General features: G+C 37.5%; 1 non-coding gene across 1 annotated transcript; it reads right to left on the reverse strand.

The window, feature by feature from the left end:
• Positions 1-14,233: 14,233 nt before the first annotated feature.
• Positions 14,234-14,341, reverse strand: LOC122277881. The gene has a single exon (XR_006229190.1). It is a non-coding gene; the product is annotated as a small nucleolar RNA R71 (small nucleolar RNA).
• Positions 14,342-72,089: the final 57,748 nt, after the last annotated feature.

Genomic DNA, 72,089 nt, shown 5'->3' on the forward strand with positions numbered 1-72,089 from the left:
ACATTTTCTTGCTATTGCTAACGCTCTTATTAATTGCAGGAATGGTCTAATGAAGCTCTCTTTTGGAAATATGACTCTCGAGTTGAATATTTTTCATATTGAAAAGCAACCAATGGAGGATGATGACTGCCACCAAACTTACATGATTGACACACTCATAGACAATGGAGTTCACACAACTTATGATTTTGATCCCCTTGAATAATCCCTTGTTAATTCTGAGTTTGATATTATTAATGATTCATCTAATATTTTTTATATTTATGTTGTTTTTTATAAAACTCAAGATTATGGAACACGGGCATGGCAACCAAAATTTGAGGAGTTTCCCAAGAAAGGTGAAAGACAGATTCCTGTAACTATGAAGACACCAAGAGTTAAATTGAAACCTTTGTCCAAGTCTAAAATCTATAAGGTTAAAATGAAAGCATTTCATAATAAAAATAGTCTTAGGAAGAGGTTTGAGCCTAATAACCAAGTATACTTATATGATTTTGGACTTCACAAGCACTAAGAAAAAGTTTGGTTTAGGTAGACTGGCCCCTTTTAGTAAAAAATATTTTTGAAAATGGGGCGGTAGAAATAGAGGATCCTAAGGATGATCGGATTTGTAAAGTAAATGGTTAATGCCTTAAAGTATTAATTGATAGGCAAGTTTTGGAAGTGGAAGGCATTCCACTTGTGGATTTGGTCTATCAACCTTGACCACACCACCCAGGTATGTTTTTCTTTATTTGTTTTGTTTTGTTTTTGTTTTCTCTTATTTTCTTTCTTTTCCTTTTTGTTTACTGTTGTTTTCTTTGTTTTTGATTGCAGGATAATTTACAATACTTGTTGGAACTCTGTAACATATTTTTATGTGTCAATTTTTTGTATTACATGTGCACCATTTTCACATATGTACTCATTCTCATTCATAGCCATCTTCGTGAATTCACCAAACCCACCATAATCATTTTCTACTGAAGCATTCACAGAATCCCTAATGCACTTATCTAAGCTTTATGCTAAGATGGTAGTTTGACACATGTAGCTAGAGAACTCTTTTGCTTAAGTATTCATGAGAGTTTTGGAGAGAATTAAGAGTCTACAAATGTAGTAAATTGTGATAAGCGTTCATTGATCTGTTGAATTGGACACTTCATTTGAGAATATCATTACATAGTTTGTGGTAAGATGGTGGATATACTTGGGATATGACGAAGGTCAACTTAGGATTCATGTTTGAGCCTTTCAAGCTAACCCTTTCTATCATAGACCCCTAGTAGTCAAGTTTGAGTCAATAAACACATGTAGCTTTTTCTTTTCATATACCCATATCATCCATACCTCTCCACATTAGAGTATAATCTATACACTAATTTTTCTACCCTTTTTACTTTCAAGTGTATACTAGGTGTGAAATTTGCATTTTCTTTATTTTATTTTATCATTTTCAATTAAAAAAAAAAAGAAGAGAAGAGTACAAGTTGAAAATTGTTCAATTGAGTGAGCTCTGAAAAAGAAAAAAAAAAGAAAAGGAAAAGAAAAGGTTGGTAGAAATGGCAAGAATACCAAAGTGGCATGTGTTTGTCCATCAAATTGTTGAGAGAGAGAGAGAGAGAAGAGGAACAAGAAGGAAAAACATTATTATTTAATTATCTGAAAATTTGGTGAATACATCAAGTGAGAAGTGTGGTCTATTGAGATATTTAATAAAATTCCCTTTGTATATACTTGGAAGTTTTTGAATCCCTTTCATCATTTTTTTTTCATATAGCCCCGAACCCAAGCCACATTATAACCTTTTGTGTTGACCGTTCTGATCCTAAGTAAGCTGTTGGAAAGATTGGTGGAAGTCTCATTTGTTAATATTCCTATCATAAGATCAATGTTTGTTTGTTGTTTGTACATAATTGCCTAATTCCCCACGAGAGTGTGTATACACCCCTTGTCGACTCCATAGAGAGAATCCTTACACAAAACACTTTTATACCAATAAGTTATGGAGTTGAACCTTTCGCTTGAGATGTTCTTGATGTTGCATGTGTTAGGGCTTTTGGTTAGATGGATATAGTTTGGAACACACACACACACACACTCTGTGAATGGCTATAGGTGGATTGCTTGTGGTAGAGTTATTGGATTCTTTAGATTGCATTGATATGTGAATCTAGAAAGTGTGAATTTGGTGACCTTTGAGTATGATTTTCTTTGGTCTCTGTCGTTGTTTTGACATGAAAATTACTAGGAACTAGCAATAATAAGTAAGTTGGGCGCTGTGATGAGTGCGCAAAAGTGCACTCTAAATACCCTATTATTGGATTAAAATGCTAAAATGTGAATAGAAATCATAGAAATTAATGTGTATTCTTGGATTGAGTTTCTATTTATGTTGAGATACTCCTAAGCAGTTTTTTATATTTAATTTCAGAGTTTATAACAGAGCAAGTCAAACCCCAGTCAAATTCAAAGGAGGAGCTTCATGGGGTTAGAGAGCAATTTAGATCAAGAAAAAAAGAAAAAAAAATCATAAAAGGAAACTACAAGAAATCCAAATCCGAAATTTGCTAAGAGACAGTCTAGACATACTTTAGTATTTTGACCATAACTTTTTATTTACATATCATATTGATACGATTCTTGATGCATTAGAAATCTATATTAAAGGGTATAACTTTATCTCTAATAAAGATTTCCAAATTCAAACTCCTGAAGCACGTACATGGCTGCCAAGATGAGTCATAAAATTTAGGCTATTTTTTTATGCGGAAATTATGAAGACATTAGGGTTTCTTTCCTACCCTATATATGCATATCATTAGTACGAAATAAAAGGGGAGGAGAGGCACAAGAGGAAAATTTGAAGAGAGGAGAAAATCATTTTTATGGCCACCGTTCGCTTCAGTTTTCTCTAGAGATTTTTGTTATCCATTATATTTATGGGTAACTAAATTCTAGAGTAGGGCTACGGATAAACTTGTATATTAGATGGTATTTTTAGTTTATTTTTAATTTATGTATTTGATTTTCAATTACTAAAAGTTTTTCGTTTTATCATTCTCGATTCATCGTTGATTTTTTTTCTCCAAATAATCATAGAATTTATTGTGTTTCTAGATTCAGTCTTGCTTTCTCTATTGAATGGGTTAGTTCTTTGATTATGTTTAGATTAATTATTTATCTATATTGATTTAGTTCTTTGTTACAATATCACTCCCTGAATATATTGTCGTCGTTAGATTTTCTCAATAGGGATAGTAATTTACGTATTTTAAAAGTGGTGAATGATTTTTCAAAGGGTTACATTTGATTTAATTTTGGTTTATAAATCTATACCTTCTAATTGTGAATTTTGTGACTTGAGTTCCCAATTGAGTTATTCAATAAATTAAGAATAATTAAAATACCAGATTTGTATTAAGAATCTCTTCTCTCTTATTATTGAGATAAGATTTTTTACTTCCTCTCCGTGTAGAGGTTTTCTCCCCTATCCTAGTGCGGGTTTTTTTGGTTCATTATTTCTACTGTCTCAATGGCAGATGAGTTAGAATCCTTGTGTCAACATTTGTCATTATCTGAGAAAGAGAGGTATGAGATTCATGTGGATCCTAATGTTTTAGAACCAAATATTATACATGGAGAACATTGTCTGGTGATGTCTTTGCTTTCGGATCGATATTACAAGGCCCTCAAGAGCATCATGAGGAAAGTATGGCAACCTATTCATAAAGTGAGTTTTAAGGAGTTGGGTTCCAAACTTATTTTGGTGGAGTTTGCTGATGATCATGATAAGCAATGTGTACTTCGTGAGGGACTATGGTCGTTTGATCGAAACTTGGTTCTCCTGCAACGTTTGGAAGGAGATCAGCAGGTAACAAAAATAAGGATTTCTGAAGCATCATTTTGGATTAGACTATATGAGATGCCGTTAAATGCTATGAATGAGGTGGTGGGACGCCTTATTGGTAATAAGATAGACACTGTGGAGGAGGTTGATGGTGAACAAGGAGAGGCTGCATGGGGATAATTCATGAGAATTAGAGTCAAGATAGACATATCTTAGTCTCTTATGCGAGGAGCCAGAGTTAATCTGGGACAATATGGTATATGCTGGGTCCGTTTTGCCTACGAACGTTTGCCAAATTTCTGCTACTAGTGTGGTAAACTTGGTCATCAACTTAAAGACTGTGAGTTCGTTGGCCATCATGAGGCACAGGTTTCTTCTCAACTACCATTCGGAGCATGGCTGCGTTCTGGTACTTTGCAAGGAACAAGGAAGGAAAGTTCCGGGCAACAGAATTCTGCTCATCGGAATGCCTCACCGGAAGGTTCATCAGAGAGTGATCGACAGGCCACTGGTGTCAAGCATGGAGTTATGGAAACGGCAGAGAAGAGGGATGAGAATCAGGAGACGTTACAAAAGGAAGCTTTATTCTCTATTTCAATTATGAATGAATTAAGGGAGGAGGCACTAATGGGCGATAATGTTGCATGCAATAATAAGGGGTTGTTGACTCCTATTGTTATAACTGAAAAGGCAACTCAGCAGATTTCCTCTAATCAAGATAGGGAGGAAATGGTTCCTTGTCCATCAAATGAAGGTATTAATATGGTGCCTGAGCCAATGATGATTAATGAAAATGGGCTTCAGCCCATTGGAGTGGAGGCTATTGTTGAAACACAGTCAAAACCCAAGAGGGGCAGGCCTAGTAGAAAGTGGGTTAGAATGTGCCATGCAGCTCATGAAGATACTAGCGTGTCTCTGGTGCAAGAAGTGAAAGGTAAGAGGAAGGCCCTTGAATTGACCTCTACTATTTAGAAATGAGGGAGGAGAGGAACAATGGAAATTGAGGTTGATAGTGATCTCAACTTAAGCCCAATGGTGGTGGCTGCTTAGCAACCCCGCTGAGAACAATGAAAACTATAAGTTGGAACTCTCGTGGGCTTGGGAACCCACGAGGAGTTAGAGCTCTCCATGACTTGGGCAGGAGAGAAGTTCCTGCTATTCTTTTCTTAAGAGAAACAAAATTGAGAAGTTCCTGCTATTCTTTTCTTAAGAGAAACAAAATTAAGTAGTAGACAAATGGAAAGAATTCGTGTGAGACTTGCGTTTGATTGCTATTTTGCAGTGGCCAGTGAAGGGAGGAGAGGTGGGTTGGCATTATTATGGAGGAATGAGATAAATTTATCTATAAAGAGTTTCTCTTTCTTTCATATTGATGCAAAAATTAGTGATGCTGATAGAGGAATGGAGTGGAAATTTACTGGTTTGTATGGACATCCAAAAACTGAGAAAAGAGAGGAAACTTGGAGCTTACTTAAAACACTGAGGGAGGATCGAAATATACCATGGTTGGTATGTGGGGATTTTAATGAAGTACTAAGTCAACAAGAAAAGATGGGAGGAAGACCACGTCCAGAAAGGTTGATGCAAGCTTTTAGAAGTGTATTAGATGATTGCAATTTGATTGATTTGGGGTTTGAGGGCCCGAAGTATACATGGTGCAATAGAAGATATGAGTATGGGGTGGTTAATGAAAGACTGGACAGGTATGTTGCTAATCCCAGCTGGAGAGCATGCTTTTCCCTTTCTCGAGTTGTGCATGGTGTTGTTGCATCTTCTGATCATTTGCCTATCATACTTGTACCAAGCACTACTTCTAATGGATATAGGCAAAAGCTCTTTAGATTTGAGGCAATGTGGGTGGATGATGATGAATGTGGTGATGTTATTTCAAGATGTTGGCAAGGGGCTAATGAAAATAGGCCTATTGGTTCTATTATTGACACATTGAGCATCTACAGTAGGGGCCTGGAGGCATGGAATAAACAGAAGTTTGGGCATGTGAAACAACAAATCAAAAGGGCTCGAGAGTCTCTTCAAAGATTACAGTTAGCTGAACCAAGTAGTATATCAAGAGAAGAAATGATGAAGGCCCAGCATCAACTTCAGGCTTGGTTAGAAAGGGAAGAGATTCTTTGGAACCAAAGAGCCAAAGCTTTGTGGCTCAAAGGCGGTGACAGTAATTCTAAGTTTTTTCATTATAGAGCATCACAAAGAAAAAGTAAAAGCTAGATCACAGGCCTGAAAAATGAGGATGGGATTTGGCAGTATGATGAGGAAAGGAATCAACTAATTCTTTCTTATTTCCAATCCTTGTTTCAATCTGAGCAACAAAATAGCAATCTAAATGAGCTAGATTTCTTGGAAAGTCTGAGTGGAAGAGTAACTGAGGAAATGAATGTGGAGCTATTAAAGGATTTTACAAGTGAGGAAGTCAAAGCAACCTTAAACCAGATGCATCCTACCAAGTCACTAGGACCTGATAGTATGCCACCACTATTTTTCCAACAATACTGGCATATTGTAGGCAATGAAGTGACTTCTATTGTCCTACAGGCCCTTAGAACTGGTACAATTCCTTCATCTCTTAATCATACTTTTATAACCTTGATACCAAAGAAGTGCAAGCCTGAGATGATTTCTAAATTTAGGCCTATTAGCCTTTGCAAAATGGTGTACAAGTTAATCTCTAAAGTTCTGGCAAATAGGCTTAAACAAGTGCTTGATGTGGTTATATCTACTTCACAATGTGCTTTTGTCATCGATCGAATTATTTCTGATAATATACTTATAGCCTATGAAGTGATGCATTACTTGAGACAAAAGAGAAAAGGAAAAGAGGGTTATATGTCCATTAAGTTGGATATGAGGAAAGCTTATGATAGAGTGGAATGGTCTTTTATTGAGAATGTAATGTCTAGAATGGGCTTTAATACTAGATGGATTGCTCTTGTGATGATGTGTAAAAACTGTTTCGTTCTCAGTTCTGATTAATGGTGAGCCTAAAGGACCTATAATTCCTTCAAGAGGGCTTCGACAAGGGGATCCCTTATCCCCCTATTTGTTCCCTCTTTGCACTGAAGGTTTAATATTTTTACTCCGGAAGGCTAAAGTGAATGGTGAGATCACTCCTATAAGAATTTGTAGAAGTACTCCTAGACTATCACATTTGCTATTTGTTGATGATAGTATTTTATTCTGTAAGGCAAATGTGTATGAAAACCAGAGGATTCAACATCTATTGCACTGTTATGAGCTTGCTTCAGGTCAAATGATAAATAGAGGTAAAACAGGCATTGTTTTCAATACAAATGTGATCCTTGAAACAAGGAATGATATGTTGGAGCTTTGAGAAAGATTTGGGGCTACCACCATTGGTTGGGAGAGCAAAGTATAGAGCCTTTTCTGATATAAAACATAAAGTTTGGAAAAAGTTACAAGGATGGAAAAAGAAGATGCTCTCAGCTGGAGGGAAAGAAATATTAATAAAGGCTATGGCATTGTCAATTCCAACCTATGCTATGAGCTATTTTAAATTACCTTCCTCTTTGTGTTATGAGCTTGAGCAATTGATGGCAAAATTATGGTGGGGTCAAAGAAAGGAAGAGCACGAAATAGACTGGATGAGCTGGGCTAAGATGTGTGATACTAAACAGAATGGGGGTATGGGATTTAAAGAATTGAGAGTGTTTAATGATGCTCTTCAGGCAAAAAATGGTTGGAGGATTATGCAGAATACTAAATCCTTACTACACAAGGTCTTCAAAGCTCGATACTTTCCCAAAACATATTTTTTAGATGCTACATTAGGTTATAACCCCTCTTATGTATGGAGAGGTATTTGGGGAACAAAGCATAAACTGCAAGAGGGATGTTAGTGGAGAATTGGATCGGGACAAAATATAAGGATATGGAAAGATTCATGGGTTCCTAGTTTTAAAAATATTGCAGGACAGCAGAACAGGTCCTCTATTAGTGGGAATGCAAAAGTGTTTAGAGAAGAGGATGCTACTGTGGAATCTTTATTTGTTGCTAATCAGAGAGTGTGGGATGTGGGAAAGATTAATTCTCTTTTTACACCAGATATAGCTCTTCAAATTTTAAAGATTGTGCTTAGTCAAGATAGGGAGGATCTAATTCGTTGGAATAAAGAAGCAAATGGTATTTATACTGTAAAAAGTGCTTATAGGATATTTAAAACTTTAAGTTCTAATAGACAGAATGGGGAATCCTCTAATGCTATTTTGTTGAGAAGAATATGGAAGTCTATATGGAATATGAAACTTCCTTCAAAGGTGAGAATTTTTGCTTGGAAAGCTGCCAAAGGGATTCTACCAACAAAGTCCAATCTCTAGAAAAAGAAGGTGTTAGCAGAGGAAGGATGTGAATTTTGTAATGCAGAAAGGGAAAATACACTACATGCACTTTGTTCCTACCCTTCCATAAAAGAAGTATGGTCTCTTTATTTCCCTTCAATGGTAGTTCTAAGAGAACATGAAACTTTTCTTGATGTAGTTCTGAGGCTGCAACAGAATAAGGGGCCAGAAATGCTTGAATTGTTTTTCCTAATATGTTGAAGCTGCTGGTATAGAAGAAACATGAAGATGTTCGAGGAAAAGGTAGTGAATATTGAGGCTATTGTTGGAAATGATTTAGCAATGCAGAAGTCATATAAGGAACTCAAGAGTAAACCTGTTTCAACTATCAGACAACAATGCAAATGGGAATCCCCACCTTCTGGAGTTTTTAAACTTAATGTAGATGGAGCCTTTTCTTCAAATGGTTCTGTGGCTGGCATAGGAGCTGTTGTCAAAGAATCTAAGGGAGAGGTGATTATGTCTGCTGCAAAGAAAGAACTTTCTGTCATGACTGCTGCAAAAGTTAAGGCTTTAGCTATTCTTCGAGGATGACAGTTCTGCATTCATCTTGGAATTCATAATCTTGTGGTAGAAAGTGACTCATTGCTGGTTGTTAAAGAATTCAATAAGCAAGGATCTTCAAAGGCTACTTTTGGCAATGTTATTAGAGAGGCTAAGGAATTGATGACATGGTTTGGACCTGTGAAGTGCAACATGTTAATAGAAGCTGCAACGAAGCAGCACATTCACTTGCCAAGTTTGGTTTAGGTGTGTAGAATATTAGTCTATGGTGGGGTGCATACCCTGATGTAATTTCTAATATTCTTTGGAGTGATTCAAATACTTTGTAAGTTTTATTGATTAATGAAGCATGTTTTCCTATCAACAAAAAAATAAAATAAAATAAAATACCAGATTTGTACAAGGGATTCTCAATGTTCTACTGTTCATCAATTTGATTACTTTTTCTGTTAGTAACTTTGCTTCACTTTAATTTACATTTAAAATTAATCTTTGTTCTCAATTAATCATTTAATAATTTTTTTTAGTTTCTTTGTTCCTTCTCTATTCTTTTAATTTGTCTCCCTGTGGAATCGACACCTCAAAGCTATGCTACAACTACCGCGTTATTCTTTGGGCGTAATCAGAGATCAATAGGAGCATTGGAGAGGATGAGGAAGGAGAGCTTAAAAAGGAAGAAGTGGTGTCCGAGAAGGGGACATTGGGATTTTGGGCAGGGTCCAAAAATCGCTTGGAAAAGTTTGCTTCCAAATTGAGGTTTTTGTTTTTTCTTTTCTGTGGATGATGGATCAGTATTTCTTTTTTATTAATAGCTTGTTTTTCATACTTGATGGGGGAGTAATTTTCATAACCTAGGTCAAGGGAAACCTTTGCACAATAGGGGTTCATTTGGGGGCTTTTGGTTCCTTTTTTGGTTTTAATGTGTACTCTCCATAAGTTTCTGTCATCTTCATAGAAACCGAGACTAGGGTTTCATCTATATCCTCTTAAGTGCTTAAATCATATACATCATCCAAATGCTTTAATCTTGAATGAAATTGCATTTGATGGTAAATGTGAATGCAAATCTCCATTGAAATCCCTCGGTGCAAAGGGGACCCATAGCCTAGGTGTTTGTTTAAAAGTCTTTTAGAACTTTGATCTTAAGTATCACGTTTGTCTTTCTTTATCCATGCATAGAGTTCAATTTCTTAGCTGTTTTTTTTTTTTATTTTTTTATTTTTTTTTACTTTATAAATTTTAGTGTGCACCTAAACCCATCTTATTCTCATTTAGGATCTTTGAAGAGGCAGCAAACATTGTTTTCAAATCCATAAGTTTTCATATGCTCGAATTTGACCAGTGACCTTAAGTAATTTTACACAGCTAACATTTCACCTTCTTAATCCTTATTATTCAAAAAAAAAAAACTACAAAAAACTGGATTTCCCTTAATCCCTGAGAAATCGAGCTTGGGACTCTCATTATACTCAAGTTGGATACCTTCTGCACTTGGGAGGCAATTTAAAAGAAGAGCCACAAATGGACAGACTGAACATACGATTCAGATGTTAGAAGATATGCTACGTGCATGTGTGTTGGAACTAAGTGGTGATTGGGAGAGCCATTTGCCATTGATAGAATTTGCCTACAACAATAGTTTCCAAGTCACGATTCAGATGGCACTTTACAAAGCGTTGTATGGAAGTAAGTGGCCCAAGGCTGACAAAAACGTTACTTTGATAAAAGAGGAAGAACTCTAGAATTTGCTATAGGAGATTGGGTGTATGTCAAAATTTCACCGATGAAGGAAGTCATACGGTTTGTCAAGTAAAGGAAATTGAGTCCCCATTATGTAGGATCGTATGAGGTTGTAGAAGGAGTTGGTGCAATGGCATATCTCCTAAATCTACCAATATAAATGCAAGGAGTGCATAATATCTTTCATGTATCGTCTTTGAAGAAAAGCTTTGGAGAAAGAAGACTAGTGGTAATGGAGCCTGATAGTATTTGACTTCGACCTAGTTTATCTTACAAGGAATGGCTAGTGCAGATTGTGGATAGGAAGAAGAAGAGATCACATGATGGCTGCTCATTGGAAACAAATGGAAAAACTCGAGCAGCATCATCGCACTCATGTGATGGATGCAGATTCCCGAGGGAATATTTTCCTATGACAAACATGACCCCATGAAGAGCGACAACCCCCACATGACCTAATTGAACACGTTTGCTAGAACTTAATTAGAAAGTAGAGTCTACTCGCACTACTGAAGATCATGCAAATAGATATGTGCCTTTTGAGACCTCAGATACGTCTATTGATTGTTTTTGTCTCTGTGAAGAAGGTCAATCCATCGAATGCACTGAGCTCGAGATAGTGTTCGAGCTTGATATACCACCCCCATCATCATCTGAGGAATCTATGAATGCTAGTGTTCGATGTAAGGATCATAATTGTTTTGATGTCAATTGTGCAATTAGTAATTCAATGCAGATTACAAGGATGAAATCTATTTCTAAGTTGGGGAGGATTGAGAACCCGGACTTTGCCAAGTTGATAAAGGGTTAGAATTGCATAAATAAGTTGTTTTAATGAGTGATTTATTTTATCAAATAAGGATTCAACACTTGATTATGCAGCAAATTCTAATATTGACTGTAGCATTACTTTTAGACCCATAAAATCAACTTATTACAAAATGATATAACTTGCCACATGACAGCCATGTAACCTCCAATTGCAGGCTCTCTGTCCCTAAAAGAGTTGCTTCACAATTCCATACACTTTGCAGGTTTCTTCAATCACGGACAGAATTTGACTACTGGTACTATCAAAACTATTGGCACAGGTACTTGTAAAACTCAACCTGATTCAGTACTGCACGAGCTGGAAGAAAAACAACATCACATGGACCAAAGTAGCTCACACATGCACACATGCAGACCAGCCTCATTCGGACAACACACAGCCGTACAACACACAACCTGCACATTACAGAACAGAACTTACACATGCAGCAACAAACCCACTCGGACAGCACTCATTCGAAATGCACACATGCAGACCAGCAGAACAAACACAGCAACAAAGCACTCATTCGGACAGCACCAACCTGGAAGTTGTAGACGCTGTACAGCAGCAGGAAAAAAAAAAGCACTCACTCGGACTGCACTCACACCAGCTCACACATGCAGAAAAGTGACACCAACTCACACATGAAGAACACTCACACAAGCAGCATCACATGGACAGCACACAGCCGGACTCACACATGCAATAAACATGCAGACCAACTCACACATGCAGGACAGCAACCAACTCACACATGCAATACACATGCAGAAAGAAACTCACATGGATGGAAAGCAGCTGGAGATCACATGGAACATTCGGATGTGCAGCAGGTCAGCGGAAGAAAAAAAAAAGCAGCTTCAACTTTGACAGAACATGAGCATATCACGTTGAGCAGCAGAATCATTCTTCTTTCTTTTTCGGATCGCTTTTCTTTACATCTTGTTTGCTGCAGAGTAGAAGAAGAGGAGAAGAGGAGTAGAAGAGGGAAGTTTTTGGGGAGTATTCTTGTTTTGTTTTCAGGACAGTGCAGTAGCTTAGCTTGTTTTTATTGTTTCTTTCATTTTCATTCGGCTACAGCAGTAGCTTAGTTTTGAAGTTTTTTTCTGGCTTTTCGTTCAGACCTGGAGTAGAGTAGTGGAGCATTTATTTTCATACTTTTCATTTAGTAGCATAGGCGGCTGGTTTTGGTTGTTTCTTACTATTTTCTTTTCAGTTTCAGCACTAGAATACCAGTAGGGCAATCTTGAATTTTATTTATTTCCTTCTCGTTTAGAGAGGCAGCTGGTATTTAGTCTATTTTGCTATTTGTTTTTCATTAGCAGCAGCAGCAGCAGTAGATTAGTTGTTAGTTTTTCTTCCTTTCTTTTCATTTGGTAGTTTTCTTTTCATGTCATTTTCTTACCTCACTTTCGTCCAGACCGAGGCAGCAGAGTAGAGTTTTATTTTTTTTCTTTCAACTCTTTAGTTTCTTTGTCCGGTGGGCAAAGTTTTTACATTGTTTTTTTTGGTTCGTTGAGCTGCTTCTTCATTTCTCTTCTGGGTTGTTCTTCATTTTATTTTCTGCAATTTACATTTTAGTTTTCATTTTAGTGTTTGTTTTCCTGCGGGCAGTGGCAGCATCTCTAGGATTTATCTCATTTGGATATTTTCTCATATTTTGTCATGACTCAACTTAGATTTATTTTTATTGCTAGAAATATTATGCGTAGCTAATTTCTTAAGCTTGGGTTGTGGAATGGGACGTGATTTATTTTGGATTCTAGTATAGTGCAATATTTTGTCGATAAATGATGATCACTCTAGATTACTAGTCGGATTTGAATTGAAAATAGATTGTGGCTCTTGCACTTGTTTTGTTGTTGACGTAAGGCACAACAAAAGCTTGAAAACTATCAAGGTCTCTCTCAGTTGTTTGTTAATGTGTGTTTGACTAGTAAAGTAGAGAATCCATTAGGAAAATATTGCAAAAACTTGAGCTTAACTTTTTATCTTCCGTTTATCAATGCCTTGACTGGATTGTTAATCGAGAAAATTATCTAGAATCCGAAATAAAGAGTCTCATACCCAACCAAGTGTTCGTTAATTTGTTTTTTTTAAGAAACTCTAATTTCAACTTCGATTATCTTTTTGCATTGCATTTGAATTTTATTTTCATCACTCATACTTGATTCATTTGTTACTCACAAATCTCTTATACGCTTTGATAACCCATTGTCCCTGTGGAATACGATTCTGGACTTGTCCTTGATACAACTTGACACTTCTACACTTGGAAGCACATTCGACCACAAGTCAAGTTTTTGGCGCCGTTGCCGGGGACAACTGGTGCTTATTAGAGCATTCCTCTACTGCTGAGAGGACATTGTGGAGCTGTGAACCTTTTCACAGCCTGGGTGACATCTAATCTTTTTCCCTTCTCTCTGTTTATTTTTCATGGTCTTTGATTATTGCTCTTGTTTGTATGACTAGTTGGACTAGAGACCATGCATCTCGACTGTTTAGGATAGAATCATTGACATCTTTTAGCTCTGCATCATCTTCTGTAGAATCATCATCAGACACTGATAGCATCATGGCTGAAAATGAGCATCATGATAGGGAAGTGGAGAATCCAAACAGGACTCTTAGAGAATATCTTCAGCCTGTTAGGACTAGCACACCTTCTTGCATCATTTTACCTATTAATGCAAATGCTTTTAATTTCAAACCCGGGATGATTCCATTGTTACCACACTTTCATGGTATGGAATCTGAAAACCCCTATTTGCATATCAAAGAGTTTGAAGAAGTATGTTTCACATTCATGGATAGAACATGCACTGATGAGGTCATAAGATTGAAACTGTTTCCATTTTCCTTAAAAGACAAGGCTAAGACATGGTTGAATTCCTTAAGACCAAGATCCATTGGGACTTGGCAAGAAATGTAAACTGAATTTTCAAAGAAATTTTTTCCCATGCATAGAACCAATGCCTTGAAAAGACAGATCATGAATTTTGGCCAAAAGGATGTGGAAACATTTTATCATTGTTGGGAACGATTCAAAGACCTTTTAAATGCATGTCCTCATCATGGATATGAGAATTGGAGGGTCATTAGTTTTTTTTATGAGGGGTTGCAACCAAAAATGAGACAATTTGTGGAGACCATGTGTAATGGAGCATTTTTTAACAAAGAACCTGAGGACGCTTTTGAATATTTTGATTATCTAGCTAAAAATGCACAATCATGGGATACATCTGATGTTCATGATAGGTCAGAAAGTTCAAGGACAATTTCAGGGGGTGGGAAATATAATCTGAGAGAAGTAGATGATTTGAATGCTAGGTTGGCTATGATTTCTAAGAAATTAGAAACCATAGAACTGAAGAAAGTGAATGAAGTACAAGCTATACCTCAGATTACCTTGAGCTGTAATATTTGTGAAGGCCAAGGGCATTCAACTAATGATTGCCCAACCATTCCAGCATTCAAAGAAGTTCTTTTGGATCAATCTAATGCTGTTTGTTGCGACTAAACTCTGACTCAAATTAATGAACCAAAAATTTAGTGCAGTTTTACCTGCAAGTATACAGGTGTTGTAGTATCTTACAGGATCGAATCCACAGGGATTGACTTTTGTGATAAAGAAAATGAATTCAGACAATGAAACGAAATTATTAAAAGAAACGTACAATCTAATATAAAGATGTGGAGAAAGACTAAGGTTTCGAGGATCCATCTAATAATTTATGATATTGTTTCCGATTGATTTACTTCAATTAAACTAGAATAATTATTCCGTTTAATTGGAAGATTTAGCATTTAAGATCAAGAAAAACAGACGCTTATGATCGAGCGTGAACGATTGATGATTAAAACATTTATAAATCTATTTGAATACCACAGGGATTCCTCAAGCATTCACTGTATTCAGAAATCACAATGAATCAAGATGAGTATATAGATAATCAAAATATCCAATAATAAAATATTTCAATCGATCAAGCTCGTAGAATAAATTTTACGTGGATCCAGAATTTAAATCATTAAACTTCACCTCTAACCTTAGTATGAAAATTTAGCCAAACATATTTATTACAAATATTATAAAAATCGCATAAATATCCTTCATTAAATAACTAAAATAAAATACAAGAAATATTAGGAAATAACTTAGAAACAACAAAATCTGAAAATCTAGCTGATACAGAGGAATAAATCAGAACCAGAAATTGAATTGTAGAAAATAAGAATGAAATCAATGGACGAAAACTCCCTCCACTCAATCTTTTTTTTTTCTTCGTACATGAAAAACATGAAGCTGAAAGAAATTAAATTCAATCCGGCTTTCTCCCAGAAAATTCAACTCACGGATTCTCTACATTAATTCCAAACTCTCTCCACTCAATACTCTACTTCCCTCTCTATGTCCCTCTACTCTCAACCAAGATAAACCCCAACCAATTAAATTACTTCAGCTGATTCATTTCAACCCCAGAAAAAGCTTGCACTGACTTACTCATTACTCTCCCTCTCTACTCACTTTTTCTCACCCTTTCCTATCTCTTCTCTCCTTAAACCGATTGCTACTCTTTTCTATTTCTGGAAATTCTCCACCTAACCCTTTCACTCTTTAATCAAATCTCTCTCTCTACTCATGACCAACACACCTCAACCCCTCTCTATCCCCCACGTAACCCTCTCACTCTACACCTCTCCAACCGATTGCCTTCCTCCCCCCACGTCCAGCAACATATATATATATAGCTGCTCCTAGTCGTCCACTCCTCCAATCACAATAATTTATTCCAGCCTCAATCACCACCGATTTTCCACTCTTCACTCCCCTTTAATCACGACACTCTTTCTTTACACACCAACCTCTACTCACTTCAAAAGCCGTAACCCTCTTTATCTCTACCGTCCAGCATAAAGTCAGAAAACTCAAGCTTCTTTCTACCAGCGTCTCCCACGTCTTTTTCTGGAAATTGCCTTTTTTCACTCCTTCAATCAAACCGACTTCTTACCTCTCCATTTCAACCACGTACATCTCTATTTCCTAGTTTGGAAAATTAAGCCCAGCCTTTCCACGTCTCACTCTACCTCTCTCCAATTCTCTCAACACGTCTTCCCTCCCCCATCAATACTCTAGCAACAATAAAAGTTCATTGAACTGACCGACACCTTCTCACTCCAGCCAACTCCTTCTCACCCTCTCTCCAATTCAATCAAGCGCCGATTTCCTCTCCTCTATCAACGTAAAAAGCCAAACAATCAATTAGCTGCACCAACCATCATTCTTTCCGTATACGTCCAGCTCCATTCCCTTCTGTCCTTCACTTCTTCTTTTGCCAAACTTGTTCTTGACTTTTACATTGTATGTATTTATCCACCGAAAATTGCTTTCTTCATGCATCTTTAAACAACCAAGTAAGAAAGTCTTCGTCTTTATTTTTAGCTGCCCAAGTACACTTCTTCATTTCTTCTCTTCGTTCCTCTCAATTAATATGCACTTTTGGTCACAAGTTCCAACCAAATTCCATCTGAATTTTATTTAAGCTGAAAATAAGAAAAAGAAAAATAACACTCAAAAATAAATTAAAAGAAAAATAGATTATAAAAATAAACTATATGTGTGAGGAAATATTGTCCAATTAAATTATAGTTATAAAATTAAGCATAAACATGATATCAATCAATTAAAAATTACAATTCGTATTTATGCTTATTAACTATTTTTTCATCTAAAACCAATAATAGTGTCATGAAGAATTTAAAATACATTGGTTTTAAATAGCTAAAACATGCAATATTTCAGCTCAATCACTGTTAATATGGTTGCTAAATCTTTTTCAGGTCCTTATTCCAACACCTACAATTCGGGATGGAGAAATCACCCTAATTTCAGCTGGAGAGGTGATCAAGCTGCTTTACCTGCACCCAACATAGCTGGTCCTTCACAAATTGTACCCTACACTACCCAGGAGGTCCAAGACCATCTCAATATGCCAACCACATGGTCCCAGCCTAGAAAAAGAACCTTGAAGATAATTTCCAGCAATTATCCACCAACTTCCAGCAGCTATCCACCAATTTTCAGCAATTCATGCAAAGCCAAGCTGCTATCAGCAGTCAAAATTCACAAGCCATTGCTGAGATTCGTGGGTCAGTCACAAGGTTGACTACAACCATGAGTGCTCAAGAGAAAGGGAAGTTTCCTGCACAATCTCAGCGTAACCCCCAAGGCCAAAACCAGCAATTTCAAAGTATGGCAGGAGATTCAAATGTCAAGCAAGTCAAGGCTATTACAACCTTGAGAAGTGGTAAGGTGATTGCCATTCCAGCTCAAGAGGTAGAAAAGAATGGTAACACTTCTAAACCTCCTTCTGAAAATGAGGAACATGATCCTTTGAAATCTGAAAGTGTCCCAAGTACTACACTTGCACCTTTTCCTCAAAGGTTAGCTCCTTTGCACAAAGATAAGCATCACGCGGAAATTCTTGAAATTTTTAAGCAAGTTAGGATTAATATACCATTATTAGATGCTATTCAACAGATTCCTACCTATGTTAAATTTTTAAAGGATTTATGTACCGTAAAAAGAAAATTGAATGTGCAAAAGAAGGCTTTTCTTACTGAGCAGGTTAGTGCTATTATCCAAACCAACACTCCTCCCAAATACAAGGATCCAGGATCCCCTACCATAGCTTGCATGATAGGGTGCTCAAAAATAGGCCAAGCATTATTAGACTTAGGTTCAAGTGTGAACTTATTGCCTTATAATGTTTATGTTCAGCTTGGATTGGGTGAGTTGAAATCTACTTATATCACATTGCAGTTGGCTGATAGGTCTATTAAGATTCCTAGGGGTGTTGTGGAAGATGTTTTGGTTCAAGTAGACAAATTCTACTATCCAGTAGACTTTGTCGTACTCGACATGCAATTGACTAATCATTCTACTTTCCAAGCACCTGTTATCTTAGGAAGACCCTTCTTGGCTACTTCTAATGCACTCATAAATTGTAGACGTGGAGTTTTAAAGTTGAGTTTTGGAAATATGACCTTGGAGCTAAATATTTTTAATCTTTGCAGGCAACCGCAAGAAGTTGAAGAAGTTCATGAAGTGAATTTGCTGGAAAATTTCATTGATGAAAACTCTGGACATTACTTTCAACTTATTGATTCTTTAGAGGAATTTGAAGAAGATTTGAAAATATTTGATAATGTTAATAACTCATCTCTTGTTTCCTCAATAGGTCAGCAAGTTACACCACCATGGAGGCCAAAATTTGAGCAACTTCCACCATTGACATCAACCCTCAAGCCTTCGGAGGAGCAATCCCCAACTTTGGACTTCATACCTCTTCCATTGGAGTTGAAGTATGCTTTCTTAGGACCACAAAGCACCTTACCTGTGGTAATTTCTTCTCACTTAACTAGTTAACAAGAAGATAAATTGCTAGAGGTCCTTAAGAAGCATAAAAAATCTATTGGGTGGACAATGACTGATATAAAAGGTATAAGTCCCTTGGAGTGTACCCATAGGATTTATTTAGAAGATGAAGCAAAGCCTTCTAGGGAAATGCAAAGAAGGTTGAATCCCACAATGAAGGAAGTGGTTAAAGGTGAGGTGTTGAAATTGCTTGATGTGGGTATCATTTACCCCATCTCGGATAGCAAATGGGTAAGTCCTATTCATGTAGTTCCAAAAAAATCTGGGCTTACCATTGTTAAAAATGAGTAAAATTAATCAATTCTAGGAAAGATTATAGGAAGTTGAATGCCGCCACTAGGAAAGATCATTTTCCTTTGCCTTTTCTTGATCAAGTGTTAGAAAAAGTTGCTGGACATGCCTTTTATTGTTTCTTAGATGGATTCTTCGGTTACTATCAATTAGAAATAGCACTAGAGGATCAAGAAAAGACCACCTTTACTTGTCCTTTTGGTACTTTTGCTTTTAGGAGAATGCCTTTTGGTTTATGCAATGCACCAGCAACTTTTCAAAGATGCATGCTTAGCATTTTTAGTGACATGATTGAGAACACCCTAGAGGTGTTTATGGATGATTTTTCTGTATTTGGTGATTCATTTGAGAGTTGTTTAACCAATTTACAAGCTGTTTTGGCCAGGTGTGAAGAGAAGCAATTGCTACTTAATTGGGGGAAGTGCCATTTCATGGTACAACAGGGGCATTGTTCTGGGACATTTTGTTTGATCTAGAGGACTAGAAGTAGATAGAGTAAAAATTGAGTTGATTTCTAAACTTCCTATACCTAAGTCAATAAAAGACATTAGATCTTTTCTTGGGCATGCGGGTTTGTATAGGAGATTTATCAAAGACTTTAGCTCTACTTCTAAGCCTCTATGTAAGCTATTGATGAATGATGTAAAATTTGATTGGACACCCGACTGTCAAGAAGCTTTTTGTCGACTTAAAACTTTGCTAACCACTGCTCCTATTCTTCAACCTCCTGATTGGTCACTTTCTTTTGAAATCATGTGTGATGCAATTGATTTTGCTGTAGGAGCTGTTCTTGGACAGCGTAGGAACAAACTTCTTTATGTCATTTACTATGCAAGTAAAACTTTGAATTTTGCTTAAAAAAATTATTCTACTACTGAAAAAGAATTACTTGCTGTGGTATTTGCTTTAGAGAAGTTTCGTGAATATATTCTTGGTTCTCCTATAGTCATCTTTACTGACCATGCAGCTCTCAAGTATTTATTGACAAAGAAAGATGCAAAACCAAGGTTGATTAGATGGATACTTTTACTCCACGAGTTCAATATTATCATCAAGGACAAGAAAGGAGTAGAGAATGTGGCAGCCGACCATTTGTCTAGGCTCACAGTTGCTGAAATTGAAAAATCGACACTTGTTCTTGATTCTTTTCCTGATGAACATCTTATATTAGTTGCAAATTTGCCTTGGTTTGCTAATATAGTAAATTTTTTGGTGACAGGACAAACACCACCTCATTGGAGCGCTCAAGATATACGGAAATTCATGCATGAGGTGAGATCGTTCTTCTATGATGATCCTTACCTTTTCAAATATTGTTCAAATCAAATCATTAGGAAATGTGTGCCCAATGATGAAATTTCTGGTGTCTTAAATTCTTGCCATACGGAAGCTTGTGGTGGGCATTTTTCAGCGCACAAAATAGTGGCCAAAATTCTTCAAAGTGGATTTTATTGGCCAACCATGTTCAAGGATGCCTTTAGTTTTTGTAAAACTTGTGAACCCTGTTAGAAATTAGGAGGAATCACTAGGAGAAATATGATGCCTATGCAACCCATACTAGTGATTGAAATTTTTGATTGTTGGGGGATAGATTTTATGGAACCATTTCCTTCTTCTTATGGCTATTTATACATTTTGCTTGCTGTTGACTATGTTTCTAAGTGGGTTGAGGCAGTCCCTTGCAAATCTAATGATCATCAAGTTTTTTTAAAATTTTTGAAAGAAAGCATTTTTGCTAGGTTTGGCATGCCTAAAGCCATAATCAGTGATAATGGCACCCACTTTTGTAACAAGCATTTCTCAGCCTTAATGAAGAAGTATGGTATCCATCACAAAATCTCTACTCCCTATCATCCTCAAACCAATGGACAAGCTAAACTAGCAAATCGGGAGATTAAAAACATTCTTGAAAAAACAGTTAACCCAAACAGGAAGGATTGGTCTTTGAAATTGTCTGATGCCTTGTGGGCTTATAGAACAGCCTTTAAAACCATTTTGGGCATGTCTCCATATAGACTAGTGTATGGTAAGGCTTGCCATTTGCCTGTAGAGTTGGAACATAGAGCGTATTGGGCCATTAAGCAATGCAATTTTAACATTGATAAAGCTGGTTGTGTGAGAAAATTGCAGTTGTCTGAGTTGGATGAGTTGAGGAAGGATGCCTACAACAACTCTAAGTTGTCCAAAGAAAGAATGAAGAACTTCCATGACAAACACATCCAACGTAAGACTTTTGAGCCTAATCAAAAAGTGTTATTGTACAACTCTCGGTTACACTTGTTCCCTGGTAAGTTAAGGTCTCGATGGAGTGGGCCTTATGTGGTACAAACTGTTTTTCCTCATGGTGCTATAGAGATAATGAATCCTCTCAATGGTAACATTTTTAAGGTTAATGGTCAAAGGCTCAAGCCTTTTATTTCTAACTTTGCACCTGAGGAATCTACTCTACATTTGCTTGATCCTAATTGATGGTTCTTGATCTATCCATTTCTTTTCATTGTTTTCTTTTGTTCTTCAGTCTTTATTATTTTATTTTGGCTGCATTTCTTTCAAAGCTATCCAGGTACTTCCTTTTCCTCTTTCCTTCAATTTTTCTTTGAATTTTTGGTTCTTCTTTTAGTTGTTTTGCCCCTTAACTGCTCTCTTTGTGTAAATTCTTTCGTTTCTCTTGCATCATTGAGGACAATGCTACAATCTAGTTGGGGGTTGGAAGAGAATTTATTTCTCTATTTTCATGCCTTAGACATATTTTGGTCCACTTTGGGGGAGTGTTAGTAATGAGTTGAAAGCAGATTAAATCCCTCATTCTTGAAGTTTACACGCTGGAAAGTGATTCAAAAAAAAAAAAAGATTTGTTGAGGTCATGGAACATGTGGAATGTAGTGCAAATAAGAGTATATGTCAAAAGAGAGATTTATCCATTTTATTTAGTTGTTAAACCAAGGGAAAGATGATAAAAGTTTTGCTAAAACACACACAACACATACTTGGAAGGCCTAGAAAGACTACATTGAGTCATTGTTGGTTGATTTACACTTCAATTGTTTGAGACTCTAATGAACCATATCCTAATAGCTTAGGAAGAAATCTGAAATGAATTAAATGAGAAAAGGGACAAGCCAGGGATCCAAAAAAAAAATCCTTTAGGTAGACTAGTGGTAAGGGTTGACTTGTGAAAGTGTGGATAGGCGCACATTCATAGGTCCGATTCCCCCACTAGGAAATCTAAAAACATAAATTACATCTGTGTAGTGGAAAACGCTGCCTACTACCGGGGTCCTTACAAAAAAAAAGAAAAAAAAAAAGAAGTAGGCACCTTTCAAAGTGTAATAGCATGAAAGCCGCCACTACAATAGTTTTGAATTAGAGTAAGACCATGTGGTTTTCGCAGATTGGTTGTTATGATTGAAACTGTTAATGTCTCTTGGTAGTCGATCTTGGAATTCTAACCCCATTTCCATGCACTTGAAAGAAAGCAAACTTTGTTACATGTAATTCCCTTGGTTGATTAACTAAATGGTGTATAAATCACTCAGTTGATACAAAATTCATATTAATCTATCTCCAGTGTTCTTAAACTCAACAAGTCTATTTCATGGCATGTGATTCTCAGATTTTCTCAAGTTGGTAATTTCACCTTTGCATGAATTCATTCGCTTTATTTGCTAGAGTCTAGCAAAAAGCTAGTTGGGGAGTGTGATAAAGGGTTAGAATTGCATAATTAAGTTGTTTAAATGAGTGATTTATTTTATCAAATAAGGATTCAACACTTAATTATGCATCAAATTCTAATATTGACTGTAGCATTACTTTTAGACCCATAAAATCAACTTATTACAAAATGATATAACTTGCCACATGACAGCCATGTAACCTCCAATTGCAGGCTCTCTATCCCTAAAAGAGTTGCTTCACAATTCCATACACTTTTCAGGTTTCTTCAATCACGGGCAGAATTTGACTACTGGTACTATCAAAACTATTGGCACAGGTACTTGTAAAACTCAACCTGATTCAGTACTGTACGAGCTGGAAGAAAAACAGCATCACATGGATCAAAGCAGCTCACACATGCACACATGCAGACCAGTCTCGTTCGGACAACACACAGCCGGACAGCACACAACCTGCACGTTACAGAACAGAACTTACACATGCAGCAACAAACCCACTCGGACAGCACTCATTCGAAATGCACACATGCAGAAAACGTGGGACCAGCTCACACATGCAGACCGGCAGAACTCTCACACATGTAGACCAGCAGAACAAACACAGCAGCAAAGCACTCATTCGGACAGCACCAACCTGGAAGTTGCAGACGCTGTACAGCAGCAGAAGAAAAAAAAAAAAAAAAAAAAAAAAAAAAAAAAAGCACTCACTCGGACTGCACTCACACCAGCTCACACATGCAGAAAAGTGACACCAACTCACACGTGAAGAACACTCACACAAGCAGCATCACATGGACAACACACAGTTGGACTCACACATGCAATAAACATGCAGACCACACACATGCAGGACAGCAACCAACTCACACATGCAATACACATGCAGAAAGAAACTCACATGGACGGAAAGCAGCTGGAGCAGTAGAAGATCACATGGAACATTCAGATGTGCAGCAGGCCAGTAGAAGAAAAAAAAAAAGCAGCTTCAACTTTGACAGAACAGGAGCATATCACGTTGAGCAGCAGAATCATTCTTCTTTCTTTTTCGGATGGCTTTTCTTTACATCTTGTTTGCTGCAGAGTAGAAGAAGGGCAGAAGAGGAGTAGAAGAGGGGAGTTTTTGGGGAGTATTCTTGTTTTGTTTTCAGGACAGTGCAGTAGCTTAGCTTGTTTTTATTGTTTCTTTCATTTTCATTCGGCTACAGCAGTAGCTTAGGTTTGAAGGTTTTTTTCTGGCTTTTCGTTCAGACCTGGAGTAGAGTAGTGGAGCATTTATTTTCTTACTTTTCGTTTAGTAGCATAGGCGGCTGGTTTTGGCTGTTTCTTACTCTTTTCTTTTCGATTTCAGCACTAGAATAGCAGTAGGGCAATCTTGAATTTTATTTCTTACCTCCTTGTTTAGAGAGGCAGCTGGTATTTAGTCTATTTTGCTCTTTGTTTTTCGTTAGCAGCAGCAGCAGCAGTAGATTAGTTGTTAGTTTTTCTTCCTTTCTTTTCATTTGGTAGTTTTCTTTTCATGTCATTTTCTTACCTCACTTTCGTCCAGACCAAGGCAGTAGAGTAGAGTTTTATTTTTTTTCTTTCAGCTCTTTAGTTTATTTGTTCGGTGGGCAAAGTTTTTACATTGTTTTTTTTTGGTTCGTTGAGCTGCTTCTTCATTTCTCTTCTTGGTTGTTCTTCATTTTATTTTCTACAATTTACATTTTAGTTTTCATTTTAGTGTTTGTTTTCCTGCGGGCAGTGGAAGCATCTCTAGGATTTATCTCATTCGGATATTTTCTCAGATTTTGTCATGACTCAACTTAGATTTATTTTTATTGCTAGAAATATTATGCGTAGCTAATTTCTTAAGCTTGGGTTGTGGAATGGGACGTGATTTATTTTGGATTCTAGTATAGTGCAATATTTTGTCGATAAATGATGATCACTCTAGATTACTAGTCGGATTTGAATTGAAAATAGATTGTGGCTCTTACTCTTGTTTTGTTGTTGACGTAAGGCACAACAAAAGCTTGAAAACTATCAAGGCCTCTCTCAGTTGTTTGTTAATGTGTGTTTGACTAGTAAAGTAGAGAATCCCTTAGGAAAATATTGCAAAAACTTGAGCTTAACTTTTTATCTTCCGTTTATCAATGCCTTGACTGGATTGTTAATCGAGAAAATTATTTAGAATCCAAAATAAAGAGAGTCTCATACCCAACCCAAGTGTTCGTTAATTTGTTTTTTTTAAGAAACTCTAATTTCAACTTCGATTATCTTTTTGCATTGCATTTGAATTTTATTTTCATCACTCATACTTGATTCATTTGTTACTCACAAATCTCTTATACACTTTGATAACCCATTGTCCCTGTGGAGTATGATTCTGGACTTATCCTTGATACAACTTGACACTTCTACACTTGGAAGCACATTCGACCACAAGTCACAAGTCCCCGTTCCTATTTTATTTGAAGGATTTACTTTTAGTTATTGAAAGATGATTTAAGTATTAGTGGAGAGCCTTAAGGTATATTGTATTTTTGGACCCTAAAGAGTTCTAAAGTTAGAAAGCCATAAGAGATAGGAGAAGAGGAGGCCCAATAAGGTCCATGTGGATTTCGGCCAACAAGGTTAGCAATAGGGTTTGGAAGTCCATTGTGATTTTTGAAGATAGGTGTAGGCACCACATGGCATAAGAAGAGCGATTTAGTCTTTTCTAGAAAAGAATCTAGGGAATTGGCAAGTGTGACACTTGTCCAACATGTAGGAGGTTCTATAAGGAGTAATTGGAAGATGAGGTTATCAGGATTAGGGCTTACATGCCACATGCAAGGATCCTATACTAAGATTGACACTTGTCTAAGATGCCAAGTGGCATCCATGCACAAGCCTTTGGCATTTCAAAAAAGGGTGGAGGCTCTATAAGATGGCATTGCCGAAAAGAGGACAGGTCTTTTGCTCAAAGTTTCAACCATGTTTCCAAGGATTTTCAGCAACCACTATTTTCTCTCTAAGTTCTTACATTTTCTCACTAGCCAAACACCACCACTTTTGCATACCAACAAGAAACCACTAACTATATTTCATGTTGGGGCTCTTCACTTGAAGGTAAGGATCTTTTCGCCCTTTACATGTTGTTGATACACAACCAAAGTGGAGGAACCCATTATCTTCATTTTGGTTTTAGGGTTTTTCTCACAATCACATACTTTCACTCTAGAAACTAGGGTTTTCTTTTCAATGAAGAAGGAACCTGAAGTGTTTTTGGTATTTTGAACGTAGAAACACAAGATTTAGAGGGTTATATGTTTTAGTTTTTACATGGAAGAAAAACTAGGGTTTTGGACTTTCAAGGAGTTTCAGCCCTAGTTTGTTTTGTGAAAAAGGATTTCGAAAATGCCCCTACACTCACGTTCACTCACATTTTTGGAATCTAGGGTTTTTGTGTATTGATTACTAATAGGTTACGTTGTATTTTCAGATTTTGCTACTATTATCGTTAGACTGTAATTAAACTTCCAACTTACTTTGCATAACATTTGTATGTATATTGTGAACTTTTGTTTGATATTTCATTGATTGAATCTTGTTATATGAATATGAAATGCCATGTTTGGATGATGATTTCTTAAAGTGTATTTCGAATATGCCATGATTAGGGTTTCGGTTTTGACATATATATGTGCTATGTATGTTTGTTTTGGTCTATGAACGTGTAAAGGCATGTGAATAGGAGTTGTGATGATGAAAATTCATGTTCGGAGGACTTGGATGTTTAAGCGAAGGCCATATTATGGGAACCCGAACTTGTTTTGGGTTTGGGTGAGTGTGATTCAAGTGTAGTTACATATATTCATCATATGATTGCATGTTTGATAAGTGTACCAAAGTACACTCTAAATACTCTATTATTGGACTAAAATACTAAAATGTGAATAGAAATCATAGGAATTAATTTATATAATTGAATTTAATATCTATTCACAATGAGATATATTTGGGCATGATTTTATAATATTTTAAATCTCAATTATTGCATTATTGGTTGGTGAGAGATAATTTGTAATTGAGCTTTACACTTAATAGTTTTGAAACTTTACTATTCGACTTTTATATTTGGTTTTATTTTGATGGCAGCCACATGGAGTAAAATGCATGGCAACATATATATAGGTGAAAGGAATGGGGCTTTTTCAAATGAGGGCCTATGCGTTTTGAGACTAGAATTCTGGAGTGGGAGCCAGCAACTTTTGACTTGGGAGAATTAAGACCACGGGAACCATATTGAAAAATGAGTCAGAGGTTTGAAAGAAAAAAAGGCAAGCGGGATCCAGCAAACATTATTTTTATTTTGCATTTGAATGCAAAGGGCACTTTTGCCTTGCTAGGGGAGTTTTACTTTTGGGGGTTTTACGTAAGAGTGCATATTTTATTTTTGGGAAGTTTTTATTTTTTGGGGGTTTTGGCTTCTGGACACACACAAATTCGGAAGAGAGAACCAGCAGTGCCGTTGGGTTTTTACGTGTGGGGCTTACGGACCAAATATACATCCTGGAAAAAGAGGAGCCAACAGCGCCAGGGGACTGAAGGACGATGGACTGAAGTATAGAGGGGACAACATAAACTTCCATGGCTACTGTTTACTTCGTTGTTCTCATGAGATTTTTGTTATCTATTATATTTATAGGTAACTAAATTCTTAAGTATGGTTAAGGATGAACTTGCACATTAGATGGTATTTGTAATTTGTATTTGATTTTCAATTATTAAAACTCTTTTATTTTATCATTCTTAATTGATTGTTGATGTTTAATTCTTTGAATAATCATAGAATTATGGTTTATAAATTTATATCTTCCAATTGGAAATTTTGGGAATTGAATTCCCAATTGAGTTATTCAATGAGTTAGGAATAATTAAAATACTGGATTTGTGCAAGGGATTCCCGACACTCTACTGTTCGTCAAATTTGAGTACTTTTTCTATTAGTCACTTTGCTTCACTTTAATCTGCATTTAAAATAAATCTTTGTTCTCCATTAATCATTTAATATTTTTTTCTTTAGTTTCTTTATTCCTTCTACTATTTTTTCAATTTGTCTCTCTATAGAATCGACACCCAAAGTTGTGCTACAACTACCACATTATTTTTTGACCTTAATCAATGTTCTATGTGATAACTTGAACCTAGTAGAGCATGGGTCATAGCTTGATTTTTTTAAAAGCCATAGTATTTTAGGGCCTTAGTGTTTTGAGTAAAGATGAGGCCTTAAAAGTTTAGTAGAGAAACTTGACTCCAAGAGAATGAGCTAGCCCTAAAATCCTTAGTGAATTTCAACCCCTATAAGAAACCCAAGCCCAATGGCCCAAAGCCCATGACCCAAACCTTTGTCAATGGTGCCATGTGTCGTATATGCAACGCACTATGTATCTAGACTTGATAGTGGACTAAGGGGGAGAGAGAAGTGTAGGAAAGCCAAGAGATGGCTTGCACACCTACCGTAGTGGGATTGACACTTGTCATACATGCAAGAAGCTTCTAGAAGAAGTAAGTGACAAGATAGTGACGCCCCCAAATCCCCACGTACGGACACAGGAAAATCGAGACGTCCGGATGGTGACAACACGGGTCACCACCCTATTGACGAGTGCCAAGTGTGTGTAAAAGTAACAAATGTGCGAAAGAAACACGCAGTGGATAAACGAAGCCATATAACTAAGTACCAGAATTTTTTTTTAGTTTAATACAAAACTGTTCAAAACATACATAAAATATTACAAGATACAAACATAGTTTCAAACCCAACTATAAAGCATAACTCCAACTCAGAACTCCGGCGGAGCCGCATCCTCGGGCTCAGCCTCCTCCTCCTCCTCCTCGATCTCTGCATCAAAATCTACGGTACCAAAAATGGTGCTGCAGGTAAGTAAGATCCAAATACCACTAGATAAAAACATATTAACTCAAATAACATGCATGAAAGAATGCAATGCACATGTCCCATAAAACCATATTTTTCCATGCACGCCAAAAGTCCCATTTGGCCCCAAAAACACATTACTTTCCAACTCACGCCAAAAGTCTCATTTGGCCCATATCCAACTCAAACCATTAACCAATTAATACGTATGCACCATGACCTCCCCTAGGGGTCATCTGCACATCCTGGCTCCTGTGACACACCGTAGATAACAACCACGCGTGTGACACCTAAACGAGCGATGCCCAGTTCCGCGCCCCGCACGTTCGTAGCCAAGCATCCTCTAGCCCTCGCCAGCGAAGGGCCACGGAGTTGGTACGTAGAGCATTACCATCCCGCCCACTCCTGTTGTCACCCAGCGACAGCTCAGGGGACATCACTCAGTATATTACGCTCCCGAGTGAATAGAGAAGCTCCACCAAGATAATACCCCATCTCGGCTTGGGGTCGTGATACACATGCACCCGAAAATCCATTTACGCCAATAAAACAGGATTTTTCTCAATTAAATAAAATGCACGTGCATGCACCATGTAAATGCAACATCAAGGCACAAAACAACAACCCAATCACAAATCAACAATCCAAGCAACTCCGTCCTCAATCCATCCGACCCCCGAACTCCTCGGACTTAGTACGGAATCAACCAATCAGCAAATAAATAATTATTGTAAGAGCAAAATATATTTACATCTAAAAGTAGATTTTGGAAAATACTTACAGCGCTATACGGTATTTTTTGAAAGCTCGCAGCATTGCAAACGGAGGAGGAAAAGCAACGTAACAGTGTAATTTACACTGTGGCCATGGGTAATAAATTACCCACTTTTGAAAGGGGACAAACCAAGACACAAAATTGATAGGGAATAGTCTAGGGATATTTATGAAGCTAATGGAAGTGAATTTTGGCTGTGGGTGGTGGTGGAAACAGCAGTGGAAGGCCAAAAATGGGCTGAACGGAGTTGAGCTCATGGGAGCTGCTCCGGCAACTGATTGAGGCCAGAAATGGGTGGGTTAGGTCTGCAAGAGGTAGAGGAAGAAACTATGAAGAGGTGGTGGCCGGAGGTGGTGCGATGGCACCGGAATCTTTGAAAAGCCATGCGGAAAGAAATGGCTCTAGGTGGCTAACGGCCGGCCGGATGGAGCTAGAATTAGGTGGAGGTGATCACTGGCCGGAGGGGGAGATTTTGGTGGGGGTAGTGCCGGCCACATCGCCGGCGGCGGCGGTCTAGGTGAAGGGGTTGTTCGGCGATGGGGAAAGGGGAAAAGGGGTGTAGCGCGCCCGGGGGAGAGAAAGAGGAAGAAGAAAGAAAAAGAAAAAGGAAAATGAAAGAAAATGAAAGAAAAAGAAAAGGGAAAAAGAAAAAATGAGGGAAAAGAAATGAGGTGCAATCCTCACTCTGGAAACCAAAAACTGATCCGCCGAAAATGATTTCAAAAACATAAAACGACTAAAATAAATTAAACACCACATCAAATGAAATAAAAACCAATTTAAAATAAAAGAACTACTATATTAAATAAATTAAAAAGTGCCTTCAGTGAAAATATACGTAAAAACGGGTCATCACAAAGATGACCTAGGGAAGACCAAGGGATTTTTGGATTTGCCTTCCCCACACACCTAGAACCACCCATTTGGCCCAAATCTGAGTTTCCATGTTGATACTTCTAGAAAAGGGAGCTTAGAGAAGATAAAAGTAGAGTTCCAAGGAGATTTTCATAGGGAAATTAAAGGGACACAAGGGTATTACGAATTTCTTGGCTTACACTCAAAATATTTTCAGATTTTGCCAAGTGTCAAACATGCCATGGGTTTCTAGAAGATTTGAAAAAGGAACATTTGTACAATGGACTGATTTAGCCTTGAATTTTCAACCACCACTAGTCCAAGTTCAACCCTTGCTTTCCACTTGTCATTTTATTTCAAAAATGGACCAATGGTACATGAAATGTCATATTGGGAAGATGAAGTAATAAAATGGAGGGAGAAGGAAAGATGGTGTACAGCCATAGGCAAGGCACACGCCTATGCCACTTGTCATTCATGCCAAAAGTTTGCTTGTTGGAAAAAGGAAGAGGCATAAGCTATTTTACCCAAGTACCCTTGAAGGAAGTTCACTTGTTTATGAAGGAGGAAGGGCAAAAGAGGGAAAAGATGATTTTTGGCTAAGGGAAGGAAACCCTAACACACCACTTATGCTTGCCCATTCCCAATGTACCCCAATTATGGAATTCTAAGAGACCATTTCGGTAATGGAGGTAAATAAGGAGATGAAGGGACCAAGTATAAAAGAGGTGAGGAGAACACGACTAAGGGCTTTTCTTCTTGCCATTTTTGGAACTTTCATGTATCCTCATCCTCTCCAAACAAAATCCATACATTCACTTGAAGATCCTTATACTTTCTTACATTTTCTCTTCAACCAAATAAGGGAAGTTCATCCGAGAAGAGGGTTTTGACATCTTCAAGAAAGACCAAGGTAAGCCTCAGTTTTTCTTAGCTCTTTACACTGACTCTTCATCCTTACAACTCAAAAATGAGATCTAAATCTCGGGAGAGTTCAAAAGTGATGAAGCACACATATATCCTTCACATTTTCTCAAAAACTGAATTAGGGTTTCTTGGAAATCCATGAAGCCAAATGATGGAAGGTGTCTATCCTTCCTATTTTTGATCCCCATCATATGTTCTTGTCGCATTTTAAGTTTGGGTCAAGTCTAGTAGCGAAACGAAGGTTTTCTTGACTCAAAACCCTAGAGGCCAAATGGTCTAGTTTTGTTTGAGCCCTAGTGGTAACCCTAGAAACCACACACACTCAAAAATCATGGATTGGGGTTTTTAGAGCCCTCATTCTGACTAGTCACACTTCGATTTATAGCTTGCTATTTGTTAATCTCTATGAATTATTGTAAGTATACACTCAACTTACTTCTTGTTAATGCATGTATACTTTTGTGTAAATCCTTGATTTGTTTCTATTACTTTGGTTGCTATTCTTGTTTGCTTGATTAAAAACTCTTACATGAACTTAGAATATGATTATCGAATGACTAATAGAAATAAGCTTATGAATGAATTGGGCTGAAAAAAAGCGAAGTGTGCAGCGCAAGTCAAAGTCCTAATTGAATAAGTAGTGTGCGGCGAGTAATTCCCCATCACATAAAAGTGTTGCTGTGTGTGAATAAACTGGATGAAAAGCCCTCATTTTAAATCAGATCCCGTGGCATGAATTAACCAAAAAGGCAAGGAATACCCTTCACGTCCCATGCCGTGAATGAACCAAAAAGCTCCTGTGCGTGAAATTATTTTATTTCTTTAATGATTTTCATTTCTTAGTCTATATAAAAAAAAATAGAAAATAGAAAATAAAATAAAATAAAATAAAAAAAGAATAGAATATCAAAAATATATTGTGCATGTCAATGAACATTGTCCAATTAAATCACAAGTTATAAAATTAAGCATAAAATCATCTTATTAACCAATTTAAATCACATCTTGGATTTATTCATTTTAACATTTTTTTCATATAAAACCAATAATAATGTAATAAAATAAATAAAATAGATTAGTTCTAAATATATAATATATGCAATATTTCAGCTCAATCACACCCATTAACTAGCGTTTTGCTAATCCTTGAGTAGAATGGTAAAAATTAGTTGAGATGAATATTGCATAAAGATCGAAATCCAAACAAAAACAATCAAATACAATTCCGAATTCTCACAAAAGGTGATCCATGACTACTTAACTTCAGGAGCTATACCCATCAAGACTGCATCAACAATCATTCACATAGAATTGGAGAAAATGTCTCAGAACCCAGATGTGTGTGTGTAGCTACACAGTTGTGTATTCTTCATTACTAGCTAGGATTTGTCATAGGATTTTTCAACATTAAAATTAATCATTACTGATTCTAACCACCTCAAAGCCCAAGGGACTATCAGTTTTCACGCTAACTCTATTTAAAAGTTGAACACTCAACCCTCAAAGTTAGGGTAACTATTTCTAACCCTTTACTTAGGAAAGTTCACTATGCTACCTTTATTTTCTTCTTCTTTTTTTCTCTATTCTTTTCAAATCCCTTTTTGAAAAGAATGTGCAAAATGTTCTTCAAATTTTTCCCTTTGTTCTATATAAATCTTACCAAGTCTCATCTCAATAAGTATAGAAGCGTGGTATTTGAAACCATATATCAACAAAATATGATGTATCAGAAATCATGCTCTATGCTCAAGCTTGAAAATAAATTTTCACAAAATAATTATGCTCAACCACTCCACCAAGGTGCTCATATTTGACAAAATGCTAGAAATAAAGTGTGTCAATCATATATGTATCAATGCACATCATATTAATGCAATTTTTGTTTTGTTTTAAATATGTGCACACACGCAACCTCCCAACCAGTGAGAGACATGGTACTCAATAAATGGAACGAAAGAAAACAAAGTGCACAAGGATAAGTAAGCAACACGGATAACCAATCATGTGATATAAAATGAAAGCAAAACAACAAATATAAATAAAAGATAAAATGCAATTAAAGAAAGCCGTAAAAGGAAGAAATAAATAAATAAATCATCAAAATAAACAAAATTCCCCAGGGTCTTGCATAAGCAAGATCTCTTTGTTTGGATCAAAGGCAGTCATAAACGGCTTTAGACATTGTCCATTGATAGTGAAACTATTGCCATTCTTTGGATTGACAATGTCTACCACCACATGAGGATGAACCTCCTTTACAATATATGGCCCACACCATCAAGATTTCAGCTTCCTGGGAAAAAGATGTAGTCAAGAATTATAGATGAGCACTTTCTGATCAGGGACAAGATATTTATCATGGATCTTCTTGTCATGCACGACCTTCATTCGCTCCTTTGCCAAGTGTGAATTGTTGTAGGCCTCCCTCCTTACTTCATCAAGTTTCGAAATCTGCAACTTTCTTAAATCCTTGGCAGCATCAAGTGAAAAGTTAATTTGCTTAATAGCCCATAGAGCAAGATGCTGAATTTCAAAAGGTAAATGACAAGCCCAACCATAAACCAATCTATAAGGTGACATCCCTAAGTTAGTTTTGAATGCAGTCCTATAAGCCCAAAGAGCATCAACTAGGATTTTAGACCAATCCTTTCGAGTGGGACGGACTATTTTTCAAGAATAAGTTTGATCTCTCTACTGGCCAACTCATCTTGACCATTAGTCTGGGAGTGATATGGAGTAGAGACTTTGTGGGTCACTCCATATTTCTGCATAAGTTTTTGAAAAGGTTTGTTACAAAAATGTGAACTCTCATCACTAATAATCACATTGGGCATGCCAAAACGTGCAAACAATTCTTTCAAGAAATGGATAACAACCTTATAAGTTTTTGAAAAGGTTTGTTACAAAAATGTGAACCCTCATCACTAATAATCACATCGGGCATGCCAAAACGTGCAAACAATTATTTCAAGAAATGGATGACAACCTTATGATCATTTGTTCTACAAGGTATAGCCTCTACCCATTTCGAAACATAATCCACAACAACTAAAATATAAGAATGCTCAAATGAATTTGGGAATGGTCCCATAAAGTCAATCCTCCAAAAATCAAATATCTCAAGTGTAAGAATATGAGAAAGGGGCATCATGTTATATACTGTGATTTTTCCAAGTTTTTGACAAGGCTCACATGCCTTGCAAAAAGACCTCACATCTCTAAAAATAGTGGGCTAGTAAAGTCCACTTTGCAAAATTTTGGCAACAGTTTTCTTAGTTGCAAAATGGCCTCCACAAGTCCAGTATGGCAAAAGTGAAAAACAGAGGTAAACTCATCATCAGGAATACATCGACACACCAACTGATCAGCACAATACTTAAAAAAATAAGGAGTGTCGAAGTAATAAAAGCGTACCTCTGCAAGGAACTTACGTTTGTCCTGAGTTGTCCAATGCTCCGGCATCCGGTCAGTAACAAGGTAATTTACAATGTCCGCAAACTATGGAGTGAGCGACACTGCAAAAAGATGCTCATCAAGAAAATCTTCATTCAATGGAGGAATGGATGTAGATACATCAGGCAGCTGCAGTCGTGACAGGTGATCGGCTACCACATTCTCAACTCCCTTTTTATCCTGAATAGTGATGTCAAATTCTTGGAGTAAAAGAATCCACGTATCAACCTGGGTTTAGCATCCTTCTTTGCCAACAAATACTTACGAGCAGAATGGTCAGTAAAAATGATAACATGAGACCCAATAATGTAAGAAAGAAATTTATCTAAGGCAAACACAATAGCTAATAGCTCCTTCTCGGTGGTGTAATTTTTCTGTGCATCATTCAAAGTACGACTTGCATAATAAATGACGGAAGGCTTATTGTCCACTCTTTGGCCAAGAATGGCACCAAGAGCGAAATCACTAGCGTCGGTCATAATCTCAAATGGCAAGTCCCATCGAAGAGTTTGCATAATAGGTGCAGCTGTTAAGTGTTCCTTCAGGGTCTCAAAAGCATGCTGACACTCATTAGTCCAGAAAAAAGTAGTATCATTTTGCAACAAAGTACATAATGGTTTTGCCATACTACTAAAGCCTTGAATGAAATGCCTATAGAAGCTAGCGTGACCAAGAAAAGAATGAATATCCTTCACTGTCTTAGGAATAGACAATTGAGATATTAATTCTATCTTGGCCCTGTCAACCTCTATTCCACGTTCAGAAACTAAATGCCCAAGTACCAAACCACTAGTGACCATAAATTGACATTTCTCCCAATTTAGCAATAAATTCTTCTCCTCACATCTTTTTAACACCGCAACAAGATTTTTTAAATAGACATCAAAAGATTTACCAAACATAGAAAAATCATCCATAAAAACCTCACACATGTCATCAAGCATATCAAAAACAATGCTCATCATATAGTGCTGAAAAGTAGCAGGTGCATTACTTAAACCAAATGACATTATTCTAAAAGCAAAAGTACCAAAGAGGCAAGTGAAGGTGGTCTTCTCTTGATTCTCTAGTGCTAGGGCAATTTGATAATAACCAGAAAAGCCATCTAAGAAACAATAAAAAGCATTACCAGTTTCTTTTTCTAAAATCTGATCTAGGAAAGGTAATGGGAAGTGATCTTTTCAACTGACCAAATTCAACTTTCGATAGGCAATACACATTCTCCAGCCCGTTACCTTCCTAGTTGGGATCAACTCACCATTAGCATTTTGAGTAACAGTTAAACCAAATTTTTTTTGGACTACCTATGTCGAACTTACCCACTTGCTTTCAGAGATAGGATAGATGATGCCCACAGCTAACAATTTTAGCACTTCATTCTTCACCACCTCCTTTATGGTAGGATTCAACCTCCACTGTGCATCATGAACTAGTCTCGCATCTCCTTCTAGAAAAGTATTGTGGGTACAAATTGAAGGTTCATACGTTTGATGTTTGCAATAGTCTAGCCTATCGCTTCTCGATGATGTCTCAACACTGTTAATAATTCTGCTTCCTGTTTTTAAGTAAGCTGAGAAGAAATGACTACCGAAAATGTACCCTGAATTGACTCCAAAAAAATATACTTCAAGTTCTTGGGTAGTGGCTTCAACTCTAGTATTGGGATTTATTCTTCTAATGACTTCATGGCTCCTAGTAAATCAAGAGCTTTAAAGACTGGCCTACGCCAATTACTCGTGTAACTCACATCTGATAAATGAGGAGACCCAGTTGTCTCTGTCAACTACCCATCTGATTCTATTAACTCTAATGACGTAGGAATTGTCTCAACAAGAACCTTAGACTGCTCAGAAGAGCCATCCTCAGATGCACTCTCGGAATCAAATACTTCACGAGATTCCTAAAGTCTATAGAAATTCCACTATTGAATTTTTAGTAGGCTGTTACAAATTCCACATGGGCCTTGTTGGGCTTATATTCTTATTTCATCCCTTATAGTTTTCTAAACTTAGAGTCCTTAAGTTTCAAAAGTAATAATACATATTATGGGCTTTTCTTCTAACACTTAGCTTATTTATCCCTCCCTCTAAAAGACTAAAAGATCTCTCTAAATAAAATAATAAAAACAGGGACTTGACAAAGTCTGGGTTCTCACATTAGGGCACACACCCAACCCATCATTTAGTGCCATTTGTCATCTACTTGTGTCCTATACTTTGATTGTCATAATTATTCAGAGGTGAAGAAAGTAAAGTTGGCAGCAATTGAGTTCACTGATTATGCTATTATTTGGTGGGATTAGTTAGTGACCAATAGGAGGAGGAATTATGAGAGGCTTGTAGAGATATGGGGAGAGTAGAAAGCTCTCATGAGGTGGAGATTTATACCTAGTCACTACTATAGGGACCTCTAACAGAAATTACAAAATCTTACACAGGGGTCTAGGAGTTTGGAGGATTGTAATAAGGAGATGGAGGTGGCTATGATACGAGCTAAGGTAGAGGAGGATCAGGGGGCCACTATGGCTAGATTTTTGTATGGTTTGAATAGGGAGATAGCCAATGTGTTTGAGTTGCAGCATTATGTGGAAGTAGAGGTGACTCGTGGTCGAATGTGCTTCCATGTGTAGAAGTGTCAAGTTCTATCAAGGATAAGTCCAGAATTGTATTCCACAGGGACAATGGATTATCAAAGCGTATAAGAGATTTGTGAGTAACAAATGAATCAAGTACGAGAGATGAAAATAAAATTCAAATGCAATGCAAAAAGATAATCGAAGTTGAAATTAGAGTTTCTAAAAAAAACAAATTAACGAACACTTGGGTTGGGTATGAGACTCTCTTTATTTCGGATTCTAGATAATTTTCTCGATTAACAATCCAGTCAAGGCATTGATAAACGGAAGATAAAAAGTTATGCTCAAGTTTTGCAATATGTTTTTCTAAGGGATTCTCTACTTTACTAGCCAAACACACATTAACAAACAATCGAGAGAAGCCTTGATAATTTTCAAGCCTTTGTTGTGCCTTACGTCAACAACAAAACAAGAGCAAGAGGCGCAATCTATTTTCAATTCAAATTCGACTAGTAATATAGTGAAATCATCGTTTATCAACAAAATATCACATTCAACTAGAATCCAAAACAAATTGAATCTCATTCCATAACCCAAGCTTCAGAAATTAGCCACACATGGTATTTCTGACAGGAAAAATGAATCTAAGTTGAGTCATGATAAAGTCTAAATAAAAATAGCCAAATGAAAATGAACTGAAAGCAAAAAAATAAAACGAGAAGAAAAATAATGCCCAGCCAAAAGTATAACTCAGGAAAATAAATAATGAAATAGAAATTGCAGAAGAATAAAAAGAAACCGAGACATGTAACTAGCCAACTCTGCGTCTGAAAGCTAACCGAGAAAGAAAAATAAAAATAAAGAAATCCAACCTACCACACATATCTTTCTGGAAACAAAAACATAAAAGACTACTGAAAATAAACTAGAAACCGAGAGCTTCAGAGAGCCCCCGCCTAAAATGAAAACTGGAAAGAAAAAAAAAGTAAAACTCCCCTCATTCCGTCTGAAACGTAAAGATATAAAAGCAACCAGAAAATCTAGCCATTCCTTCCGTCTGGAACGAAAATGCAAAGTTAAGAACTCTATTTTGCTGTCTCTGTCTTAACGAAGAGAAAGGAAATAAAAAAACTCCAAGCTCACTCTGCTACTGTTCTATCTCTAACGAGAAGCAAAGTGTAAGACAAGGCCAAAACCAGCCGGCTATCCTACTAAAACCAAAGTAAGCTAAGAAAATGACATAAAAAAAAACTACTGTCGAAAACAAAAAAAAACATTAATGAAAGAACACCTAAAAAAAAACTGGCCAACCAGCGTCTTAAACGAAAGAAAAGAAATACCACCCAGCACTCTACTCCGTTCTGCTACTAGCTTTTAAACCAAAAAAAGCAAAGTAAATAAATGTGTGTAAGACCAAAAAAACAGCTGCTAGCGTCTAAAAAAAGCAAGAATGAAAAGTAAGTGTTGTCCGAATGAGTGTTGTCCGAGTGAGTGTTCTGCTGGTCTGCATGTGTGCATTTACACTTCATTTTTTTTAATGATGTCTTTGCTGTGTATTGCCCAAACTACCCCTGTTATGAGAGGAATAAAAATGAAATATTTATTTTCATGTGAAATAATTGTATTATAAATCTTCAAAAGCACTAAGAATATCAGAATTATCAATTGACTCAAGTATTGTGATCTATTGCATAATTAAGTACTTAATCATTTTTTTATTAAACAATTTATTCACTTAAGTAACTTAATCATGCAGTTTTAGCGCTTCATCAAGAAGACATGGTGCACATGGCTATAAAGATGGAGAGGCAACTAAGGAGAAAGGGGACAGCAAGGTACACTTCAGTTTCTAGCACTCCTTGGAAACCAAAGTGGGAGAAATATGATCAAGCTGTAATAAAGGGAAAGGCCAAACCACCTAAGGGAAAAGATGAGGGAACTAGCAACAAACCCAAGGTAGAATTCCAACCTTCTAGAAATAGAGATATTAAATGCTTTAGGTGTTTGGGTTCAGGGTACATTGCTTTGTAATGTCCAAATAAGCAACTGATGATTATGCCTGACAATGGACGAGGTGATGACTGAGAGTGAGGATAATAGTGATGAGATGCCCGAGTTAGTTGATGCTAGTGATGATGATGGAGTGGAATATTTTGTGACATGTGAGTCTCTTGTTGCCAAGCGTGCTCTCAATACACGCATTAAGATGGATGATGTAGAGCAATAGACAGAGAACATTTTCCATACTAGATGCCACATCAACAACAAGATATGTAGTATGATCATTGATGGGGGGATTTGTACTAATGTTGCTAGCACTACTTTAGTTGACAAATTGAATTTACCTAACATGAAACACTCTCGATTATACAAGTTGCAGTGGTTGAATAATTGTGGGGAGATTAGGGTGGATAGACAAGTGTTAGTTACTTTTTCAATTGGGAAGTATTAGGATGTGAGGTGCTTTATGGCGATGTGCCTAAGCAACATATCTTGTTGGGGAGGCTGTGGCAGTATGATAAGAGAGTGACACATGATGGATTCAAGAACATGTAAAGCTTTGTAAAGGAAGGTAAAACAATCAAGCTTGCTCCTTTGACCATAGAACAGGTCCAAGAGGACCAACTGAAGCTGAAAAGTAAGATTGATCAAAAAAGAAAGAGTGAAAGTGTAATAACCTACTTCTTCTTTCTTCTATAAGTAAGAGCTTCCTTCTATGTCTCAAGCCTCGATGGCTTGTTTTAAAAGATACCAAGTGAATTTCAAAGCAAGTTCAATATTTTAAAGCTTACGGATATTTTAAATGTCTAGGAAATATTTATATATGATATTTCCAGTGTTATCGGACTAATCTTGTTTTTAAATAACACAATTATAATATTTTGAAGAGCTCTAAAATATTATAATTGTGAAAAATTATTTAAATTAAAAGATTTTAGTCATTTAAAAATATTACGAGATTTAAAATATGTGGAAAACTCTAAATTAATTTAAATGGTTTTATTCTCTTTAAGTGATTAACGAGACTTCGTCATTTTGATTAATGATGAAAAAATATTATTTTATAAACTTTAACTTATAAAATAATATTCTATCTTAATTCGTCTCAGTATTTTAAATTAAATAAAATGCTTACGTATTTTCAAACCAGTATTTAAACTCACCGTTAGATCATTTTGTAGATCCCGAAATGAAGGGCCTAGATTAAATACTCAAGCCCCTACCTTTTTTCTCACTTTTTCCTTTACTCTCTCTCTCCTCTCCCTCTCTCTAGCCCGACATGCTCTCTCTCTTGTCTTCTCATAGTGGCTTTCTCCTCCCCAGCCCAGCCACTGCCGGCTACCCTTGGCCTCACCACCGTGGCCTTCCCCTTCCTTCGGCCAACACTTCCTCCCACTTGTGAGCCCCCACATGCCCTCCTCCTTCTCCACCGACCACCACCAACAGCTCCACCACCTTGCCAGCTTCATTTCCATGGTCTTCCTTCCCCTTAGCTCTCCCCCTCCGTTGGATCTCCCTTACACCCGAAACCCACAGACACCCATGCGGGTTCTACATCCCCACCACTGTACGTGGTAGCCCAGGCCGCCAGCCACCACCCATGAGCTTCCCTGTCATCGGTGGACCTCCTCCATGAAAACCCAGCCTTCTCCCCCTCTCCGTGGCACACACGTACACAGCCAATAAAATGGGTTTCATGCACGATTTTAGCCCCCACCGACAGCCCTAGTGCCACCGTACTCCACCTCACCTGCCACCAAGCACTACCACCAACCTCCCTCTTCCCGCCTAGCTCCCCACGAAATTCCATAGCTCCCTCCAACCTCATGCACCTCACTCTCTCTCGGGTGCACTATTCATGGCGAGATGCCGTTGTGCTTTGGCCCTCACCACCATTCTAAGGCCACCATGAACCTCCCAAGACCACCCCTGGCCCTTCCCTAAGCTCAAACTGCCACTTTATGTGGTAGTTAGCCACTGTACATGGCTAACCGCCACCATACGCAGTTTATACGCCACGTACGACTCTTCCAATGCCTTTGACCATGACGGGTAGCGGCAACACATGGGTTATTCCATCGATGGTATAACTCTCTATCCTTTATCTTCATTGATATGTTAGTTGACAGGTTGTGGATTGTGCTGTTAGTATTGTGAAGTGTGGCTATGTGATGAAGTGTTGGGCATAACTGTGTAGTATTGTGGACTGTGCCGTGAAGTATGGGCGTGAAGCATGTGCCATAGTTATAATGCGGCGTTGTGTTGTGGAAGGAGTACACGTTAAGCGTACTCCATGTGATGGAGTGGTGCGCCATATGGCATGTATGCCTTAATGGTGACGTGGTGTAGCAAGTGTAAAGGGAGTACATGTGGAGTGTACTCCATGAGGTGAAGTGATACACCGTATGGTGCATCGCGAAGAACGGAATGGTTGCATAGCCAAGGAGTGTTGTGTAGCATCGAAAACTATGTAAGAATGTCCCGACATAGCTGTGATGTGGCATGTAGTCTGAGGTGACGGGTGTCACCTTGTGGTTGACTTATGGCTGAGAGTATGTGTGAAGTGGTGGAAAAGTGTAAGAGTAGCTCAATGGAAGCATGATAGGTGTCATGACGTAACTTGGGGTTAGTCTCAAGCTACGTGACGTGATGAAGATGCATTTGTGGATGTAGTTCTATCATGTCAAGTGTTGGGATGAACTTGTAAAGGGGCCGGAAAGTAGAAAGAGTCCTACTGACCGAGTCTGAGTAGAAGTTGATATTGGATTATGGAGTTTGTTTATACAAGCAGACATTCATTAGACTATAAATTGATCTTAAGTGAAAAAGGGTAAGGTGAGACACATGTACTAGATGGATTTACCATATGGAATGGATAATATGTCCTCAGCATGGTTATGCGGTATTTTAGCCCCAGAGTTGGCTCTAAACCGTGTGACGTGTATGGATGGGCATGAAGGTTTAGTGTGAGCTAAGATGCATAAAGGTAGTAACGGGTATGTCATCTAGGATTAGGATGAGTGGCTTAGTTAGTCTGAGTCATGCGTCAACATGTGGTTGATAGAAGAATAAGACGAAAATCTTAGTGTCTTAACCCTAAGGTGAATCACAAAGGTTCACTTTAAGGGATAAGACTCCAAAGGTTTTAGCATAGTAAATGGCACGTAAGAACCCAGGGATGGACGAAGAGTGTTCCAAGTGAAGTGTAGTTCTATTTCTAGTATAGTTCCTTATGCATTAGGTAGAGAATGACGCGAGGTTATGTGTATGCATGTAGGTTGCCATCTGACACGCACATGAATGGATTGCATGGAATGAGTATGGCATGAAGTCTGGGTAAGTATTGCGTTGATACTCTTCTAGAGTTTTCTAAAAGATAAGAAAATGAAAAGGAAATGCTTTTCTTTATGAAACATCCTTTATGGAAGAACGCTAAGTATAAGTTTTCAAGTATAAGTACATAATGGCCCTCCTTTGACAGCCCCTTTTCATGCACCCAAAGTATGTAAGTGTGTGCATGTGAACGCATGTTATACGCAATATGTATTGTATGTATTTTCATGAAATGAAATGCGAGGTTTCGGCCCTATACTTTAAACAATGCGAAAAAAGTGTTTTAAAATTTCCTTATGAAAGATGACGCTTTAAAGGATGCACGAACTAATGTTTTAAATGATGCCATGAAAGATGATGTTTAAACCCATGCTTTTTTTTAAATGACTTTTACAAATGAACTAAAAGAAAGGACTATAAAGAACTGTAAAGGACTATAAAGGAATGAAAGAACTTAAATGAATGAAAGGATTGAATGTTTAATATATGAAAATATGTAACGGCCACATGAATGGAAGGAAAAGGGTATTGAAGGACTGGACTGGGCCTATTGCAATGTCGGGTAAGTAGTACTGGTAGTGCACCCAATGCTGCACCCTAACAGAATGGATTCCCAACCCGTAGCCACGGGCAGAATCAGGTCTGAAAGACCACTAACCCCAGCACACGAGGCATAACAGTGTGCTATTGCCAATGAAAGTGATAAGAAAGAATGTATGTAAGTAAAAAATATGTATGCATGAACAGACTCTTGAAGAAATGAAGGCAGCGAGGTGTGGGGAACTATTTTATGAAAGAAAACCCTTTTTAAAGAAAAACCCCACTGAGCAAAGTTTTAAAACGAATTGAATGTCTAAGTATGATATGTATCAAGTGATGAATGCATGACTGAAAACCTATGTTATTATATTTTAACTGTATGAAGTAATGTTTACTAGTCATCAACTCATTTTAGTTTTTATGTGTGCCCTCCCAGGGACAAGATGAGCATGATGCGTCAAGATAGACACACCAAAGGGGAAGAGCACGAAAGCCTAGGCATGCTATTTTGTACGAGATTCTTTAATTATAAAAATTTAATGTTTTCTGTTGTAACCTTTTAAATTAAGAAATAAGTTTTATTTATAGACATTGAGTCTTTTGTATCCTGGCACGAAAGGAAAACAAATTTCAAAAGGAATCATAATTTCTGTCTATTTTCTTAAAATCATTTTCTAAAGGACCCACCACAAAGACAAGCATTACAGAAAGTGAGGTTGATCAAAAAAGAAAGAGAGAAACTGAGATTGATAAAAAAAGAGAGAGTAAAAGTGAGATTGAGCGAAAAAAGAAAGAGTAGGAGTGAGATTGAGATTGAGGAAGAAAGAAATAGTGAAACCGAAAAAGAGAGTGAGAGGAAAAAAAACAATGAGGATGAAACATCAAGAGAAAGAGAAAGTGAAAAATAAAATAGAGATGTGGCTAAGAGTCAAGAGAAAAGAGTGGAGCCATGAGAGAAAAAAGAAAGAGATTGCAGAGAGGAAAGGAAAAGCAAAAGTAAGGTTTGATGCTAGGGCAAGCTTTTATACTAACGAATTTAACGACTCTTTGCGTAGTGTTGTTGTTTCTTTGATTCAGGGATATGAGGTCATGATTCCTAGCAGTTTGTTTAGTAGATTACCACCAATTAGAGAGATAGAGCATTACATTAATTTTGTGCTAGGTGCGAAAATCCCCACTCGACCTGATGTGAACCCCAAGCAACTAGCTTTGAGACACAACAACAATATTGGAAAACCAACCCAAGAAAGCCAAAATCAAGTCTATGGATGGAGAATCTGGATTTGTTGAGATCTCGTTTCAAGAACCTAGATTATATGAAAATCTAGACCCATTGAAGAACCCGTCTCAAGAGCCTAGATTACAAAAGAGGAACGCCACAAAGGTTTTTATTTACCTTTGATAAGTTCAAACATTTAATCAAGAACAAGAGGAGATAAACTCAACTCACAATGAATAAAATTCATCAATTTCAATAATGTCTAACCTTCTCAAATAAGGCTACAAGTATTATATTCATCAAATAATATAATACTTTCCAAATAAGCCCTTGGCTAAAATACAAGGCCTTCCCAAAAACCCTAGTTCATTAGGAATAAGGCATATGTGTGGGCTAACATCCTCAAGCTCACTTATTCTAAACTAATAAAATAAGCTCTTTTAATGAAATAAATAAGTCCAAGGCCTTCAATGACAATAGGCCCCAGTCGTATCTTCCATAGTTTGGATCAAGTGGATCAAACTGGTTCTCCTTCTTTGAAGCCCATCATGAGTGTGGCTCTTGTTGGCTTCATCCTAATTGGAGTGCACAAATTCTTGCATTTCTTCCTTGATCTTCATGGCTCTTAATCTTGTAATTGATCCTTAAGACTTGGTCCGCCTTGGGGCCCATTAGAAAGTGAAAATGCAAACTGCCGTGCTAGGTATGTTTAGGAATATGATGTAGTCACTTCAGTCGAAGTGGGCCGTTAGTTGATGCGGTAACTAGCGGGGAACACATAGTGATTAGGGGAGCCGTGAGGTATCCAACTACATGTTTAAGTAAAGACTAAGGCCTTGAGCTCCAAGATATGCTATGCTATGTAAATGACTAGGAACTCAAGCTCATATATTATCTTATATAGACATTTTTTTGACCAAAGTCAAGAATATTTCTGTTACGTTTTGTCTTTTGTAAAAATTCAAAGTCACATAAGTCAAAGTTCATGTCTATGCATTCATTTTGGTTTTCTCTTATATGCTTTTGATATTTGATATATGTTGCTTGTTTACTTACTGAGATTTCTCAAAGTCTCACTATGCTTGTTTCCACTATCATTCCCTACCTGGAATGGTAGAAGTTGTGGCAGGTACACAGGGCCCCATAGAACCATGAATGGGATTAATAAATTAGTGGAGGATGAATTTACAGTAGAAGCTCATTACCACTTTATCGTAGATATGTTAAAAGTTATCGCACAATGAGTTAAGGAGATTTGTGCCACCCTTAGTGAGACCAATGACGGGACCCTAGTTCTTGATCCTGAAAGGTTCTCAAAATTGAAGAATGAAATAAATTTTGTATCGGGGTATCTCAAGAAATCTTAAGATTCCTCTATTGAAGGAAAAATAGTTGCTGCTAGGTTGGAACTTTTGGAGCCTAACCCCAATGGAATAGGGGAATCTTTCTAAGGCTCACTGAAGATGGGATGTTGGTGCTAGTAAGTATGAGTTAGTGAAAAAAGGAAAAAAGGAAAAAGTGTTTTTAAGAATTTTGTGGAAACAGTTCAATGGTCCCTTGTTCTGGGAGTTTTTTAAAAACAACTATGTTTTGGAAGATTCTATGAAATTTAATCTTTTGGGATAATTGCACTTTGGTAATATGACTATTATTTTACCTCTAGAGCTATGTAGTAAAAGAATTTTCTATTGCAAATTACTACATACTACTAGAATAATAGGTACATTACATCTTATAGTCATGTACAAGAGGTTTGTAGCCTTGAGTTACATGCCCCGATGCTTCAGTCACCATCCAATCCCAAACGGGGTTGGGGGTGTCACAAGTGGTTACTAGATCTCAATAGGACCTTTGAGATCAACAGTTGACATTGAGGAGCAGAAGGTGTAGTACACGGGGCACTTGTTGCAAGGGGAAGCTGGTATTTGGTGGGATACCAAACAATATTTGTTGATAAGAGAGTTAGGAGATATTGTTGCCTTGACCTGGGAAAGGTTCAAGGAAGAGTTTAATAATCAATGAAGACTCAAAAGGCACAAGAATTCGCCACTCTGCTATAACTAAACTTCATGGTTGAGTAGTATGTTGAAAAGTTCATGGAGCTTGGAAGGTTCACTCCACATCTGATAGCCAGTGAAAAGATACAAGCACAAAAGTTTAAAGGAGGACTATAGCCTTGGATTTGCAGTCACGTACCTGACTTCCGCATCAACAACTTCCAGGAATTATTTAATGCAGCTGTGATAGCTGAAGCGGAGCAACAAAACATTGTGGCTCAGATTAGCTTAGAAAGGAAGAGGGCCTCTCCCTTCATTGTAGGAGGGAGCAATGCTAGGAGAAGGATGGATCATTAAGAATGTGCATTGATTACAGGGAATTGAACAAGGTAACTGACACGGTTTCGAATGTGCTTCCAAGTGTAGAAGTGTGAAGTTGTATCAAGGATAAGTCCAGGATCGTATTCCACAGGGACAAAGGGTTATCAAAGCGTATAGGAGATTTGTGAGTAACAAATGAATCAAGTATGAGTGATGAAAATAAAATTAAAACGCAATGCAAAAAGAGAATCGAAATTGAAATTAGAGTTTCTAAAAAAAAACAAATTAAGGAACACTTGGGTTGGGTTTGGGACTCTCTTTATTTTGGATTCTAGATAATTTTCTCGATTAACAACCCAATCAAGGCATTGATAATCGGAAGATAAAAAGGTTAAGCTCAAGTTTTGCAATATTTTCCTAAGGGATTTTCTATTTTACTAGCCGAACACACATTAACAAACAAACGAGAGAAGCCTTGATAATTTTCAAGCTTTTGATGTGCCTTACGTTAACAACAAAACAAGAGCAAGAGCTTCAATCTATTTTCAATTCAAATCCAACTAGTAACTTAGTGAAATAAACATTATCAACAAAATATTGCATCGATCTAAAATCCAAAACAAATCACGTCCCATTCCGCAACCCAAGCTTAAGAAATTAGCTACGCATAATTTTTCTAACAATAAAAAGTAATCTAAATAAACTCATATTAAAAATTAAAGAAATTACTAACATAGAATGAATTTTAAAATGCAAAATAGATGATCTATACTAAAAAAAAAACAGCAATTCAAACGGTCAAAGTTCAAAGAAATAAAACAAATCAAAACTAACTAAATGAATAGAACTTAAGAAAATTAAATGAAACTTAACGCTGCCCAAAGGAAATGAAAGGAAGAAGAAAAAAAACTCCAACTAAGCTACTGCTTAACGGAAAGTAAATTAAAAATTGAAAACATAAGGCACTCTAATGTAAATGACAGCAAAAGTACCAACGAGAAACTCCAGACGCCGAAAACGAAAAGAGATCAAGATGCTCCAAGCTACAACTGAACAGAAAAACTAAAAACTTAAACTCTTGTTCTGCAAAAACTGAACGAAAAGCAAAAGAAAACTTCAAGCTAAAAAAACTCAACTGTAGTCGAAAGAAAGAAGAATAATAACAACTCAGCTAAGCTGCTGCACTCCTCGTCCGCTTCCAAACGAAAAAGAAAAAAAAGTAAACAAAAATTGCTCCCCAAAAACTCCAGCTCCTGCTGCTGTCAAACCGAAAGCAAGAAGAAAAAAAATGAAAGATAAAAGTCAAGAAAAACAGCTGCTTGCCCCCTTGCTTTTCTTCCAAACCGAAAACTCCCAGTTGAAAAGTAAAGGCAGCCCATGTGATTTCTTGCTGTCCGGCTTTTCTGCATTATGTGATGTTGTATGAGTGCTGTCCATGTGTGTTGCATGTTTGACCGAAGGCTGCTGCACATGTGATTCTTTTCCAGCGTGATTGTCTGCTGCTTTGAAGGATTTTTCTGCTGCTGTACATGTGCTTTTCCTTCAGCGTGTTCATTGCATGTGTGAGTTTTTCTGTATGTGCTGTGTTGCATCGTGTGTGAGTCCAAATACTCTTCTGCTGATCATGTGATTTTTCTGTTCTGCATGTGCTGTCATGTGATTTTTCTGTTCTGCATGTGCTGTCCATGTGATGAATGGTCTGCATATTTGCTGTCATGTGGTCCGAATGCTTTCTACACTGCATGTGCATGTGCTGGTTTGTAGGTCCACGTTTTCTGCATCTTTTTTTTCTGCATGTGTTTTTCTGCATCTGTTTTTCTGAATGTGTGTTTCTGCATCTATTTTTCTGCATCTGTTTTTCTGCATCTGTTTTTCTGAATGGTCTGCTGTTGGTTGTCCGAATAATCTGCATGTGTTGAAGATTTTTCTGCAAGTGCTGTGAGTGTTCTGCTGGTGCTGTCCGAATGTTTGGTCTGCATGTGTGCATTCACACTTGAATGATGTTGTGTATTGCCCAAACTATCCCTGTTATGAGAGGAATAAAAATGAAATATTTATTTTCATGTGAAACAATTGCATTATAAATCTTTTTAAGCACCAAAATACTAGAATTTATCAATTGACTCAAGTAATGTGATCTATTGCATAATTAAGTACTTAAATCATTTTTTATTAAACAATTTGTTCACTTAAGTAACTTAATCATGCAATTTTAGCGCTTCATCACACCCCCCAACTAGCTTTTTGCTAGACTCTAGCAAACAAAGCAAATGAATTCATGCAAAGGTGAGATTACCAACTACAATTTCAGAAAATCCAAAAATCACATGCTATGAAATAGACTTGTTGAGTTTAAGAACACTGGAGATAGATTAATCTGAATTTTGTATCAATTGAGAGATTTATACACAATTTAGTTAATCAACCAAGGGAATTATATATAACAAAGCTTGCTTTCTTTCAAGTGCATGGAAATGGGGTTAGAATTCCAAGATCGACTACCAAGAGACATTAACAGTTTCAATCACAACAACCAATCTGAGAAAACCACATGGTCTTACTCTAATTCAAAACCATTGTAGTGGCGGCTTTAACGCTATTACACTTTGAAAGGCGCCTACTTTTTTTTGTAAGGACCCCGGTAATAGGCAGCCTTTTCCACTACACAAACGTAATTTTTGTTTTTTTATGTTTTTAGATTTCCTAGTGGGGGAATCAGACCTATGAATGTGCGCCTATCCACACTTTCACAAGTCAGCCCTTACCACTAGTCTACCTAAAGGATTTATTTTTTATTTTTTATTTTTTATTTTTTATTTTTTATTTTTATTTTTTTTATTTTTTTGATCCCTGGCTTGTCCCTTTTTTTCATTTAATTCATTTCAGATCTCTTCCTAAGCCATTAGGATATGGTTCATTAGAGTCTCAAACAATTGAAGTGTAAATCAACCAACAATGACTCGATGTAGTCTTTCTAGGCCTTTCGGGTATGTGTTGTGTGTGTTTTAGCAAAACTTTTAACATCTTTCCCTTGGTTTAACAACTAAATAAAATGGATAAGTCCCTCTTTTGACATATACTCATATTTGCACTACATTCCACATGTTCCATGACCTCAACAAATCTTTTTTTTTTTTAACACATTTTTAACAAAATTTTAACACATTTTTAACAGAAAACCCTCCCCCCAACTAAATGTGACATTGTCCTCAATATTCAGCAATTGAATATTCGATGATGTATGTTATACAGACATGAATTGGAGCAAGATAAACACTGTAGAACATATATTGAGACGAAAATGATTAAACAGAGAGGAAAAAAAAATTCACCTGAGATATTCGAGCGTACACAAGGAGTAGATTTCTGTCAAAGTTAAAAACACAAAAAGCAAAAGAAAGAAAAACAAAACAAACGAAATGCAAAATGCAAAAAGCAAGCAGGATCCTCCAGAGTAGTGGACTCAAAACAAAATAAACAAAATGCAAAACAAGCAAGAAACTTTTTTTTTTTACATAAACTTGAGGTTCTTAGCCTCCTGTTTGAGACGCTCATTCTCTTCATACAATATCATGTCATTCCTATCCATGGGAACTGGCAAGTGGAATGAAGAATCTAATAGAGATTTCAACTGTTTATTCTTCTGCCGAATGATTCCTTCCCTTGTGTGAGACTCTTGAACAATTCGTTGAAGTACAACAATTTGTTCTTTAAGCCTTTCAACCTCATGGTTTTTGGCTTGTACCCGCTGGAAAAAAGCAACAATGGAGGATGAGTAGCGAGTCCCATGACTCACCAAGTTATAGATAGCATTGGAGTCTGACTTATTAGCCATACTATTATTCTCTTGTTGCAACATGGCACCAATGGTAGCTGCAGAAAGGACAGGAGGCTGAGATGCAGAATGCCTCATGGATGGATCTAGAGAAATGTTAGAAGAATGAGCCATTGACAAAGGAATAGAAGGCTTAAAATGAGAATGTTGACAGAATGCAGATGAGTTATAGAGATGAGAAGAAAACTTGATGCAGATTAGATGAACTTCAGGACTGATTTTATAGAGATAGCATAAAGAACCAAACGAGCTATCATCCAAGTCAAAGAGTAATGTGATTTTTTTTCGGTGAAAATGACATTTCTTAGAAACTCGGAGCCTTCAATCTCGTTTGTCAACAACATCAGGCGATTTTTTTCAAATCTCCAGCTACACTTGTCAGGTCACGGACGGATCCAATTTTTTTTATTTTATTATTATTATTATTATTATTATTATTATTATTATTATTATTATTATATATATTTTTTTTTTATCACTTTCCAGCATGTAAAATTCAAGAATGAGAGATTTAATCTGCTTTCAACTCATTACTAACACTCCCCCCAAAGTGGACCAACATAAGTGTAAGGCATGCAAACAGAGAAATAAATTCTCTTCCACCCCCCAACTAGATTGTAGCATTGTCCTCAATGGTGCAAGAGAAACGAAATAATTTACACAAAGAGAGCAGTTAAAGGGCAAAACAACTAAAAGAAGAACCAAAAATTCAAAGAAAAACTGAAGGAAAGAGGAAAATGAAGTACCTGGATAGCTTTGAAAGGAATGCAACCAAAAAAAATAAAAATAAAAATTGAAGAACAAAAGAAAACAATGAAAAAAAAATGGATAGATCAAGAACCATCAATTAGGATCAAGCAAATGCAAAGTAAGTTCTTCAGGTGCAACCTCAATAGCACCATGAGGGAAAGCTGTTTTAACCAAATAAGGCCCACTCCATCGAAACCTTAACTTACCAGGATCAAAAATCTTACTTTGGATGTGTTTGTTGGCTAAACATCTTCGAAACATTTGGTCAGAGCAATATTTAAACAAGTGAAGGTCATCATAAAAAAAATTATTCAACCTCAGATTTGAATTTTTGAGTATCCTGAGTGCTCCAATGAGATGGTGTCTGTTATCTGAAGATGGTTTTATAGGTGCTGCCCAAGGTGGCAACTTTGCAAACATTGGTTGCCAAGGCACCCCATGCCCGGTTCCTGCGAAAGAAACATTAGAAGTATCATCAAGTATATTTACATCACTTAGCACACTTTCTAATGACAAATGTAAATCAGTAGAAGGAAGATTCAAGTGAAAGTCCTCATCAAGGATATTTTCCAGCAAATTAACTTCCTTAACTTCTTCTAAATCCTGAGGTTGCCTGCAAGTATTAAAGATATTCAGCTCCAATGTCATGTTTCCAAAACTCAATTTCAAAATTCCACTTCTACAATTAATTAATGCATTAGATGTAGCAAGAAATGGTCTACCAAGAATTACAGGAGCTTGGAAAGTAGATGGATTTGACAAGTTCATATCAAGCACCACAAAATCCACAGGATAGTAAAATTTATCAACTTGAACCAAAACATCCTCAACTATACCCCTAGGCATTTTTATTGATCTATCAGCAAGTTGCAGAATGATAGGTGTGGATTTCAGTTCACCTAAACCAAGCTGTTCATACACAGTGTAAGGCAATAAATTGACACTTGAACCAAGATCCAACAAAGCGTGACCAATTTTTGAATTTCCTATTACACAAGCAATTGTAGGTGCTCCAGGGTCCTTGTATTTAGGTGGTGTATTACTCTGAATGATAGCACTAACCTGCTTAGTAAGGAAAGCTTTCTTTTGCACATTCAACTTTCTTTTCACAGTGCATAGATCCTTTAAAAATTTTGCATAGGCAGGAATTTGCTGAATAGCATCTAACAAAGGGATGTTAATCCTAACTTGCCTAAAAACCTCAAGAATTTCAGCAAGATGCTTATCTTTATGCAACGGAACTAATCGCTGAGAAAAAGGAGCAGGTATAGGACAATGAATTTTCTCATGCTCATCAGAAACATGCTCTCCATCTTTATTAGAAGGGTTAGAGACCTTACCAGAATTGTATGGCTCATGTGCTGGAATGTCTACCACCTTACCGCTTCTTAAAGTAGTCACCGCTTTGACCGACTTTAAGTTAGGATCCTCAATTATTGCTTACACTTGATGAGGCTGCCCTTGTGGACTTGGTTGTGACTGTACAGGAAATTTACCCTTCTCTTGGGTACTTAAAGATGTAGTCAACCTTGTGAGGGAACTCCGTATGTCATTAATTGCCAATGAATTCTGATTGTTGAGTGTTGCTTGACCTTGCATGAACTGTTGAAGTGTCACACTCAGCTGCTGAACCGTATCTTCAAGTCCCTTCTTTTGCATTGGAGGTGCTTGAATTGCCAGTTGAGAGGGCCCTGGGGCCAAGGTTGCTGGAGTTACATGTTGGTCACCCCTCCAACTAAGATTTGGGTGGCTCCTCCATCCTGGATTATAAGAATTAGAGTAAGGACCAGAATATGGTTTATGTATCATGTTTACAGCATTAGATTGGTCCAACAATACTTTCTTGAAAGCAGGGATCGTGGGACATTCATTAGTTGAATGCTCATGATCCTCACATATGCCACACTTCTCAGAAAAGTTAGGGATAACATGCACTTCATTTACTTTCTTCAATTCCATGGCTTCCACTTTTCTAGACAGCAAGGTTAATTTAGCACGCAAATCATCATCTTCATTTACAATATATTTTCCGTGACTAGACTCAACCTGCCTAGACCTATCATGCATATCAGTTGTGTCCCAAGATTGGGCATTTTCAGCAAGATAATCAAAATATTCAAATGCCTCCTCAGGCTCTTTGTCAAAAAATTCTCCATTACACATGGTTTGTACAAATTGGCGCATTTTAGGTGTCAAACTTTCATAAAAAAAACTAATCACACGCCAATGTTCATAACCATGGTGTGGACATGAATCTAATAGATCTTTGAACCTTTCCCAACATTGATAAAAAGTTTCAGAATCCTTTTGAGAAAAATTCATGATTTGTCTTTTCAAAGCATTTGTCCTATGTATTGGGAAGAATTTTTTCAAAAATCCTGCTTGCATCTCTTGCCATGTACCTATGGTTCTAGGTCTCAATGAATTCAACCATGTTTTAGCTTTATCTTTTAAAGAAAATGGGAACAACTTAAGCCTTATAACCTCCTTAGTGCAAGTCCGGTCCATGAATGTAGAACAAACCTCTTCAAACTCTTTGATATGCAAATAAGGGTTCTCAGAATCCATGCCATGAAAATGTGGAATTAATGGAATAATTCCAGGTTTGAAATTAAAATTGTTTGCATTCAAAGGTTGAATTATGCATGAGGGTGTGCTAGTTCTAACAGGCTGAAGATATTCTCGAAGTGTCCTGTTTGGATTCTCCACTCCCCTATCATGATGCTCATTTTCAGCCATGATGTTATCAGTGTCTGATGATGATTCAACAGAAAATGATGCAGAGCTAAAAGATGTCAATGATTCTGTCCTAAACAGTCGAGATGTATGGTCTCTAGTCCAACCAGTCAAACAAACAGGAGCAGAAATCAAAGACTATGAAGAATAAACAGAGAGAAGGGAAAAAGATTAGATGTCACCCAGGCTGTGAAGAGATTCACAGCTCCACAAACGTCCTCTCAGCAGTAGAGGAATGCTCTAATAAACACCAGTTGTCCCCGGCAACGGCGCCAAAAACTTGACTCGGTTTCGAATGTGCTTCCAAGTGTAGAAGTGTGAAGTTGTATCAAGGATAAGTCCAGGATCGTATTCCACAGGGACAAAGGGTTATCAAAGCATATAGGAGATTTGTGAGTAACAAATGAATCAAGTATGAGTGATGAAAATAAAATTAAAATGCAATGCAAAAAGAGAATCGAAATTGAAATTAGAGTTTCTAAAAAAAAACAAATTAATGAACACTTGGGTTGGGTTTGGGACTCTCTTTATTTTGGATTCTAGATAATTTTCTCGATTAACAACCCAATCAAGGCATTGATAATCAGAAGATAAAAAGGTTAAGCTCAAGTTTTGCAATATTTTCCTAAGGGATTTTCTATTTTACTAGCCGAACACACATTAACAAACAAACGAGAGAAGCCTTGATAATTTTCAAGCTTTTGATGTGCCTTACGTCAACAACAAAACAAGAGCAAGAGCTTCAATCTATTTTCAATTCAAATCGAACTAGTAACTTAGTGAAATCAACATTATCAACAAAATATTGCATCGATCTAAAATCCAAAACAAATCACATCCCATTCCGCAACCCAAGCTTAAGAAATTAGCTACGCATAATTTTTCTAACAATAAAAAGTAATCTAAATAAACTCATATTAAAAATTAAAGAAATTACTAACATAGAATGAATTTTAAAATGCAAAATAGATGATCTATACTAAAAAAAAACAGCAATTCAAACGGTCAAAGTTCAAAGAAATAAAACAAATCAAAACTAACTAAATGAATAGAACTTAAGAAAATTAAATGAAACTTAACGCTGCCCAAAGGAAATGAAAGGAAGAAGAAAAAAAACTCCAACTAAGCTACTGCTTAACGGAAAGTAAATTAAAAATTGAAAACTTAAGGCACTCTAATGTAAATGACAGCAAAAGTACCAACGAGAAACTCCAGACGCCGAAAACGAAAAGAGATCAAGATGCTCCAAGCTACAACCGAACAGAAAAACTAAAAACTTAAACTCTTGTTCTGTAAAAACTGAACGAAAGGCAAAAGAAAACTTCAAGCTAAAAAAATTCAACTGTAGTCAAAAGAAAGAAGAATAATAACAACTCAGCTAAGCTGCTGCACTCCTCGTCCGCTTCCAAACGAAAAAGAAAAAAAAGTAAACAAAAACTGCTCCCCAAAAACTCCAGCTCCTGCTGCTGTCAAACCGAAAGCAAGAAGAAAAAAAATGAAAGATAAAAGTCAAGAAAAACAGCTGCTTGCCCCCTTGCTTTTCTTCCAAACTGAAAACTCCCAGTTGAAAAGTAAAGGCAGCCCATGTGATTTCTTGTTGTCCGGCTTTTCTGCATTGTGTGATGTTGTATGAGTGCTGTCCATGTGTGTTGCATGTTTGACCGAAGGCTGCTGTACATGTGATTTTTTTCCAGCGTGATTGTCTGCTGCTTTGAAGGATTTTTCTGCTGCTGTACATGTGCTTTTCCTTCAGCGTGTTCATTGCATGTGTGAGTTTTTCTGTATGTGCTGTGTTGCATCGTGTGTGAGTCCAAATACTCTTCTGCTGATCATGTGATTTTTCTGTTCTGCATGTGCTGTCATGTGATTTTTCTGTTCTGCATGTGCTGTCCATGTGATGAATGGTCTGCATATTTGCTGTCATGTGGTCCGAATGCTTTCTGCACTGCATGTGCATGTGCTGGTTTGTAGGTCCACATTTTCTGCATCTTTTTTTTCTGCATGTGTTTTTCTGCATCTGTTTTTCTGAATGGTCTGCTGTTGGCTGTCCGAATGATCTGCATGTGTTGAAGATTTTTCTGCAAGTGCTGTGAGTGTTCTGCTGGTGCTGTCCGAATGTTTGGTCTGCATGTGTGCATTCACACTTGAATGATGTGTGTATTGCCCAAACTATCCCTGTTATGAGAGGAATAAAAATGAAATATTTATTTTCATGTGAAACAATTGCATTATTAATCTTTTTAAGCACCAAAATACTAGAATTTATCAATTGACTCAAGTAATGTGATCTATTGCACAATTAAGTACTTAAATCATTTTTTATTAAACAATTTGTTCGCTTAAGTAACTTAATCATGCAATTTTAGCACTTCATCAGTAACAATAAAGAACAAATATTCGCTACAATGTATCAATGATATGTTAGATCTGTTGTGGGGTGCTTTAGTATTTTTGAAAATAGACTTGGGGATAGGATACCATCAACATAAGATTAGGGAACAACATATCCCTAAGACAACATTTTGAACGAGGCACAGGCACTATGAATTCCTAGTAATACCTTTTGGACTAACCAATGCTCCTGCCGCATTCATGGATATGATGAACAGAGTATTCTAAAAGTGAGGAGGAGCATGAGCAACATCTCCACTTGGTGTTGGAAAGATTAAAAGAGCATAAATTATATGCCAAGTTCAGCAAGTGTGAATTTTGGCTCAATGAGGTGAAATTCTTGGGCACGTGATCTCGAGTAAAGGAGTAGCAGTTGATCCTGGTAAGATCAAAGCGGTGGAGAATTGGCAACATCCTACCAAGGTACACAAGATCCAATGTTTCTTAGGATAAGTCAATTACTACCAAAGGTTCATAGAAAGTTTCTCAAAATTATCAGGACAACTCACTGCCCTAACCAAGAAAAATGCCAAGTGTGTCTGGATGGAGAAATGTGGGCAAAGCTTCCTAGAGCTGAAGGAAGGATTGACAACAACACCAATTTTAGCACTGCAATCACATAAGCCTTACATGGTATACAACAACATTTCTAAATTAGGGCTTGGATGCGTGCTTATGCAAGAAGGATGAGTAGTCACCTTCGCTTAATGCTAGTTGAAGAACCATGAATAGAATTACCTCACTCACGACTTAGAATTAGTTGTCGTAGTTTTCACCATAAATATTTAGAGGCACTATTTGTATGGCAAATCTTGCAAGATTTTCACTAACCATAAGAGCCTCAAGTATTTGTTCAGCCAGAAGAATCTAAATATGAGGCAAAGAAGATGGTAGAAAATTATTAGTGATTACCAATGTGAAATCAAGTATCACCATTGGAAAGCTAATGTCGTGGCAGACACACTAAGTCAGAAAACCCAAGTGGGAAGTTCTTCAAAATCTACCCTGGAGATGGAGTCATTTCTGCATAGTATGAGGAGCTTGTTAATTAAGGATCTCCATCCTAATGTAACCATCAATGTGATGCCCCCAGCCCCTGATACAAATTGGACGGTGATTGAAATGTTGGGATATTTAATTCAAGGCTACATGCACCTTGTACATGATAGATAAGATGCAATGCACCTATCATTATAGCAGTATGCAGTAATTTACAGTGGAAAAATTCTTTTACTACATAGGTCTGGTGGTAAATATAATAATCATGGTACCTAAGTGCAATTATCCCAAAAGATTAAATTTCATAAAAATATCCAAAACATAGATGTTTTTCAAAAACTCTCGAAACACAAGACTATTAAACTGTTTTTCTCCAAAATTCTCTAAACACTTTTCTTTCCCTTCCATTATCTCCACGATCCCTTTTGAAAATGCTATCTTCCTAGGCCATCTCTAATTAGCCTTATCCTTGTTCAAGATCCTCTGTAGCTCCTCAAAGAGTTGCAAAACCTCCATGATAAATTGGTTGACGGCCTCCAACCTATCCAATATAAACGGTTTTGAGGAGCTGTAACGATTGGTCGGGGTCTCCTAGACTATCTGGGGAGTAGGCCTTTTGCATTTCTTGGATTTTTGACACAACGTCTACCATTGCAGGTGAGAAATGGTACTGGAAACTACCACAATGAGATGTCGAGAAATCTCAGTAAGTAAACAAGCAATATACAACATTTATCATAAGAATTTAAGAGCAAACCATAATGAATGCATGGACATGAACTTTGACTTATCCAACTTTGACTTTTACAAAAGATAATGCGTAACAAAAACATTTTTTCTACTTTTGTTGAAAAAACATCTTTTCATCTTGGTTCTTAAACATATAACGTAACATAACATATGAGCTTGAGTTCTTGATCATTCATATAACATAGCATATCTTGGAGCTCAAGGCCTTATTTTTTTTACTTAAACATGTGATTGGATACCTCCCAGCTCCTCTCAGCACCATGTGTTCCTCACTAGTTATCATATCAACCAAAGGCCCACTTTGAACAAGGTTATGGTGTCATATTCTTAAACATACATAGTACAGCAGTTCACATTTTCACCTTCATTATATGGCACCCACTAGCAGGTGCAACCTCGCTCTGGTATCCTGAACCATTTGAGGTTCGTTAACTGTACTTCAACCATTTGGTGAGTCTCTTATTGCCAGACGTGCTCTCAATACCCATGTTAAAATAGATGATATAGAGCAGCAGAGAGAGAATATTTTTCATACTAGATGCCACATTAACAACAAGGTATGTAGTATGATCATTGATGGAGGGAGTTGTACTAATGTGGCTAGCACTACTTTAGTTGAGAAATTGAATTTACCTACCTTAAAACACCCTAGACTATACAAGTTGCAGTGGTTGAATGATTGTGGGGAGGCCAGGGTAAATAAGTAAGTGCTAGTATTTTTTCAATTAGAAAGTACAAAGATATTGTGTTTTGTGATGTAGTGCCTATGCATGTTGGCCATATTTTGTTGGTTAGGCCGTGGTAGTGTGATAGGAGAGTGATCCATGATGGATTTAGAAACATGTACAGTTTTGAAAAGGATGGAAAAACAATAAAACTTGCTCCTTTAACTTCAACACAGGTCCATGAGGACCAGTTGAAGTTGAAAAGTAAGGTTGATAAGAAAAGAAAAAAAGAAATTGAGATTGATAAAAAAAAAAAAAAAAAAAAAAAAAAAAAAAAAAAGAGTGAAAGTGAGGTTGATCAAAAAAGAAAGAGGGAAACTAAGATTGATAAAAAAAAAAATTAAAAAAAAAAAGAGTAAAAGTGAGGTTGAGTGAAAAAGAAAGAGTGAGAGTGAGATTAAGGAAGAAAGAAATAGTGAGACAAAAAATGAGAGAGAAAAGAAATGAGGGTAAGGATAAAACCTCAAGAAAAAAAGAGAGTGAAGAGAAAGAGGAGAGTGAAAAGAAAAGCGAGAGTGAAGAAAGTGAGAGAAAAAACAAAGAGAGAAGTGAGTTTTTATGCTGAGGTGAATTTTAATACTAATGAACTTAATGAATATTTACCTAGTATTGTTATCTCTTTGTTGCAGGGATATGAGGTCGTGTTGCCTAGCAATGTTCTTTGTGGATTGTCACTTATTAGAGGAATAAAGCATCAAATTGATTTTCTGATAGCATTGGAGAATTAGCAACAATACCTTTGGCCAAAAGAATTTGTCCTACATACCAAACATAAGTGCTTGATGCACTTGAAATGACAAGGTAAGTTGAATAGAATGCATGCCAAGTGGGAGGAATGTAATGAGACTTTTCCTCATGTCATCAAATACACACATGGTAAGAAAATTTTTGTGGTTGATGCATTATCAAGAAGGTATGCCATTGTCTTTATTTTAAATGCAAAGTTATTGAGATTTGAATATGGTAAAGAATTGTATGATAATGATGATGACATTGCTAGTGTGTGTGGAATATGTGTTATTCTAAATGCAAAATTATTGAGATTTGAATATGATAAGGAATTGTATGCTAATGATGATAACTTTGCTAATGTGTGTGGAGTATGTGAGAAAACATCGTTTGGTAAGTTATATAAACTAGATTGCTACTTGTTTAGAGAGAAAAGATTTGGTATGCCTACTAGTTGTATGCGTGAGTTGCTTGTGTGTGATACACATGGAGGTAGTTTGTTGGGTAACTTGGGTGTGCTGAAGATTTTAGATGTGTTACATGAGCACTTTGGGCGTATCATTTGCCATTCATTGACATGTTGCATGAACGTTTGTGCCAGTATCATTTGCCATTCATTGACGTGTTGTATGAACGTTTGTGGGAATATTATTTGCCATTCATTGAGATTGCATATAATCGGAGTTGTCATTTTGGTCTAAGGAAGACCTTAGATGTGATTCATGAACATTTATGGGAGTATCATTTACCTTTCATTGACTTGTTGCATGAACATTTGCAGGAGTATCGTTTGCCCTTGTTAGAGTTTGCATGTAATAGGGCCATGCATACTACCATTTTTTATTCTCATCTTGAAATTGTATATGGTTTTATTCCACTTACTCCTTTAGTATTGATATTTTTCTTGTTAATGACAGGAGTGGCTTTGATAGACCTTTTCACATTCTTGAGAAAATTAATGATAATTCATATCAAGTGGATCTTCTATGTAAATGCCATATTTATGCTACTTTCAATGTTTCTAATCGTTTTCCCTTTGATCCAAGTGGAGATTTGTGATATCCGCTCCTTTCTTCTTCTTTAATTATGAGTCTCATTCTACATGTTGAGCTTCGGTCTATGTGATGAGCCTCGATCTACCTGCCTAGCTTCAATCTATATGTTGAGCCTTATCCTAAGTGCTGTACCTCGATGGCGTATTCCGAAAGTTATCCAGCAGATTTCAAAGTAAGATAGATATTTTAAATATTATAGAATATCTCTAGTATTATTAGATTAGTTTGTTTTAAAGTAACACAATTATAATATTTTAATGAGCTCTAAAAATATTATAATTGTTGATAATTACTTAAATTAAATATTTTAGTTGTTTTAAAATATTAAGAGATTTAACTTTACGTTGAAAATTCTAAAATTAATTTAAATAGTTTTATCCTCTTTGAGTAATTAACGATACTTTATCATTTTAAATAATGATGAAGAAATATTATTTTATAAACTAAAGTTTATAAAATAATATTCTATTTTAATTCCTCTCAGTGTTTTATTTAAGTGTTTTATTTTAAATAAAGCACTTACGCATTTTCAAATCAGTATTTAAACTCATCGTTAAATCATTTTGAGGATCCCAAAGCGAATGACTGGGATTAAATACCCAGGCCCCTACCTTTTCTCTTCACCTTTTCCTTTCTTCCTTTTTTTCCCTCTTCTCTTTCCTCTCTCTCTCTCCCATGCACATCCAGCCCGATACACGGTTTTGCCTCCACTGTTCGGTTCATGCTTCCAGCCAGTGCCACCTCCAGCCACCGTGCCTCACCTCCATCTCTGGCCTGATCCTCTCCCACTGGTGAACACTACCCCACCGGTGGTGAGCTACACCAACAACTTCCTCTTTCCCTTTCTTCCTCCAAGCAAATGGGTCTTAGAGGTTATTCCTCCTCCTAGCGCCACCATACACGGCCAAAACAGCCACCAAGCACCACCAACGTCTTCACCACATCATGGGCTTCCTCCCCATGTCCTCCTTTTCCTCTACCTCTCTCTCTTTCTCCGATGAGTCTCCACAACCTTAGTTTCGATTGCACTGTCGTGCACCACCGTACACGGCTACCCACGGTATTTCACCACCACCATCTTGTTCCTCTCATCACCACGACCTTCTTCAATAAATTCCATGCCCAATGGAGTTGTACACAGCTCTCACTCTCCCTAACTCTCCAAGGCACAAGTTACAATTCAAGTGGCCGTTCCACCTCCGTGAGCCACCGCCTAGCCACCACCTTGCCACCACAGCACCACCACTTCTTCCTCTACCTCTCCTTAGCTTCCCATGAAGTGCTATGGCCTTCCTCCACCTCCAGAAACCTCTCTCCTTTTCAGATTTACTGCTGATGGCATGATGTCACTGTGCTCCGCCACCTTTGACCACCACGAAGCCACCTTGGGCCTTTCCAAGACCATGCCTAGCTATTCTCAAGCCCAAACCGCCACTTTACATGGTGGACAGCCACCGTACGCGGCAATACTGTCATGTACGACTCCTCCGACGCCTTGATCGTGACAGCAACAAGCGATGCACAGGTTATCTCGTCGATGGTCTAACCCTCTATCTCTAGTTATTTGTGTTTATAGTAGTTGGTTGGTTAGACTGTAGACTGTGTAGTTAGTAATTGTGGAGTTCGCTGTGTAGTTGTGAAGTGTTAGGCTTGATTGTGTAGTGTTGTGGACTGTGCTATGAGCATGGGAGTGGGATGGACGCCGTAGTTGTGATACAGTGTGGAGTGTGAAAGGAGTACGCAGGGAGAGTACTCCGTGTAGTGCAGTGATGCACCATGTGACGTGCACTGTAGTGACGTGAAGCGTAGAATGAAGCGAGTACACGTGGCTTGTGCTCTATGTTATGTAGTGATGCACCGTGTGATGTGCATCGTGATAATGATTGATGTAGCAAAGGGAGTACGCATGGTGCATACTCCATGTTGTGTAGCGATTCAACGTGAGGCGTGCATTGTAGAGATGTGTGTTGTAGTATGGATGGAAGAGAGTTTACTTGTGTGTACTTTGTGCTATGTCATGATACACCGGATGGCGTGTCATGAAGGGTTGACGGCGTAGAGGAGAAAAGTGGAGTGTACAATGCGTTGGAAACTATGTAACAGTGTCCCGAAATAGTGGTGATATGGCTGTAGTCCAAGGTGAAGGGTGTTGCCTTAAGGCTGACTTGTGACTGAAAGTAAGTTTGAAGTGGTGAAAAAGTATCAGAGAGTGTAGCGGAAGCATGATGGGCATCATACTGTAACTCGAGAATTTGTCTCGAGCTGCGTGACGTGACAGAGGTGCATTCTGGATGCAGTTCTCTCATATCAAGTGTTGGGATGAACTTGTACAGGGTCGGGAAGTAGGAAGAGTCCTATCGACCAAGTCTGAGCAAGTTGATATTGGAGTATGGAGCTTGTTTATACAAGCAGACGTTCATTGGAATTATAAGTTGCTCTTAGGTGATAAAAGGGGGGGTAAGATACAGGTGTCTCTGGCGAGACACATGTACCAGACAGGATTACCATATGTAATGGGTAATCTGTCCTGAGCATGGTTACATGGTGTTTTAGACACATGTACCAGACAGAATTCATGTAGCTCGACTGGTTGGGAATGAGGATTTAGTATGGGCTAGGATACGTGAAGGTAGTAATGGGTAAGTAGTCTAAGGTTGGGACGCATGACTCTGTCGGTCGGAATCATGCGTCGGATTGTGGAAATAGAAGAACAAGACGGAGATCTTAGTATCTTAACCCTAAGGTGAATCACGAGGATCCACGTAAGAGCCCTGGTGTGACACCCCGTTTTTACGTGTATTTTCACTGAAGGAATATTTTAATTTAATTAATATATTGGTTCCTTTATTTTAAATTATCGGATTTTAATTGGATTTTAATTGCTGTTGAATTTAAATTATTGTTTAATTTATTTTAGCTTGTCTTTGGATTTAAAATTAAATAGTTTGTTTTTTACTAGTTATTTATTATATTTTAGCTTTACGCTGTGTTTAAAATATTTTCTTAGTTTTATTGCTTTTAAACTTATTTTCGTTGGATCAGTTGTTGGACTCCAGAGGTGAGGATTGGACCTCATTTCTTTTCCTTTCTTTTTCTTTTTCCCTTTTTCCTTTTCTTTTTCTTCTTTTCTTTCTTTTCTTTCTTTTTCTTCTTCTTTTTCTTCCCGTTTTCCCTCTCCCCATGCGCAGCAGCAGCTCTCCTTTCCATTTCGTCGCCGCCCCTTTGACCACCCCCACCATTCTCTTCCTCTCCCACCAGAGATCATCCCCACCAATTTTCAGAGCCATCGGACCAGCCGTTAGCCGCCACGAGCACCTGGAAGTCACTGCACCTGCTCTGTTTTTCCCCTGTCGCCGGTTGCTTTCGCAGCCTAGAACCACCGCTCACCGGCGGCGTGGCCTACACCACCCACCCAGTTTTCTTCCCCTCTCACTGGTGAACATCCCCACCAAGTTTCACCTCCATCCGAGCCACCATTAGCCACCACGAGCTCCTCCAAGCCATACGGTTTTTCACCGATTTCGGCGCCGTCGCACCACCTCCGGCCACCATCTCTTCACAGCTTCTTCCCCTACCTCTTACCGACCATAACCACCCATTTCCAACCTCGATCCGTTGTCGGAGCAGCTCCCACGAGCTTAACTCCGTTCAGCCCCTTTTTGACCTTCGACTGCCATTTCCACCACCACCCACGGCCAAAACTCGTTTCCCTTAGCTTCATAAATATCTCAAGGCCATTCCCTATCAATCCCAAGCCTTGGTTTGTCCCCGTTTGAAAATGAGTAATTTATTACCCACTGCCATAGTGTAAATTACACTGTTACGTTGCTTTTCTTCCGCCATTTGCAACGCCGCGAGCTTTCGAAAAATACCATATAGCGATGTAAGTATTTTCTAAACTCTACTTTTAGATTTAAATATATTTTGCTCTTACAATAAATATTTATCTGTTGGTTGGCTGATTCCAGACTGAGTCCGAGGAGTTCGAGGGTCGGCTGGATGAGGACGGAGTTGCTTGGATTGTTATTTTGTGCATTGTGGTTGCTTTTACATAGTGCATGCACGTGCATTTTATTTATTTGAGAAAATCATGTTTTGTTGGCGTAATGGTTTTCGGGTGTGTGAGTCTCACGAGCCCAAGCCGAGATGGGTTATTATCTCAGTGGAGCTCCTCTGGTCACTCGGGGAGTGGATAATACTGAGTGACATCCCCTGGGTTGTCGCAGGGCGACGACCTGATTGCACAATACGATAACGCTGTCGTGTCGACTTCATGGTCCCTAGAGTGGCGGGGACTAGAGGATGGCCTGGCCAGGGACGCGCTGGGTGCGAGTCTGGGCATCGCTCGTTTAGGTGTCACACGCGTAGTCGTTACCTGCGGTGTTGCACAGAGCCAGGGTGTGCGGATGATCCCTAGGGGAGATCATGGTGCATGCATAATTGGATCGTTTTTATGGTTTTCGGATGTGGGCCATTTTCCCAAAAAATGGCAAGATTTGGTTTCGAGGCTTTTGATCCATTTTCTCGGAAAATGGTGGTTTGGGCCAGATAAAGGGTTAGAATTGCATAATTAAGTTGTTTAAATGAGTGATTTATTTTATCAAATAAGAATTGAACGCTTAATTATGCAACAAATTCCAATTTTGAATGTCAAATTAATTGATGCCAATATTTTTGCACATCAAAGTCTCATATTTGCCCTTGAAATACTTAAACTATAATATCAATTCATTTATATATTGTAGGGCATTTATGGAAGGAAAGAAAGAATGGGACCTATGAGAAAAAAAAGAGAAGTTAACTATGGTTTTATGGAATCTCATCTAATAGAGATCAAAAGCATCATTCGGACACACATATGCAGTGGACTCACAATGCACATGCACACATTCGGACCATGCAGTGGACTCACACAGCACACATGCAGAAAATGCAAACATGCAACAAACCAGCACATGCAGACATGCAGCGGACAGCACTCATACAAACACAACACTTGCAGAAAAATCACATGTGCAGCAGCTACTACAGCAAAAGAAAGAAGACCCTTGGACGGCTGGAGCAGAAAACTTACACATGCAGTAGACCAAACCCACATGGACAGCACACAGCTGGACCCACAGCAGCTCACACATGCAGGACAGCAGATTTGTTCTTCTTTTCCGAGTAGATGAACGTGCAGCAACAAACCCACATGGACAACACACATGCAGCATTATTCGAACCACAACAGCACACATGCAGACCAAAACGTGGACCAGCAGCACACCAATGCAGAAAACATGTTGCTGGAAGGCAAGCTTTTCTTGCTTATGCACATCGAAGGACAATGACAGCTCACACTCTGCATGCTGGAGCAAATCACGTTGATCAGCAGAGATTTTATTCTTCTTCCTTTTTTCGGATAGCCGGACAGCAAGAAATCACATGGGATCACGCATGAACCGAAAGCAGCAGCAGGAGATCTTTGACTTTTTACTTTTCAACTTGTTTTATACGGCTGGGAGACTTTCGTTGATGAAAATATAGAGAGAGGCGGCTTGTTTGTTTTTCTCACTTTTCGTTTCAGTCCTTCGGAATAGCAGTAGGGGAGAGTTTAGTTTTAAATTCTTGTTTTCATGTAGCTGGAGGAGGAGGGTAGATTTTCATTTCTTTCTTTTTCGTTTAGTAGATAGCCGGCTGGTTTTGGGCACTTGAATTTCAACTTGTTTTTCGTTCGGGCGCTGCAGAGGAGGAGGAGTTCTCAGCTTACTTTTTTATTTTTGTTCCAGACAGTTTTTTTTTTTCTTTCAGATAGCTGGTCATTTCGTTGCAGAACGGGCAGCTTATTTTATTTTTTTCTTCTTCTTGTTGTTTCATTTTCGTTCAGACGGTATTTATTTATTTTATTTTATTGGCATTTGATTATTTGCTGCACAGTAGCTTCTTCTCTATTTCATTTCTTTTGGTTACTATTTTTTTCTTGCATTTATTTTCTTATAGTAACTTGAAATGTTAGGATTCATTATTTTTAAGCATTTCACTAATTTAGAGATGATAGGCTAAATTTTGAGCTTGGGATTCAATGAGTAACTTATGACTGTTTTGGAGTGGATTTTCTTCAATGTTATGTGATTTCAATGATTAACTTGGTGGATGATATTTCAATTTACATTTAGAAAGGATTGAAGTTCTTTGTTCTTGGTTTAGATTAGTTGTAGACGTAAAGGCACAATTAATACTTGATCAAGTAATAAGATTTTGATGGTTTTCTTTCACTATTTTACAATTGTTATATAATCTGTCAAGTAGTTTTATTAGGCTAAGAATTGTGGTTCATTGCTATATTATCCGACCATGACTTCTAAGAATAGGATCATAGTTGAGAGAATGTGAAAAGAGAAGTAAATCCATCTCCAAATCAGTGGGTGAAAATTGCATCGCAAGTGTTTGTTTTATTGTTTCTTACAAGTTTAATTCATTTGCTACACACTTTCTCTAAGCCTCTTAGTTTTGGTAATTTTAGAAACATAGATTCATATTTATTTTCATCTCTCATAATCGACACATTTGTTACAAAAAAATCTCATATACGCTTTGATAACCCTTTGTCCCTGTGGAATACGATCCTGGACTTATCCTTGATACAACTTGACACTTCTACACTTGGAAGCACATTCGAATCCGAGTCAGGGCCATTATCTGGGATAATGGGGAGGATGTGTTGAGGCTTTTGATCCATTTTCTGGGAAAATGGTGGTAGCGGTTTTGGGCCATTATCTGAGATAATGGCGAGGAATGGTTTTACTGGTTATGTTTTTGGGCCAAATGGGTTTTTGGCGTGCGTGGAAAAATTATGATTTTATGGGACATATGCATTGCATTCTTTCATATATATTGTTGAGTTTAATATGTTTTTATCTAGTGGTATTTGGATTTTACTTACCTACGGCACCATTTTTGGTACCGTATATTTTGGTGCAGAGATCGAGGATGAGGAGGCTGAGCCCGAGGATGCGGCTCCGCCGGGGTGCTGAAGTTAAAGTTAAAGTTTTGTTATTTGGTTTAAAACTATATTTGTATTTTGTAATGTTTTATCATGTATGTTTTGAACAGCTTTGTATTGAATTAAGAAAAATTCAAGTACTTAGTTATTGACTTTGCTTTTCACTGCATATTTCTCGTGCACATTCGTCGATTTTACACACACTTGGCATGTCGATAGGGTGGTGACCCGTGATGTCATCATTCGGATGTCTCGATTTTTCCGTGTCCGTGCGAGGGGATTTGGGGGCATCACACCAGGGATGGACAAAGAGTGTTCCAAGTGAGGCAAAGTTCTATTTTGAGAATACTTCCTTATGCATTAGATAGATAATGACGTAAGGTTATGTCTATGCATGAAGGTTGCCATCTGAAACACACACGAATGGACTGCATGGATTGAGTATGGCATGAAGTCCAGGTAAGTATTGCGTTCATACTCTTCTAGAGTTTTCTTTAAACAAACAAAGATAAATACAAAAGATTTTTCTCTTAAAGGAAAACGGAACTTTTCTCCACGAGACACGCTTTACTAAATAAAAAAAAAAAAGGAAAAAGAAGCTTAAGTTTTCAAGTATAAGTATGGCAGCCCCTTTTCAAGCACCCAAAGTATGTATGCATGTGAATGGATGCTATAAGTAGTACGTATTGTATGTATGTTCACGAAAGGAAGAATGAAACTGTAAGGACTGTAAGAACTGTAAGGACTGAAACTGTAATGGACTGTTTCTAAAACAACTTTTATGAAAAAGAAAGAAAACTATTTTTTAAAATAACTTTCTCTCGTAAAAATGACTCTTTCTAAAACAACTTTTAAAAAATAGAAGAAAGACAACTATTTTCTCTTTTAAAGAAACTTCTTTTAAAAACAACTTTTACAAAAAGAAAGAAAACTATTTTCTTTTAAAGAAACTTCTTTTAAAACGACTTCTACAAAAAACCAAAAAAAAAAAGTAAACTAATGCTTTTAAATATAACTTTATGAACTGAAGAATCGTAAGAACTGTAAGGATTGAAATGAAAGAATGGACTGTAAAGGAAAGGAAAGACTGAAAAGGAATGAACGGACTGAATGCATGATGTATGAAAATACGTAATGGCCACATGGACTGGAATGGAAATGGTACCAATGAATGGACTGGATGGGGCAGATTGCAATGCCAGGTAAGTAGTACTGGTAGTGCACCCAGTGCTGCACCCTAACAGAATGGATTCCCAACCCGTGGCCATGGGCGGAATCAAGTCCAAAAGACCGCTAACCCCAGCACACGGGGTGTAACAATGTGCTATGGCTAATGAAAGTGATAAGAATGAACGTATGCTTGTTAAGAAGGAATGCATGTATGTATGGATGAACGGAATGCATGAATGTATATAAGTAAGAGAAGATGAACGCATGAATGTAATGTATGCATGAATGTAGGTAAAAGAATGAATGCATGAAAAGACTCTTTAAGTAATGAAGGCAGCGATGCGTGGGGAACTGTTTAAAAAGAAGAAAGTATGTTTTTAAAGAAAAACTCTACCTCACAATGTTTTAAAACGAAAAGAATGTTTATGCATGCTATGTATGATATGTACATATGGAATGATAACTCCATGACTGAAAATCTATGTTATTATATTTTGACTGTATAAAGTAATGCTTATGAGTCATCAAATCATTTTAGTTTTTATGTGTGCCCTCCCAGGGACAAGATGAGCATAACAGGTCAGGACAGGCACAGCCCAAAAGGAAGAGCACGAAGGCCTAGACAAGATATTTAATGTTTTCTGCTGTAATCTTTTAATTAAGAAAAATGAATTTTATTTATAACATGGAGTCTTTTGTATCCTGGCACAAAAGGAAAAGAAATTTTAAAAGGAATCGTAATTCCAGTCGATTTTTATCGTTTTGAAAAGGACCCACCACAAGGACAGGTGTTACAAGGTTCGAGGTCGAATCCTTTTGAGGAGAGAGGGAATGATGGGCCCCAAGGCGGACTGAGTCTTAAGGATTAATTACGAGATCAAGAGCCAAGAAGATCAATGATTGGTGCAATCTAATTAGGATGAAGCTAGCAAGAGCCCAACACTCAAGATAGGCTTGAAAGAAGCAAAACCAATTTTGATCTACATGATCCAAGCTTTGGAAGACATGACTTAGAGATAGGGCTTGTTGTTGTTAAGGCTTTCAACTTGTTTAAAATATTTTTATTATTAGTTTAGAATAGGTGGGCTTGAGGATGCTTAGCTCACATATGTCATATTTCTAATGAACTAGGGTTTTTGGGAAAGTCTTGTATTTTGGCCAAGGGCTTATTTGAAAAGTTATTATTTTATTTGAACTAGGGTTTTAGAAGTTATTGTAGGGGGCATTGTTCACGCTACAGTACTGTGGCACTATTCACTTAGGGTTTTTGGGGATTGCTTATTTAAGCCACTTATAGCCTCATTTGAGAAGGCAGACAATATTGAGTTTTCATTATGAGTTGATTTATCTCCTCTTATTCTTCTTGAACTTTTGAACTTATCAAATGCAAATAACAACCTTTGTAGCATTCAACCTTTGTAATCTGGGTTCTTGAGACGGGTTCTTCAATGGGTCTAGATTTTAATATAATCTAAGTTCATGAAACAAGTTCTCAATGGATTTAGATTCTCTATCCATTGAATTGATTTGGCTTTATTGGGTTGGTTTTCCAATATTGTTGTTGGGTCTCAAAGCAAGTCGATTGGGGTTCACATCATGTCATGCTCATGTGTTTAAGGCAAGTAAGGTTTGGGTCCTCATTCATTTGAAAAGTAAAACCCTAGCCTTCTTAAGGGTGTGTGCACACTCATGTGAGAAGCTTCACCAAATCCAAAAGCCCTTTTCTTCCTTTGGTCGTGTGTGTGTGTTTGAGCATGATAAACTTCAACTAGTCCGAAACCTTCTTCCTTTGGTCGTGTGTGTGGTGTAAGAAAAGACAGTGTTTGGTTTCTCACCTTGTGTGGCCTCCTTCTTTGATGGTGTCTCTAGCTTGGCATGCACTTAGAATGGTGTTTGAATGAAATGATTGTGGCATGGGTGCTATTTGGATGGTGAGAAAGTGGTGGAAATAGAGAGAAAAATGAGATGGCTCAATGACTCAAGAGAACTCCACCAAGTGACTAAAAAACCTCAAGGTTTCGGCCCCTCCCTTTATATAGGCATGTGATCTTTCGTGAAAAACAAAAATTCTAGTCTCATGGATGTCATTTGGCACCCAATCCATGTGCCCCTTCTCCTTCATCATCATCTGATTTTCTTGGAAATCAAAGATAACTTTTTGGACAAGTGGCATGGCCTCTTCCAAACCAAAACTCCACTTTCCTTCCTTGCCCTTTGCTTTGTGTCTTGGTTCATTGTATCTATTGGTGAAAAGGTCCTTTTACAAATTAAAATCTTCCTCAATCCTCTACATGTTTGCATGTGTGCCATGTGGCATGTGATGAGTGTGTGTGTGTCGGTGGTGGGAAAGGCTCTTCTCCTTCCCAAAAGGATCTTTCTTCTACCAATGTCTTGGACATTGTGTTATTGGTCATTGTGGATGGCCATGCACATGTCTTAGAGTTTGCCTTTTCACCTTCACCATAGGTCACCCACTAGTTTTAGGTGCAACTCCGCTTCGGTATCCTTTTCTTTTAAACACCATTTGAGCTCCGTTGACCCAGGGGTTACCACTTCATTTTAATCATTCCTGAGTAGACATAGGAGTTGCACTAGGTGTGAGAACCCAGACTTTGCCTAGTCCCTATTTCTTTTTATTATTATATTCTTTTAGAATAGGTCTCTTGATCTTTTAGGATGAGAGATGAGTAAGTTAAGTGTTGGAAGAAAAGTCTTGGTAGGTATTATTCTTGGACCTTAAGGATTCTTAGATTAGAAGGCTTTAAGGAAGTAGAGAAGAAAAGAAGCCTAGTAAGGTCCATGTGGAATTCGGCCAACAAGGAAAGCATTAGGGTTGGAACACCCAAAATGTTTCTCAAGGCTTGTGGTGGGTGCCACATAGCATTAAGGGACTTTTTGGTCTTTTCAAGCAAGGAACCTAGGGAGAAGGCATGGTGAGATAGTTGTCTTGCATTCATAAGCTTCTAGAAGGTTTGAGTGGAGAGTGATGTCACTCAAACTAGGGCTTACACGGCCCTTTGGTAAGCCTAGGTCAGATGTTGCCACTTGTGACACATGTGTGGAGTGTGAAGAAGACTTTTTAGGGTTCCAAAGAGATCTTGTTAGGAAAAGGAAGAGACTTATTCTAGAAGAATTTGGAAAGGCAAAAGCAAGAGAGAACGAGAGAGGGCCCAACAGTTTTCCATGGGGAAAGCCAAGAGATTTTGTCCTAGGAAGGCAAAGGATCACCTGGGGGAGATGAAGGGGTTTTCGGCCAAGCAAGCAAACCACACTCCAGTTTGCCACATGGCAGCCATGCACATAATAGGGGACCAAGGAAGATTTGGAGAGCTTTTTTACCTTTTAACCACTAAGTTCAATGTATCTAGACAAGAGGAGAAGGGAAAAATGGGAAGGTGAGGCA

This window comes from Carya illinoinensis, chromosome 9, assembly GCF_018687715.1.
Source record: "Carya illinoinensis cultivar Pawnee chromosome 9, C.illinoinensisPawnee_v1, whole genome shotgun sequence".
NCBI classification, from domain to species: domain Eukaryota; kingdom Viridiplantae; phylum Streptophyta; class Magnoliopsida; order Fagales; family Juglandaceae; genus Carya; species Carya illinoinensis.